Source organism: Amblyraja radiata, chromosome 6, assembly GCF_010909765.2.
Source record: "Amblyraja radiata isolate CabotCenter1 chromosome 6, sAmbRad1.1.pri, whole genome shotgun sequence".
Taxonomy (NCBI): Eukaryota; Metazoa; Chordata; class Chondrichthyes; order Rajiformes; family Rajidae; genus Amblyraja; species Amblyraja radiata.
The window spans coordinates 90793543-90845269 of NC_045961.1; the positions used below are offsets into that span (position 1 = coordinate 90793543).

General features: G+C 42.6%; 1 protein-coding gene across 6 annotated transcripts; it reads left to right on the plus strand.

Annotated features, from left to right (window-relative positions):
• The first annotated feature begins 842 nt into the window (after positions 1-842).
• mrpl48 (mitochondrial ribosomal protein L48) lies at positions 843-41100 on the plus strand. Of its 6 annotated transcripts, none has more exons than XM_033023184.1 (8): positions 849-936; positions 3944-4001; positions 8823-8860; positions 15403-15488; positions 18637-18806; positions 19587-19689; positions 29613-29702; positions 40823-41100. In XM_033023184.1, exons 1-8 carry the CDS (start codon positions 906-908, stop codon positions 40895-40897), a joined length of 651 nt encoding a protein of 216 aa, XP_032879075.1. In that variant the 5' UTR covers positions 849-905; the 3' UTR covers positions 40898-41100. The 6 variants fall into 6 exon arrangements, with proteins under 6 accessions (XP_032879078.1, XP_032879075.1, XP_032879076.1 ...); XM_033023185.1 differs by having other exon boundaries at positions 849-926; positions 3946-4001; XM_033023186.1 differs by having other exon boundaries at positions 858-990; positions 3946-4001.
• Positions 41101-51727: the final 10627 nt, after the last annotated feature.

Consider the following 51727-nt stretch of genomic DNA (forward strand, 5'->3'; position numbering starts at 1 on the left):
TAATAGATTTATCATTACTTTAAGAGAGCTAAAAATGAATCATATTTAAACATTTATTTTCTTCTTTACAAAACAAATCATACTAAAATATATATTTTTAAGAATTTCAAGTCAAGAGTGTTTTATTGTCATATGTCCCAGATAGAACAATGAAATTCTTACTTGCAGCACCACAACAGAAGGGTCCTTCCACCGCCGGCCCTGCGGACTGCGGTGCTTCTGGCTGCGGCGCGGCGGGAACTTTAAACTTTAAATCTTCGACCGCCGGCCTGCGGCCTACACCATCTTAAAGCCGCGGTCTCCGGTGGGGAAGAGCCGACTCTGGACTTACCTGGACTTGTACCTTGCCCTTTTACCATCTGGACGCCCGCAGCAACGGCTGCGGAGGGTTGAGGTCCCGACCACGGGGGAAAATGGAGGAGGACTGGCCAAATTGTGTGCCTGCCACCACAGTGATGAATGCTGTGGTGGATGTTTATGTTAAATTTTTATTGTGTTTTTGTATGTGTTCTTTATAATTGTACCGCTGCTGACATATTCATTTCACTTGCACTTATGTGCAATGTGACAAATAAACCGTATTGTATTGTATTGTATTGAATATGTACACATCCCACACTGTCATTCACTGACAGTAATTAAATAACTTCGGTTGCCTCACTCTTTTTATTTTCATCCATCTATATAAACTAACATTCTCTGTTTCAATTCAATTTAAATTCTTCTTTAAATATATGATTCCCTTTTGTTACATTTTTCTTTTGATTGTGAATGTATTTGGTGAACCAGACTGAAGCCGGAACGTTAGTTGTTGGTGCTGCAGCGGGAGATTCCAGGGGCCGGTTTCCGGCGGGGGTTTAAGCTGTGGGGCCTGGACTGGTTGGTGCTGTAGTTTTGTTCCAAGTATGAATCCTGTCCTGACCAAGGTGACTTGCATTGCAACAGAGAGTCCTTGTTTTATGTGATAAGAGCAGTTCCATGGAGTTGCGTGTGAGTCTACTGTAAATGCACAGAATGAGCGGGTGTGATGGGCCAGGGCTTTTCTGTTTAATAAAATAATACTTTTCTGAGCATCTTACGGAAACTGCTGGCATCTCTCTCTCTCTCCCACTTTTAAACATACAGAGGACCTAAGATCATGTCGGGAGGCGGGGGTCGGTGGCGGATTATCGGGTCTCACTCCGGAGTCTTGATCAGGAAAGTCCAGCCCAACTGTAGTGCAATACCATGTTTTGAGTAAAATATTAAATCGGGATCCAATCTTCCTTCGCAGTTGACACAGAAAAACCCCACTGGCCCATTCCAAAAAGAGCAAGGGAAAAATCTGTGATGTTTTGGTTGGCACCTGATCCCCTATTAAATAGCACTGTCACTAAACTTGGTTATTGTCACACAGGCACCTGTGGCACACATTGGCTGTGGACCTCTACGATGTAGTGAAAGGATTGAATGGTGCCATATAAAAGCAAGACCCTTATATGAAAAAGATTAAGCTAGGTTTTTTTTGAACAATTGTGTAAGAATGAGGGTTCTTCAATTTTAGTAATTGCCCACCAAACCATTGTCCAGGGCAATAAACATGGTGTTTGCATGTGCTGCTTACTTTGCTATTGATGAAAAGTGATAATATTGCATACTAACATAAATTTTAAATGGGAAACAGTTTAAATATTTGGTGTTTCTTGACAGCTCATCAGAAATAATATTCAGAAGCAGGAAGGAAAATGTATTTTAACATAGAACAGAAGGAAACGTATTCTACTGGCATGAGCATGCTATGTTTTTTCATTGATGAGATATAGCAGATTGTCATTTTGTGTTTCTCAGTGGCCAATGTAATACCAAAACATTCCTATATAATAGACTTAGTCTTCATTGTTTTCCTTCTTGTATAACATTTTTTTTTAAATTGCCTCATTTTAAGCTTAACTTGTGCGATGGTTCAGAATTTATATTGAAGTGTAATTGAACTTGGGAAGCACAAGGCTTTCTGAACTATGTTGGAGGCCCTATATATCTGTCTAATAATTTGGTGTGTGAAATTCAGATTTATTTTCTAATCACTGGGTAGCACTCTGCCAGAAGTGTATGCTAAAACTGAATATATGCTTGAAGTGAATAGGTTTTGACAGTGCCAAGATATGTATGTGAATAATGGAAATACAAGGTTCACAAAGTGCTGTAGTAATTCAGTGGGTCAGGCCTCTGGAGGACATGAACAAAAAACTATTTTTTGTCTGGACTATTTCACACCATTTTGTCCCCTTTTCGTCTCTAGCCTTTGTCCTCCCATCTACAAACTCCCCTCACCTGTATCCACCTATTTACATGCCATGCTTTGGTCAAGTCAAGTCACATTTATTTATATAGCACATTTAAAAAACAACTCTCGTTGGCCAAAGTGCTTTACATTTGTTATAAGTATAGTATAAACAAACAAACTATATACATATAGCCCTCGCTCAGTGGACGTCAGGAAAGGCTTGGGAGTATAGATAAGTTTTTAGTCTTGACTTAAAGGAGTCAATGGAGGGGGCAGTTCTGTTGGGAAGGGGGATGCTGCTCCACAGTCTAGGAGCTGCAACCACAAAGGCGCGGTCACCCTAAGCTTACGCCTAGACAGCGGGATATTCAGCAGCCCCAAGTCGGCCGATCTGAGGGACCTGGAGGTGGAGTGGTGGGTGAGAAGACTTTTAATGTAGGAGGGGGCAAGCCCATTGAGGGCTTTGTAGACATAGAGGAGGGTCTTGAAATGTATACGGAACCGCACAGGGAGCCAGTGGAGAGAGGCCAGGATTGGGGTTATGTGGTCCCTTTTTCGGGTGCCCGTCAGGAGTCTTGCTGCGGCGTTTTGGACCAGTTGCAGGCGGGACAGGGAAGATTGGCTGATGCCAGTGTAAAGAGAGTTACAGTAATCTAGGCGGGAGGAGATAAATGTGTGGATGATCTTTTCGAGGTCATCAAAGTGGAGGATTTGTTTTATTTTAGCTATCGTCCGAAGCTGAAAGAAGCTAGCTTTTACCACGGCATTGACTTGTTTGTCAAATTTCAGTGCTGAGTCAAATATCACGCCGAGGTTTTTGATGTGAGGTTTGAGTAGTGGGGTAAGGCTTCCAAGGCTGCCTGCTATCATTTTGATTGAGTCCGAGGGGCCGAGAAGGATGACCTCAGACTTACTCTCATTTAGTTGGACCCACCTCTTTTCCAGCTTTCAGTTCGAAGAAGATCCTAACCTCAAACATCACACCCGCACAATACTCAGTTGGAAGAAAGGTCCTGACCTGAAACATCACATGTACATGTCCTCCAGATATGTTGACTGACTTACTGAGTTACTCTTTTCTTGTAGGTGAATAATGATCACTTGATTGATTTACTGGAGGTGATTGCTGCCCGTGCATCGGTACCCAAGCAAAGCATTATCATCAATAGAGAAGGAGTGAAATTAACAAAGAAAGAAGACTTGCTGTTGTTGACTTTTTCACATCTCAACTCAACTAATTTATCAAATTGTGACCAGTTAATTATTTGTAATGAATGCAGTAAGTCTCATACTCATAGGGCAGTTAAAGGAGAGATGTTGAGATATTGTCACAGGGGTGTGGGGGTGTCTATAGTTATAAAATAAGGGGGCTCTCTATGCCTAGTCCACAGATAATTTTCTTCCTTAGAGGGTTGTGAATCACTGGAATTCTCTGTCCCAGAGGGTGCTGGAGGCCAGATCATTGGATGCATTTAAGATGGAGATTGATAAATATTTGAAAGATTGAGGAATTCAGAGTTATGGGGAACTGGCACAGAAGAGGCCAGCATAGATCCGCCGCAATCATATTGAATGCCAGGCAGGCTTGAAGGCCTAAATGACCCACTCCTGCTCTTATTTCCTTCTGTTCCTGTGAATTCAAATGCAATTTTTCATCATATATTCTCCTATCTTGCTCTTAGGTCCCATGTGTGAGAAATGCAATCCTCCTTAAACAAGCTGCTGCTATGGTCGTCAGGTAGGGGCTTCAAACTGGAAGCATGTGTTGTGAAAATATATTTACTATTTTGTTGTAAAATAGTGCTATGTTAGATTACAAGCATACTTTATTGTTTAAAAAAAAATATTATCTGCTCATTTACAAAACACATGGAAAATGTGGAGAAGTGGGGTTTTGACTCTGACCCTGCTTCATCATTCAACAAGATAATCTATTGTAACCCTGCTCTTCAAGTTCAAGTGAATTTATTGTCATGTGTCCCTGTATAGGACAATGAAATTCTTGCTTTGCTACAGCACAACAGAACATAGTAGGTATTTACTACAAAACAGATAAGTGTGTCCATATACCATAATATAACTATATACACACATGAATAAATAAACTGATAAAGTGCAAATAACAGAAAATGGGTTATTAATAATCAGAGTTTTGTCCGAGCCAGGTTTAATAGCCTGATGGCTGTGGGGAAGTAGCTATTCCTGAACCTGGTTGTTGCAGTCTTCAGGCTCCTGTACCTTCTACCTGAAGGTAGCAGGGAGATGAGTGTGTGGACAGGATGGTGTGGGTCTTTGATGATACTGCCAGCCTTTTTGAGGCAGCGACTGCGATAAATCCCCTCGATGGAAGAAAGGTCAGAGCCGATGATGGACTGGGCAGTGTTTACTACTTTTTGTAGTCTTTTCCTCTCCAGGGCGCTCAAATTGCCGAACCAAGCCACGATGCAACCCGTCAGCATGCTCTCTACTGTGCACCTGTAGAAGTTAGAGAGAGTCTTCCTTGACAAAACGACTCTCCGTAATCTTCTCAGGAAGTAGAGGCGCTGATGAGCTTTCTTGATAATTGCATTAGTGCTCTCGGACCAGGAAAGATCTTCAGAGATGTGCACGCCCAGGAATTTGAAGCTCTTGACCCTTTCAACCATCGACCCGTTGATATAAATGGGGCCGTGGGTCCCCCTCCTACTCCTTCCAAAGTCCACAATCAGTTCCTTGGTTTTGCTGGTGTTGAGGGCCAGGTTATTGTGCTGGCACCATATGGACAGTTGCTCGATCTCTCTTCTGTACTCTGACTCATCCCCATCAGTGATACGTCCCACAACAGTGGTGTCGTCAGCGAACTTGATGATGGAGTTCGCACTGTGACTGGCTACGCAGTCATGAGTATAGAGTGAGTACAGCAGGGGGCTGAGCACGCAGCCTTGAGGTGCTCCCGTGCTGATTGTTATCGAGGCTGACACACTTCCACCAATACGAACAGACTGTGGTCTGTGAATGAGGAAGTCGAGGATCCAATTGCAGAGGGATGCGCAGAGACCCAGTTCTGCGAGTTTGGTAACCAGCTTGGAGGGGATGATTGTGTTAAATGCCGAGCTGTAATCGATGAATAACAGCCTGACATATGAGTTTTTGTTGTCCAAGTGGTCCAGAGCGGAGTGGAGGGCCAGCGATCTTCTAACTTATTCCACAATTCCCTTGTTGTCCTGAAATGTATCCTAAGGTAATTCTTTAAAATACTAAACAGTCTTCTGGGACAGAGAATTCCAAAGCTTTCCAACTTTGAACGTATCTGATTCTTCATCCATGTCCTTAATTATTAAAGGTAGATACAAAATGCTGGAGAAACTCAACGGGGCAGGTAGCATCTCTGCAGAGAAGGAATGGATGACATTTCAGGTCAAGACGCTTAATTCCTTAATTATTAATCCTGTATCCTGGAGCAACGGTGCTTGATTTCTGTAATCTCAAACGTGAAATTGAAACAATAATGAGATTAAGGTCCATCTGATATGGGTTTCAATTAGTGTTGCAAATAATTGGTAAGATCCAATTTGTAGCTTACCCTGTTCTTTACCTGCTAAAATCATATAAAATCAGCTGTAGTTGACTGCATTCAAGGTATAGAAGCAGAAAAAGCTGGGATCACTCAGCAGCTCAAGCAGCGTCTGTGGAAAGAGAAACAGAATTAATCCTTCATATCGAAGGCGCTTTGTCACGCCTATCAGATTTAAGGATTCCAGTTTTTTGATCGACATCAAGGTATGCAGAATATAAGGACATAGGAACATGAGAAAGGAGAGCATAGGTTAAACCAATGAAAGGAACATTTATGACATATAACGAAGAAGAATTTAGAGCAACAAATCATCTTTAGGACAGAGTAACATTCATAGATAATAGGTGCTGGAGTAGACCATTCTGCCCTTCGAGCCAGCGCCGCCATTCAATATGATCATGGCCGATCATCCAGAATCAATGCCCTATTCCTGCTTTCACCCCATATCCCTTGATTCTGTTAGCCCTAGGAGCTATAGATAACTCTCACTTGAATACATCGATGGATCATACATTCGATGGTCTGGTGATGTAATTGTACGTTTTTTTCATTCTAAATCAGTAGGTTAACAATATTGTGAAGATATATGGTTTTCTAGAATCATTCAGGCATCTATCGTTGATGTATATTTGTAATATCATTAACCATCTTTTCTGCACATTCAAAGTATTCCTATATCATTCTTAAATAAAGCCAGAAAATGCTTGAAGTACTTAGCAGGTCAGGTAGCATCTGAGAAAAGAGAAACAAAGTTAACATTTAAATTTGATCAAGTGATGAAAGATCATCAAACCGAAACATTAGCCTGTCCATTTCTTCAATCTGCTGATTATTTTAAGTATTTCCTGTTTTCATTTCAGCATTTCTTTTATATGCTGATGTCTGTTTGGCTTATAAACTACAATATCAAGTTAGAAAAGGAAAATAAAAACTGCAGATGCTGGAACTATGAATTTAAAAGAGAAAATTATGATATAAAGGACAATTCTACCAGTCCCACTTACGCGACCTTTATAGGCGACTGCCGGCACCCGTGATAGGTTGCCGAAATTTTCAACATGTTGAAAATTCTGCGGTGACCAGAAAGACACTACAACTCTTTGGAGACCTTTCACGGCCATACAGGCTGTATGGTCGTTAGAGGAGGTCTCCTATGGTCGTGAGAGGTCACCTGCGACATGTCGCCAGGGGTTGCCTGTATGGTCATGAGAGATCTCCAGAGTCGTAGCTGTGTTGAAAATGTGTTGAAAACATGTTGAAAATTTCGGTGACCTATCACGGGTGGTGGCAGTCGCCTGTAAAGGTCGCGTAAGTGGGACAGGCCCTTAAATCTGGTTACCTGAAATTTTTGAATTCATTATGAAGTCCAGAGGGTTATAACATACCACATCAATATTCAAATTAAAGAGAGGAGTTCTGCAATGCAGTCAGCCAATCCATATTTGATTTCCCCAATGTAGAGGAGATGCACAAGAGCACTGAATGCAGTACACATTAAAAAAAAATAGTGACTTGCTACTTCACCTGGAAGCATCGTTTTCATCCCTGGTTGGTGGAAAGGGAAGAGATAAAATGGCAAGAGGTGGAGGAGCCAGCAGTCAAGATTAACCAAACATTGGGACATGGATATGGATGGATATGGATCATGTGTGAGCAGAGGAGTTTATCTTTTTCTTGGCTTCGTGTTTAAAACAGACATCCCAAGTTAAAGCTAGTATCAGACATGAGGAAAAAGCACACAATTGCAACAAAGTTGGATGGCAGGTCACAGATTAAGAAGCAAGAATTTCATTGTCCCATCTGGCACATATGACAATAAAACACTCTTGACTCTTGAGATTGGACAAATTTGTTTTAAGAGAGCCAAGAATCATTAAAAGGTTAATCAGAAAGGGAAGATTATTGTACAAAATGAAGCTAGTCAGAAATACAAGAGTTGGTTAGAGTTTTTTTCTTTTTTTAAAGTAGCCAGTAGTCCTATAGATAGCGAATCTGGGGAAATAATATTAGAAAGCAAGGAAATGGCAGATTAATTTAGAAGGTAATTTACAGCAGTGTTTCAGTGTAGAGGGAGGTGAGGTGATATTTAATGCTGCTGAATCATAGTTTTAGCTCTCTGGCTTCCATCCTGACCTCTGCAATGTGGAGTTTGCCAGTTCTCTCTGTGATCGTGTAGGTTCCCGGGTGTTCCACATCCCAATACTGTAAATTACTTTGAGTGTAGGTGAGAGGCTACAAAAAAAACATCCAAAGGGAAAGAGATGGACATGAGAGAGAATAAATACCAGTGTTACCTAGAAATAAAGAAAAGGGGAATGCCACTGATGGCATTGCTCTGATGGTAGGTCGCATGGATCTAATAGGTGTTATGGTCTCCTTTTGTATTGTAAATAGTGATTATCTGATCTTCTGACAAGGCGTGTTGTAACCCTCGATACGTAATATTGAATTCAGTATTTCCAAATTGTAAACCTTTCCAGTTTGTATCAGTACTGATCAATTCTGATTAGAGGTCATCAATTTGTAATGTTAACTTTGTTTTTCTCTCTCTGTAGATGCTACTTGACCTCCTGAGTATTTCTGGCTTTCTGTTTAATTTCATACTTCACAATTCCAATATTTCATCATCTCCTATCTGTATCATCTCCAACAGATGAACATCAATGAACATGTCTTCACCTTCCTCTCTCAGTCAGTCCAGTACCATCTCCATGAACAGACATTACCCATGGTCTTTCTACCCAATCCCTTCACTGAAGCTTAAAATATGTTCATTAGCTAACCTCTGATGAATGGCTATTGACCTAAAATAACAATGGTTTTCCCTCTTCACTGAACTCCATTTTCAGCGTCTTAAGTGTCTATATAATTTTGGATACTTTTCATTTGTTAGTATTTTGGACCTCACAAAATAATAATGTCTTTAAAATGAAAGTAATTTTCTAATTACGTCTGCATCTTTGTGGCAGAAAATGGACTTTCACTGGTCTTTTTCTTTTTCAGGTTTACATCTTTAAGACAACTTCCTTTGTCATTAACAGGTTAGATAGATTTTATTTCCTCTATTACAAATATTTTGTCTTGCTGAAATAATTTATGATAAATATTCCAAGCTATATGGACTCATAAGAACACTCTGCTATTTAATGCTAAACCCCTTACCTCGTTTCACTATACTTCTTAATATTCTTAGATCCGATTTATTTATCTATTCAATTTTACACATGTACAGAGCCCTCCATAATGTTTGGGACAAAGACCCATCATTTATTTATTTGCCTCTGTACTCCACAATTTGAGATTTGTAATAGAAAAAAAATCACATGTGGTTAAAGTGCACATTGTCAGATTTTAATAAAGGCCATTTTTTATACATTTTGGTTTCACCATGGAGAAATTAGAGTAGTGTTTATACATAGTCCCCCCATTTCAGGGCACCATAATGTTTGGGACACAGCAATGTCATGTAAATGAAAGTAGTCATGTCTAGTATTTTGTTGCATATCTTTTGCATGCAATGACTGCTTGCTGGGTTTCATGGATATCACCAGTTGCTGGGTGTCTTCTCTGGTGATGCTCTGCCAGGCCTGTATTGCAGCCATCCTTAGCTTATGCTTGTTTTGGGGGCTAGTCCCTTCAGTTTTCTCTTCAGCATATAAAAGGCATACTCAATTGGGTTCAGATCAGGTGAAAAACGTGGCCACTCAAGAATTGGCCATTTTTTAGCTTTGGAAAAACTCCTTTGTTACTTTAGCAGTATGTTTGGGTTCATTGTCTTGCTGTAGAATGAACCGCCGGCCAATGTGTTTTGAGGCATTTGTTTGAACTTGACCAGATAAGATGTTTCTATACCAGCGTTTCTCAACCGGGATTCCGTGGGAAATAGTGATAAATAGGCTAATCATATGTAAATGCATTTTTGAGTCATTTTTGTGTTTAATTTCATATTCGTAATTTTATTATACATGTGCGGCATATTCTTGGAAAATTCTTGGGTATTATAATAAAGTCATCAACCTGCTATATCATTTATCATTAGCGACGTCTATATGGCGCCAGTGTGAAACTGCCTTTAGTGGTCAGGGGACAGGAGTTGTTTTTACAGATATGGTTGTTTTTTTTGTGTGAATAAAAACCTCCTTATGACGTCTCTTGAACAAGCAGTTTGATTTCAGTTTTCTCTTTTTTTGCATTGTCAATAAGCTTGAGAAACACGTAAGTTTTTGCTTAAACCAGGCATCAGAAAAATATATTATGTTTGCATTATGAACTTTTAATTATATGAAATGAAAGAGATTAATAAAGATATATAAAAAATTTTATGTAGGGGTTCCCTGAGACATGAAAATTATATCAAGGGTTCCACAAGGGTAAAATGGTCGAGAAACGATGGTCCATACACTTCAGAATTCATTATGCTACTACCATCAGCAGTTGTATCATCAATGAAGATAAGTGAGCCAGTACCTTCAGCAGCCATACATAATAATAATAATAATAATAAATTTTATTTTTATAGCGCTTTTCTAAGACTCAAAGTCGCTTTACAATAGTAACAGACAATAGCAAACGGAGAAGCGGCGAACAAACAGCGCCAGCGTCCTCTCCGTGCAGCACATAAAGAAAGAATACAGACATAACAATAATAGACATTTAATCGGAATAACATATAATCGGAATATAACAAATAATAAAGACATCACAGAGACACAAATTAAAAACAGAATTCAATCCAAAAACAGAAAATCAAAAACACAGTGTGAAGAGAGAGCAGCGGCAACCAATTCGTGCCAGCGTCCACTCTCCCTTCACGGCAGCCATCTTGGACACAGACCTACAAGACTACAGTTAGTACAGTGTGTTATGGCCCAGGCCATAACACACCCACCACCGTGTTTCACAGATGAGGTGGTGTGCTTTGGATCTTAGGCAGTTTCTTCTCTCCTCCATAGTTTGCTCTTGCCATCACTCTAGTATAAGTTAATCTTCGTCTCATCTGTCCACAAGACCTTTTTCCAGACCTGTGTTTGCTCTTTTAAGTACTTCTTGGCAAACTGTAACCTGGCCTTCCCATTTTTGCAGCTAACCAGTGGTTTGCATCTTGCAGTGTAGCCTCTGTATTTCTGTTCATGAAGTCTTCTGCTGACAGTGGTCATTGACAAATCCACACCTGACTCCTGAAGAGTGTTTCTGATCTGTCGGACAAGGTGTTTGGGAATTTTTCTTTATCATAGAGAGATTTCTTCTGGCATCAGCTGTGGAGATCTTCCTTGGCCTGCCAGTCCCTTTACAATTAGTAAGCTCACCACTGATCTCTTTCTTCTTAATGTTTAAGAAAGAACTACAGATGTTTTATACTTCTTCGTAATTCTTTCTTCTTAATGATGTTCCAAACTTCTTTGACTTTCATTGGCACAACTTTGGTCCTCGTGTTGATAAACAGCAATAAACGTTTCCAACGGTGATGGAAAGACTAGGTGCTGAGAGCTCTCTTATACCTGCATTAAGGAGGCAATTAAACACACCTGAGCAAACACCTGTGAAGCCATGTGTCCCAAACATTATAGTGCCCTGAAATGGGTGTACTATGTATAAACACTGCTGTAATTTCTACATTGTGAAAGCAAAATGTATAAAAACACCCTTCAATAAAACTGACAATGGCACTTTAACAACATGTGATATTTTTCTATTACAAATCTCAAATTGTGGAGTACAGAGGCAAATAAATAAATGATGGGTCTGTCCCAAACATTATGGAGGGCACTGTAAGGTAGATATCACTGTTCTAACTACATCGGAATAGCTTAGCAAGATGCATGATTAGTTCAGGAGAAGATAGACATACTGTCTCACAGTGGCAGAGACCCAGGGTCAATTCTGCCTATGGGTGCTGTCTGTAGGGAGTATGTATGTTCTCCTTGTGATAGAGTGGGGTTTTTTTCTGGGTGCTCCTGTATCCTCCTACATTCCAAAGACGTGTAGGTTTGTGGGTCAATTTGCTTCTGTAAATTGTCCCCAGTGTGTAGGATAGAGCTAGTGTGCAGGTGATCGCTGGGCAGTGCAGACTCAGTGGGCTGAAGGGCCTGTTTCCATGCTGTATGAGGCCTGAGGTCCCACATTACCAGGTTCAGAAACAGCTACTTTCATACAAGCTTCTAGTTCTTTAACCGATCTGCATAAACCTAATCGTACCTCAACAACTATGGGGCATCTATCGCACTTCCATGGATTTGTTTCTAATTGTGTTTTCTCAAAAAGTGTCTTGTTTTGCACAATCTTTTTCTTTTCGCTACCTTAAATTATATTCTGTGTTGTCTGAATCTCTGTGCTGCCGCTGCAAGTAAGCCTTTCTTTGCAACTGGAGCTAACCACACTTGTGCATATGACAATTAACTCAACTCGACATCTTCCACTCAGACATCTAGCTGAACATGGTTGTGAATGCTTCAGTCTTATCTATAATTCATACAGTTTGGGCCCCATTATCATAGAGGATGAGCATTAGATGCAGAAGTTCAATATTTCCATGCATGCATGAGTACTGAATTCCCAAACTTTCTGACAACTGTTCACTATCAGTCTGCAGATGTAATCCTGTGTTGGCAGAGTACTTCCCCAGCATTTTGCTGAGGGGTTCTTAGAACCAACATGTGCCAGTTTAGATCTGATTTAAAAAGAAATTCCTGCAAGTGCTGCACCTGATGCCTTTCAATGTATGAATACATTTTCAGGGCTTTATTATCAAAAGGAGACTGCAATTGTCGCAGTAGTGATGTTAATGTGACTACTTATATGTTTATTTAACTCCAGGGAAAAGTGGGAATGAAAATTGTGTCATTGCAATAATGTGTCATAATCACCAGACTGAGAATTCCAGAACTGCATAGCAGTGTCAATAATTCAAATAAATGCGAAGGAATCAATTATCAATGTGTCTAAATCCTGCTGTAGATATGTTTTCATTATTATAAACAGCTAACTGGATTATAGATGTAAAATTGTTGACCATGTTGATGTGGATCCAAGAAACACAATTAATAAGTTCATAATGTGTAGGAAAGATCTGCAGATGCTGGTAATTTTGTTTGCCTTTTAAATCTTGTATATTAATTCACATTGTATGACAAAAGTGTTTGTGGATCTCACAGAACATACTTGTTTAATTTGCTTAATACATTTCTGCTTTATGTCAAACATGTTCCCATCAATTGTCCAATAGCAACTGTATTGATAGGAAGGTCTCTGTTAAGGAGGTAGATCATATTCAACAGTTATTTGTGATGAACAGTTATTAAATTATCTTTAATGATGGGAAACTTTAGGGAGGAGAGCAAGTAAATATATATATTTACTTAATTTGTAGAAAGCATAGGCTTTTATTGTTTCGAATATTTGTTTGTTGGGAAATTTTGATCAATGCACAGAATGGCGATGGAGATTATAATTTTCAATGTGTAGGAAAGAAGGGGACGCCGTCCAGTAGGGTATGGCTGCCCTGCCTGCAGCTGTCCGTCCTTTCACTTTTTTTTTGTCTGTGGAGTGGCCAGCCGCGGGCGGCAGTGCTGACTTTAACACCTTGGAGCCTGGGATCTTTCGCTGAGATCGCCAGTGGTGGAGCTTCGTCCAGCGGAAACCGCGGGTAAGGAAGCGGCCGTTCCAGGCATCCCAAGCCGGCGAGAAGGGCCTGAAACATCGGGCCCCGTAGCGGCGACTGCGGAGGCCTCAATAGGCCTGACTATGGGTGGACAAGGGGATGGGGACTGGACTGTGTCTTTCCCCACAGTGGGAGCCATTGTGTTTTTATGTTTTATGTTAAATTCGTCTTTAATGTTGTGTTGTATTCTTATTAGTGTGCTGCAATGGCAACTTGAATTTCACTACACCAATTGGTGTATGTGACAATAAATGAACCTTTGAGAACTGCAGATGCTGGTTCAGATCTGCAGATCAAAGGTAAACATAAAATGCTGGAATAAGAGCCATGATCATATTGAATGGCGGTGCAGGCTCGAAGGGCCGAATGGCCTACTCCTGCACCTATTTTCTATGTTTCTAAGAGGGACAGGCAGCATCTCTGGAGAGAAGGAATGGGTGACGTTTGGGGTCGAGACCCTTCTTCAGACTGATGTCAGGGGAGTGGGCGTGTCAGAGATAGAATGTAGTCGGAGACAGTAAGACTGGTGGGAGAACTGGGAAGGGGGAGGGGATGGAGAGAGAGGGAAAGCAAGGGATATTTGAAGTTAGAGAAGTCAATGTTCATACCACTGGGATGTTAGCTACCCAAGCGAAATACAAGGCGCTAATCCTACAATTTGCACTAGGCCTCACTGTGACAATGGAAGAGGCCCAGGACAGAAAGGTCAAATGGCTCGCGTGCCATTTGTAAAACTGGAAAGATAAAGCTCTGAAACAGTGACAAGGTTTTAAGGAATTCAGCATTTCCACTGTCCGTTGCTAGAATCCTTCCCATGTCTGATTGATCTGGAAAGCCTTGGTCAAGCAGCATTCACTGCAGAGCACCGTCATTGAGCCTGGGCCTCAGGTCTGTAGGTAAGACTTGGGGAGCAGAGATTATTTCATTTCGCTTGTGGTCATTGCGTAAAAGCTTCCCACTCATGCATTGAGCTCTTCTCCCACACCTCTGCCAAGAATAATCGAATGACTAACTTTACAGCAAATTATTTCTTATGTTTAGATATCCTTGCCTTTCTTCCTTATGTCACTATTTTACAATGGTAGTTTTCATACTTTTTATATTTTTCATGTATTTTTTACCCTCTTTACAATAGGAGCCATAGAGACATGGTTATGCTATTCTATCCATTCCTGTCACTCGTTTTGTTTCATCTAATCAAGTCATAGCTACATTCATATTTCTAAGTATGAAGCACCCATATGCGGCAGCATCTGTGGAGCGAAGGAAATAGGCAACGTTTCGGGCCGAAACCCTTCTTCAGTCTGAACGTTGCCTATTTCCTTCGCTCCATAGATGCTGCCGCACGCGCTGAGTTTCTCCAGCACTTTTGTCTACCTTCACCCTGAAATGGTAACTGTTTTTCTCTATCCACTAATACTGTCTGATCTCCATTCTTTCAGATTTCCACAATTTGCAGGATTTTGTATTTTCTAATTTGGTTTAAGGATTACAAAATCAACAGCTTTTCAATTCTGATAAAACTTACCATCATAACCTCTTTCCATTTTCCCCTTTCAAATGTTGACCGATCTGTTCATTTGAATGCTTGTTCATAGTTCATGTTTGTTATCTTTTATTTTCCTTTAATCCTTTCATCATTTACACATTTTTCTTTATATGATTTGTGTTATGATTTTGTGATTTTTTTAATAAATCCATCCAAAACTAGGTAAACCTAGATAAAAGCACAGATTAAGGGATGTTAGAAAATAAACAAAATAGATGTAATCCTATTAAGGTTTTGGTACAGAAAATGCTATTATTGGTTTTCAAAGAGTGGGCTCAGTTACTTTGTGTTATTTTGAATTCACACTATACAGCCACTGTGAGATGAGACATGGCAATGTATTTTAAGCAAATAAATTCTACTTTTTGCCTACTCAGGAACTAGCATCTCCAGCAATAGGCATTATAGATCAATGCCCACCCATGGGATTGGGAGGTACAAGTATCTACTGCCAAAAGAAATTGTAAGTACTGTTTGTATATCTGGATTAAATTCATTAAGATGATGATTGTAAAATGGATGATTTAATGGTTGTGATTTAATATTGTTGAAATTAATTAATATTAAGAGAGAGTTAGATAAAGCTCTAGGGGCTAGTGGAGTCAAGGGATATGGGGAGAAGGCAGGCACAGGTTATTGATAGGGGACGATCAGCTATGAATGGCGGTGCTGGCTCGAAGTGCCGAATGGCCTCCATCTGCACCTATTTTCTATGTTTCTAAATAAATAGGCTGTTGATTTGCTTTCCTTTCTTAATTTACTGTTGTCTGTCTGCCTCTGCTAAAAGGATCAACTCTTCCACCTTTATCATTTTTTTGGAGATCTCCATTAATATTGCCCATTAGCTATGCGACGATGCTGTGAATGCCATGTGACAATACTGTAGACGCAGCCCTGATTATGTTTTTAGCAGTTATACATGCTTTCTTTATCACTCTTTAAATTCAGTCCTTATAGAATTTCTGGAGCTTTGTGTTCCACCTTTGGTTTTCTCATCATCTTGTGGATAAGGAATTTGTTCTTATGTGACATCTTTCATGACCCCAAAATATCGTAAAGCTTTTCACATTCAATGCTGAAAAATGGATCCATTGAAAAATGCTATAGAATGCATACAAATCCTGACAAAAACAAGTTCTAATATTTGTAGAGAAATGGCTGCTTTCCGTTCTTGGTGTTCAGGTTATTAATTTTGGTACGGTTATTTTCTACTTGAATTTGTTTTCATCCAATAATCACCAAAAAAAAAGTTAATGTTCATTTTTCAGTTGTCATTGGTTGGCAATTGGGAACAGAGGCACTACTGGGGGCATGGCTCCAATTCCATAACCCAGCATACATTAGAGATTGTACCTGGAATTTTCTTAATCTGCTTGCATTTGATGGCCAAAAAATTGACCTATGAGCCATTAGGCAGCCACAGCAACTCCTGTTACTCCTCTACAATACAATCATTCAGTCTAGGCAATTTACATCGTAAATCAATTTTTTTTTAAAACACAGAGTTGATACTGGTAGCAGATAGATCTGTAAAATCAGTGACTGGTGACATTAATTTGGTTCTGTATGCTGGTATGAGAAGAATTTAAGGTTCAAGCTCTGCTTTGTCAGTCTATTTCTGGACTGTTTGTTATTAAGACTCTGAAAAGGTTTGACTAAATTATTTATATTGCTAATATTATTATGTAGGCTGCCAGAGTCAAGAAGAGGATATTCGAATGCTGCTTTTTGCTATAAGAATAATTCAAGTTTAAAGAATGCTAACAAGAAGGCCGTGGTGAAGGTCTTTGTGACCTTGGGTACATTTTATTGCAGGATTCTGCAAGATTTGTATCTCTTCGTTCATTTGACCATCTGATTACAATTCAGTAATTTCAGTGATATTTATGGCATGTAGAATCCCAGTGGAAGCAGCTTTCTGCACAGGGTTGCAAGATGATGATGGTTAGGTTAATGATCCCGGTAAACCTGCAGGTAATCTTTGGTGTGACTCACCCATTTTAACATTTCACCTTTTGAACTAAAACTTCAGACCCATTTTTAGTGTGGCTGATCACTAAAATCTGCAAAATTAAGAGAACAGTACAAATTGCTGTCATAAATTACAAGCAAATTATCCAGCTAGGTTTAGAATATCTTACAATGTTGGCACACTGCTTATCTAGAGGTAAATGGTTAAACCAGAAATTCCCTATAAATTAACCTCAAATGAGTTAATCAGTAAATGTGCTCTGCAACATAGTAGACCTACCTGAAATAATAGATTTGATCCAAACTAGTGCAGTGGTGCATCCTAATAACTGGTCACTGGTTGGTTATTACACAACAGACAAGAGATGAAATACCAAGTATCCCTGCAACATCAGGATAATTAGCACAACTTCTAACAAAAATGTGCCAGAGTACAGACGAGAGAGTAATTCCAGCAAAGAGGATCTTTATTGGATAAACTGGAGAGGCGGTTTAGGTTCAAAGATACGGTGTGGAAACAGGCCCTTCGGCCCACCGAGCCCGCACAGACCAGCGATCCCAGCACATTAACACTATCTTTTACGAGGGACTATTTTTACATGCATACCAAACCAATTAACCTGCAAACCTGTAAGTCTTTGGAGTGTGGGAGGGAACTGAAGTTCTTGGAGAAAACCCACGCGGTCACGGGGAGAACGTACAAACTCCATACAGACAAGCACCCATAGGCAGGTTCGAACCAGGGTCTTTGGCTCTTAAGGTGGGACAGGGGCATAAAGGCAGCAACTCTACCGCTGTGCCACCGCGCCACCCCTATTTTTTACTTAGAATCATGAAGGGTTCAAGTAAAACATGTAGGAAAAAAAACCCCAAGGCATTAAGAAATGCTGTTTTTCAAATGGTTGGGGCAGTGGAGATTGTTGAGACATCTTCAGATGGGATTCAAAGAGAAAATGGATAAAAACTATAGGCAAAAAAGATTTCTGGTGAGAACTAACTTGTCTATAATTCCGTGCTTTCTCTCTCTCCTTTCTTAAAAAGTGGGATAACATTACCTCCCCTCCAATCCACAAGAACTGATCCAGTATCTATAGATCATTGATAGATGCCAATTGGTTGTGCCTTTCACCTTCTCCGCCTTTGAGCGTAGTTTCCTCACCTCAGCCTCCTCGCCAAAGACTCTCGAGACAAAGACTCGCACTTTACGAGCCAAAGACTCACACTTTACTCACCAAGGCCACTCCACTACAGCTGCACTTATTTTAATCTGCTACCTAATCAACCTGGCCTTTGCCTTCTTTTTAAATCTGTGTTCCACCTTCGTTCCCTCTGACTCACCTTCTTTCAGGCAACACTCGCTCTTGCTGCTTCTGGCTACTGCTTCTCTCCGACCTTCACGGTGTGTGGAAATTGGCACATTATTTGCTGTAGCCTTCTAGTTGAATAAGCATAGGCGACAGAGTTTTTGCTGGAGCACCATTGACTTGTAGAATAAGGATTTTCTGCATTTTATCGAGTAATGGGTCCAGGAGTAGGAGGTTAGCCAGGATCAATCACAGTGGGCTAAGACAAATATTGTTGCCTTCATTCTCAGTGCATATTGTCTAAAGATTGCAAATGTATTTTTTATTATTCATCAGCAACGGAAGAGAAAAGAGAAGCTACAAATGAAGCAACTCAAGATGGGCACTGATACAGAATATGGCGTTCTCAATATCCAAGTCACTGGCCATGACATGACAATTTTGGAACACTACAGTCAGTACATCCATAAGCTCTGCAACCAATTGAAAATCAACGTAGAGGAAAGGTAGCAAAAAAATACCAAATGTAATCAATTGCAATGGCAACAATTTGTATTTATGTAGCACAAAGAACACTCAAAATAAATCGAATCGACAAAGCAGATGAACCACAGATTATAAAGCGTGATCCAGAGTTTTGACCTAAGAGTTGGATTATGTGATATATTTGAGGAAGAGATGGGTTGAGAGCTTAAGAGATAGTGTTTATTAAATAGTGTGACTCAAAATAAAGCAATAGATTCAGGAATCTAATCTTAACATAGAAACATAGAAAATAGGTGCAGGAGTAGGCCATTCGGCCCTTCGAGCCTGCACCGCCATTCAATATGATCATGGTTGATCATCTAACTCAGTATCCCATACCTGCCTTCTCTCCATACCCCCTGATTCCTTTAGTCACAAGGGCCACATCTAACTCCCTCTTAAATATAGCCAATGAACTGGCCTCAACTACCTTCTGTGGCAGAGAATTCCACAGATTCCACAGATTAAAGGCACTTCAAAATCTGGAAATAAAGGTGCAAGTGACTTGGAAGAGAGTCATGGACTTGACCAGTATATCAAATGATGATTGAAAGGTTTTCTTTTCAAGCTTCTAGAAAATCACCCCCAAGTCTTATGTAAACAAAAAGTACAAATTCTACATGAACAATGCAATTGATCTTCTCAAACTAATTCAGTGATAACATTAATCTTGAAATCCATTCTACGATTACTGTTGATGTTTAATTTTATTGAAATGTTAAAGTAATGGGTAGAAATATTTCTACTTTTTTCTTCCACAGCTATGCAATGCCCACCAAATCCACTGAGATCTCACAGTTACAGGAAAAAGGCACCAAGATGAACATGGAAGCTGTGATTCTCACCCATGAGAGAATTGTACAGGTATTGCATGTTTCATCACTAAAAATATCCCAAACTTACCAATTAAAAGTTATTTATGTGCAACATTTTGTTTAGCACACAAGAAATTGATTATTCTCCTAAACTGTGCTACTGCTACTCACGAACACCTCACTGGTTGGTTCGCGAGAATATAACGGACATTTTATTAATCTTATGGGGGGCATTTCAGAAATCGGGAATATGCCATTGGGGAACCGCAAGTGTGGATTTGTGGACTAATTGTCACACTAATTTAAAGAATTCGTTTTTATTTAATTTATATAAAGTCTGTAGAAATTTTTTAAATAATCAATTTTATCACCTGCAAATTAATTTTGAATCGGTTCTAAATACAAATTTTACTTTACATAAGTTCTAGGAACAGAATAAGGCCAAATACAAAATCTGACACTTTTTTTCTAGATTCTAAGAATGAGCATTAGTTTATTTGCAAAATAATGCATGAACTATGGATAAGGGAGGCTTTTTGGTTCTTTTACAAATGATCCACGTATCATTAGTGTCTTGTATTCCATTTTAGCATCCATTTCTTTGATAGGAATTCCACGATTTTTGTTTCCTACATCATCCAGGATGATATTCAGTAGCCAGGATTTTCCTGTTGATACACAATGAAGCTACCGACAGTCACTAGTATGGAGAAGTTAATTGACAAGATCTTCCATCATTTCTGCATGCACAGTTAAATGTAGACATGTTAAATGCAGTTGCTATCCAAGTTCTCTTGAAATACTCCATGTCACCACCTTGCCAGGAATTGTAGGTAGGGTATGAAATTGCAGTAGTTGTCCATTAAATGACTGCAAAGCATAGCGGATCATATTAAGGACTTGCTATGTTTTGTTTTTATTTCAGAAAATCTTGATTTTTCCATTTGCTTATATTTTTTTAATAGCTTGATAAATTTTTAATTACAGCCACTCAATTTTTTTCTGAATTGTGGAGACTCATTCCTGCAGATTCTAATATTTTTTTAAAAAGGAGATAACCTTTTAATTTTGATTTGATTTTATGATATTGAACCGACTTAAGATGTTCAAAGGTGTTTCTCGGTGTGTCTTGTGTTGGGGTGGTGGGGGGGGGGGAAGGGGGGAAAGGGGGAAACCGTTCTTCAGTCACCTTCGACAGAGAGGCGACTTTTTTCCTGGATGATGTAGGAAACAAAAATCGTGGAATTCCTATCAAAGAAATGGATGCTAAAATGTAATACAAGAAGGTCAGAATGCAGAAGGTCGCTTCTCTGCCTCCTCTCTCGTGGCCCAACAGCTTGGATTGGAGCGGCCTTTCCCGGAGTCGGGCCCGGAGCATCAGCAGCGGGCGCAGCGTGGACTTTTTCCATCGCGGAGCAGGCGAACCCTTGCCGGGGGACGCCAGAGAGGAGAGCTCCGATCGCTGGCCCGCGGACTAGGACATCCTGAAGCCGCGGTCTGCGGAGCTTCTAACCGTGGGCGCGGCGTGGACTTTCCATCGCGGAGCCTGGGATCCCTCGCCGGAGAAGAGCTCCGGCCGCTGGCCTGCAGCCTATAACATCCTGATGCCATGGTCTGCGGAGCTTCTAGCCACGGGCGGGGTGTGGACTTACCATCCGGAACCTGGGATCCCTCGCCCGAGGAGAGCTCCGATCGCCGGCCTGTGGCCTATAACATCCTGAAGCTGCGGACTCCGGTAGGAAAGTGCCAATTTGGGCACTCCAAGCCGCGGAGTGTGTTCGACCATTCATGGCCCCGGGTGGACAAGGAAGGAGGACTGGCTGAACTTTGTGCCTTCCACCACAGTGAAGAATGCTGTGGTGGATGGTTGTGTTAAATCTTATTGTGTGTTCTTTTTAAGTATATCGCTGCTGGCAAATTCATTTCACTGCACCTTCAGGTGTATGTGACGAATAAAATTGACTGACTTTGAAATGAGGTTCCCTGTCTTCAATTCAAATGTGGCTTCCTGTCTTCAATTATATGCCTGTGAGGGTTTTATAATCTGAATGATTGAGAGGGGCACGCTGTTGCTTGACCTGTTCATACAAGTCATACACACTAGAAAACAGGTACCCTACAAATTATTGATTATTATAGTTTGCCACAAAGTGCCTCTGGATATAAGTGTGATGATCAATGAGTATCATTTTATCACTGCTAAATTAAATCCCAAGTTTTCCTGATATTTAAGAATATGACAAGATGGCGCCTTCCTGTGGCCACTTTTGCGGAGCTCCGGAAAATAAAAGGCTCAACTACAACTTCCAACAACTTACCTGGATCAGAAAAACGGCAGAAATCGGTGCCGTTTCGGACAAGCTGCTCGAGCACCTCAAGGCTCTCGCAATTTCGCGATCTCCCGCAGCTGCGGGAACCCCGGACTTTAAATTTTCCCACGCTGGCTGTGGAACTCCCGACCCGACTGAGGAATACAGGTACGGTACCTGGAGACCCCGGGATGACCCCCAGAGCCGATGGGCTGGATCCTCCAGGAACAACGGAGCTGGAGCTGCCGACTTTGAGGGAATCCCCGTTCGTTACGGAGCTGGAGCTGCAGTCTGTGAGGGAATCCCCGTTCCAGCGCAGGTCCGCAGAAACAGCAGGTACAGCAAGCACAGTACCTGGAAACAAAGGGGAAGCCTCCATTGTGTCCGGAAACGTGGCCGTCGGGCAGGACTTCAGGTCAGAATGAAGCGCAGGGGACTTCGGCCCCCTCTCCCAACTATCCTACTGGCTAATGTACAGTCCCTTGAAAACAAAGTGGAGGACTTAAGGGCAAGACTGCTTTATCAAAGGGAGCTGAGGGAATGCTCTGTGTTCTGTTTCACAGAGACATGGCTCACCCCCAGCTCCCCAGACTCAGCGGTCCAGCCTGAAGGGTTCTCCATCCACCGCATGGACCGTACCCTGGCATCTGGGAAAGGGAGAGGAGGGGGCGTCTGCCTCATGGTCAACTCTGCGTGGTGTTCCGACGTGGCAGTCCTGTCCAACTCCTGCTCTCCACACCTTGAACATCTGGCGGTGAAGTGCCGTCCCTTCTACCTCCCGAGAGAATTCACCTCCGTTATCCTGACCGCGGTCTACATCCCACCCCAGGCAGACGTCCGTCTGGCACTGGAGGAGCTGCAGGCCGTGGTCAACAAACACCAGACGTCTTACCCCGAGGCATTTACCACCATTGCTGGGGACTTCAATAAGGCGAACCTCAAGAAATCACTCCCCAACTTCCACCAACATGTCTCATGCTGCACCAGAGGACCTAACACCCTCGACCACTGCTACACCACCATCAAGAATGCCTATCGTTCTATCCCTCACCCTCACTTTGGTAAGTCCAACCATACCGCGGTGCTGCTTCTTCCTGCCTACAAGCAGCAATTGAAGAGCGCACCCCCAGAAGTGAGGACAGCTCAGAGCTGGTCGGGGGGGGCAGAAGAACAACTCCAGGACTGTTTGGAGTCTGTAGACTGGGCAATGTTCAAGGACTCGGCAACGGACTTGAACGAATATGCCACAGTCGTTACAGACTTCATAAAGAAATGTGTGGAGGACTGCATCCCTACAAAAACCTTCCGAGTGTTTCCCAATCAGAAACCTTGGATGAACTTTGAGATCCGCACTCTCCTGAAGTCCAGACACAGGGCATTCACCTCCAATGATACAGTGGCCTACATGAAGACCAGATACGACCTTGGTAAGGCCATCAAAAAGGCCAAAAGGGACTTCTGCTCCAAACTGGAGGACGAGACAGATGTTCGGCAGCTGTGGCAGGGTCTGAATGCAATCACCTCCTACAAGGCAAAACCAGGAGGCAGCTCGAATGCCGGTGTAACATCACTCCCTGACGAGCTCAATGCGTTTTACGCACGCTTTGACAGGGAGAATACTGATGTGCCTTCCCGATCCCCCATTCGCTGCGATGGCATTTCAGTCTCAGTCACAGAGGCCGATGTCAGGAAATCCTTCAGAGGGGTGAACCCCCGAAAAGCACCTGGTCCTGATGGTATACCCGGTCGTGTTCTAAAAACCTGTGCGGACCAACTGGCGGGAGTTTTTACGGACATTTTCAACCTCTCACTTCTGAGGTTTGAGGTCCCCACCTGCTTTAAAAGGGCATCAATTATACCGGTGCCCAAGAAGAGTAAGGTGACATGCCTCAATGACTATCGACCAGTGGCACTAACGCCGGTGGTGATGAAGTGCTTTGAGAGGTTGATCATGGAGCAAATCAACTCCTACATCGACAAAAACCTGGACCCACTGCAGTTCGCGTACCGCCACAACAGATCAACGGTGGATGCGATCTCGCTGGCCCTCCACTCCGCACTGGACCACTTGGACAACAAAAACTCATATGTCAGGCTGTTATTCATTGATTACAGCTCGGCATTTAACACAATCATCCCCTCCAAACTGGTTACCAAACTCGCAGAACTGGGTCTCTGCGCATCCCTCTGCAACTGGATCCTTGACTTCCTCGTCCACAGACCACAGTCTGTTCGTATTGGTGGAAATGTGTCGGCCTCAATAACAATCAGCACGGGAGCACCTCAAGGCTGCGTGCTCAGCCCCCTGCTGTACTCACTCTATACCCATGACTGCGTAGCGAACCACAGCGCGAACTCCATCATCAAGTTCGCTGACGACACCACTATTGTGGGGCGTATCACTGATGGGGATGAGTCAGAGTACAGAAGAGAGATCGAGCAACTGTCCATATGGTGCCAGCGCAATAACCTGGCCCTCAACACCAGCAAAACCAAGGAACTGATTGTGGACTTTGGAAGGAGTAGGAGGGGGACCCACAGCCCCATTTATATCAACGGGTCGATGGTTGAAAGGGTCAAGAGCTTCAAATTCCTGGGCGTGCACATCTCTGAAGATCTTTCCTGGTCCGAGAACACCAATGCAATCATCAAAAAAGCACATCAGCGCCTCTACTTCCTGAGAAGATTACGGAGAGTCGGATTGTCAAGGAAGACTCTCTCTAACTTCTACAGGTGCACAGTCGAGAGCATGCTGACCGGTTGCATCGTGGCTTGGTTCGGCAATTTGAGCGCCCTGGAGAGGAAAAGACTACAAAAAGTAGTAAACACTGCCCAGTCCATCATCGGCTCTGACCTTCCTTCCATCGAGGGGATTTATCGCAGCCGCTGCCTCAAAAAGGCTGGCAGTATCATCAAAGACCCACACCATTCTGGCCACACACTCATCTCCCTGCTACCTTCAGGTAGAAGGTACAGGAGCCTGAAGACTGCAACAACCAGGTTCAGGAATAGCTACTTCCCCTCAGCCATCAGGCTATTAAACCTGGCTCGGACAAAACTCTGATTATTAGCAACCACTTTCTGTTATTTGCACTATCAGTTTATTTATTCATGTGTGTATATATTTATATCATGGTATATGGACACATTTATCTGTTTTGTAGTAAATGCCTACTATTTTCTGTGTGCTTAAGCAAAGCAAGAATTTCATTGTCCTATACAGGGACACATGACAATAAACTCACTTGAACTTGCCAACATCTATCTATCTATCTATCTTCTTCTATATTACTAAAACTCTGTTCTTGACCGGTTTTGGCGATCTGTGCTGCGATTTCCGAGAGGACGCCGCCACCTACGGCAGTCATTTTTGGCCACCTCGCTCAGAGCCCCCCTCCGCTGTATGTGTGCCGAGGATTTTTCCCGTCGATGAAATATGACAGAGATATTAATGATTTTACAAAATTCTCCATTCTCTCTGCTGCCCCCGCTGGCAGCAGGGGGGAGGGACTATAAAACCAGGAAGTGGTGTGCCTCAATCAGTCTCTGCAAGTGGTGTGCCTCAATTAGTCTCTGCAAGTGGTGTGCCTCAATCAGAGCTCTGAATGACACTGACAAATGTCTACAGCACTGTGAGTACCCTTAATTTGGTTTGAAAATGAAAATATGGTTAGAGGTAAAAAAGCACTGCCTGCAAATGGTTGTTTGGGTTTTGGTTGAAGTAAAAAGGCACTCTCTCTCCCCCCCCCCTCCCTCTCCTCTCCCCCCCCCCCCCCTCCCTTGCCTCTCCCCCCCCCCCTCCTCTCCCCCCCCTCTCCTCCTCTCCCCCCTCTCCTCCTCTCCCCCCCCTCTCCTCCTCTCCCCCCCTCTCCTCCTCTTCCTCCCCTCTCCTCCTCTTCCTCCCCTCTCCTCCTCTTCCTCTCCTCCTCTTCCTCCTCTCCTCTCCCCCCCCCTCTTCTCCTCCCCTCTCCTCCTCTCCCCCCTCTCTTCCTCTCCCCCCCTCTCCTCCTCTCCCTCCCTCTCCTCCTCTCCCCCTCTCTCCTCCTCCCCCCTCTCCTCCTCTCTCTCCTCCTCTCCCCCCTCTCTCCTCCTCTTCCCTCCTCACCTCCCCCCCTCTCCTCCCCCCCTCTCACCCCCCCTCTCCTCCCCCCCTCTCCTCCCCCCCTCTCCTCCCCCCCTCTCCTGCCCCCCTCCTCTCCCCCCCTCCTCCCCCTCTCCTCTCCCCCCCTCCTCCCCTCTCCTCCCTCCCCTCTCCTCCCTCCCCTCTCCTCCCCCCCTCTCCTCTTCCCCCCTCTCTCTCCCCTCTTTTTCTCCCCCTCCTCCCATCCATCCCCTCCCCTAAACCCCCCTCCCCTCCACATACCCCTACCCTCCACCCTCTCCCATCCCCCTCCCCTCCTTTCCCCTCCCTCCCTCCCCCTCTCTCCCTCTCTTCCCCCCCTCTCTCTTACCCCCCTCTCCCCCCTCCCTCCCCTCTCTCTCTCTCTCTCTCTCCCTCTCCCTCCTCTCTCTTCCCCCCCCCCCCCCCCCCCACAACCGCACTTTGGGGGAACAGACCCAACGGGTCTGCACTGGCCACCTCGCTCAGAGCCCCCCTCCGCCTTCCTGGACCGGAGGATTTTTCCTATCGATGACAAATCAGAGAGATATTAATGTTTTTTTTTAAATTCACCATTCTCTCTGCTGCCCCTGCTGGAGGGAGGGGGAGAGACTATAAAACCAGGAAGTGGTGTGCCTCACTCAGTCTCTGCAAGATGGATGAAGCCAAAGGGTCACGTCTCTCTGAGCTCTGAATAACACTGAACACATGTCTACTCAACTGTGAATCCCCTTAATGTGGTTTGAAAATGAAAATACGGTTTGTTTGAAGTAAAAAGGCACTGCCTGCAAATGGTTGTTTGGGTGCTTTAGCGAAGTTAAAAGGCACTACTTACTGCAAATGGTGGCTTGTGTGCTTTGGCTTGAAGTTGAAAGGCACTACTTACTGCAAATGGTGGCTTGGGAGCTTTGGCTTGAAGTTAAAAGGCACTACTTACTGCAAATGGTGGCTTGGGTGCTTTGGCTTGAAGTTGAAAGGCATTACTTACTGCAAATGGTGGCTTGGGTGCTTTGGCCTGAAGTTGAAAGGCACTACTTACTGCAAATGGTGGCTTGGGTGCTTTGGCTTGAAATTGAAAGGCACTACTTACTGCAAATGGTGGCTTGGATGCTTTGGCTTGAAGTTGAAAGGCACTACTTACTGCAAATGGCGGTTTGGGTGCTTTGGCTTGAAGTTAAAAGGCACTACTGCAAATGCACTTACTTCCTGTTTGCACTGTATATTGATTTTAGATAAAACGCTACTACTTACGGCTGTGATTTTTGGCCTTGCACCATGCTTGAAGTGGTATGAAACTGCACTTGAATTTGGTGACCTTGCACCCTGCTTGAAGTGGTTGGAAACTGCACTTGAATTCGGTGTCCTTGGACCCTGCTTGAAGTGGTAGGAAACTGCACTTGAATTTGGTGGCCTTGCACCCTGCTCAAAGTGGTAAGAAACTGCACTTGAATTTGGTGGCCTTGCACCCCGCTTGAAATGGTAGGAAAATTGATTTGAATTTGGTGGCCTTGCACCCTGCTTGAAATGGAATTTCAAGGAATAGCCATGAGTCAACTGCCAGCCCACCAGCCGTGAGTGAGCTGCCAGCAGATCAGGCTTTAGGGACTGAGTTGCCACCCCAAGAACCCATACTAGCGCTCCAGAAAGCCCCCCCACTGGCCACCAATATTGGAATTGGTGGAGAAGTGGAATATTGCGTCGGGGGACCAGCCCTCCCGTGTGAACATGGGACCCAACGGGTCCCACTTAGTCTAGTAATTCCTATTTTTCTTTTATTCCCATTATCCTACACTCACAGTTGAAGCCTAGTTTAAGTCAAATGAAGATTGAGACAAAATGCTGGAGAAGGAATGGTTGACATTTTAGACCGAGATTTATCTTGAGGCTGAGAGTCAGGGGAGAGGGAGGTATAGAGATATGGACGGGTAAGGCGTGAAAATGATAGATCAAAGGGGACGATGATCAAAGTAGAATGATTCACAGTTAGCTGAGGGGAAGGTGACAATGAGCAGCAGTGAGAGAGGGTGTTGCAGGATTCTCATCAGAGAGAGGAGGAGAACTTGTTCAAAGTAGGCATACCTTGAGATTTTGCAGTGGAGCAGACGAAATGTGTAGGAAGGAATGTGTATGTCAGTTTTACATAACATGTAAAAAAATATTTAAAAATAAGTTAGTGGTCATCTCTTGAGTACAAGTTTCCAAACTCCATTCATGTCTCTGACACCAAGGACCAATATAATGCATTTATTTGAATAATCTGCTTTGTTTAAATGACACCATGGCTGGATAAGACACAATATAAAGTGAATTGATTGTGATGTATGGTCAGCATTTGTTTCTCTGGCATGTCCTTCAATCGTAAATAGTTTATTTTGCTGATGGCAATGTTTGAATGTGGGACAGTTTGTTGACATCGAACTGGCATTCGTCCAGTGCCCATGGTTAGATAGATAGATAGATAGATATAATTTATTGCCACACAGCCAGGCTGGTGGAAATTTGGGTTGTCTGCAGCGATACAATAATAAAGAACACACAACCACAATAAAACTGTAACACAAACATCCACCACAGCATTCATCACTGTGGTGAAAGGCACAAAACTTGGCCAGTCCTCCTCCATTTCCCCCCCCGTGGTCAGGACCAGAGTCCAGAGTCAGTCCAGGATCGGCTCTTCCTCACCGGAGACCGCGGCTTTAAGTTGTTGTAGGCCGCAGACCGGCGGTCAAGATTTAAGTCCCCGCCGCAGCCAGAAGCACCGTAGACTGCAGGGCCGGCGGTCGAAGCTCCCCTCCAGGGGTGATGGTAAGTCCATGCCGGACCCGCGGTAGAAGTCGGCCGCGGGCCGGCAGTGATGGCTTCTTCTTCCCCCGGGTCCCCAACGTGAGATCCCGGGCTGTAGACGCCGCACCAGCTGGAGCTGTGCAGACCGCGACTTCAGGCTGCCGGCTGCCCCGGGCCAGCGAAACGGAGCGCTCCCCTCCAGCGAGCCCCAGCGAGGGGTCACCCGCTCCACGCCGAGAGTCCACGCTGCACCCGCCACTGAAGCCCCGGGCGCGTCTCCGGGAAAGGCCGCGTCGATCCTTGATGTTAGGCCACGGGGGTGGCGACCTGGAAAAACTCGCCTCTCCGTGGATGAGGCGACCGAAGTGGTTCCCCCTTACCCCCCCACACCACCCCCCACATAAAACACACAAAGAAACATTAAATACAGACTTTAAAACATACTAAAAAAATAAAAAAAAGTTGAGAAACTGACGAGCTGCATGACATGGCTGCTGCCAGAGCAGCGCCCCCTCCGAACCGGCTGCTGCTTGGCTAACATTTATCTTTCCATGCAAATGTTTGAATCTTCGCACTGCCTTCCATTGCATTGTAATAGTTTCTGTGATAAGCTGCAATGGTCCTTATAAATTAATTGTATACCTACACTTCAGTGATTCAACCGGGAGTGGAACATCTTTTACGTATAAAAGGATCTTGCTGTGAATTGTCTGACATTTAGTTATTTTAATATTGTGCAAAGTTAATTTGTAGAGTTTTTATTGTGCTTAAATTTTTTAGGTTAGTGGTTTGAGCTCGACGCTCCTGCCGGTTGTTGTGGAAGTCCTTCAAACGAATCAGCCAGAAGGTGTGCATCTGTGCATCAAAGAAGTAAGTGTCAAGACTGATCATGTTGAACATTTTCACAGCATAGTCCAATTAACCTCCAAGCGCATATGCCGATTCACTTTGTGTTGCATCTATAGTTTAAGAAAGAAAACAAAAGCACCAGGAGTCACAGACATTAATAGAACTAATCAACACATTTTAAGCATAAATGGCATGGAATTTACAGCACAGAAACAGGCTAACAGGGTCAAGTCAGTATTTTTACTAGAATTATCTGGCCTCCAGTTCAAATGATATCCTGCCACATTGTGCCCACATCCCTCCATTGATTTCTTCCCTAGGTGTAAGATATGCCTGTTTTGAGCACTTGCCAAAAATTCTGACTGCCATGAATAAGATCTTAAATAAAGGGGTGACCACAGTGAAATAATTCTACATGCACAGACAATGTGCATTTCTTCAATAAACAAATTGCTGGCAGAACTCAGCAGGTCAGGCAGCAGTTAGATTCCCACATCTGCGTTCTCTTGCCTCTTCACATGCAAATCTTCTTCACATGAAATACTTCTGGTCCCTCGGTCCATGTACTTGAATGCAGTCTTTTTTCTCACTGTTTGCTTTTCTTGCTGGTATTCCCACGAGATGTTTATTCCAATACCTTCTGTCAGTATCCCCACAACTATTCCTCTGCCGAGAGAAACAGCCAGATCTCAGGTAATGGAGCTTTATACCAAGCAGTCAGGAGTGCAGCTGAGTGAAGCGATTGTTATTTCTCCTGGCTGAGCTGAAGTATAAAATCTCCAGTTGATTGTCTATCCCTTTTGGCTCTGCTACCACATTTTGACTTGGGTTGTAGGACATCTTATTTGTTTTCACGCTGTAATATCAGACAGTAATATCAGACCAGCTTTTATGTTCCAAATAATAACATCAAGCACAACATCTCCCTAGACTCCATCTGTCTCTGATTTTCAGATTGTTTAACTGACATCAAGTAGTGGATTAACGCTCTCTCCTCCCCTCTCTCTCCCCTCCCCTCTCTCTACCCCCTCTCTCCCCTCCTGGCCCACCTTCCCCCCCCCCCTCACCCACCCTCCCTCTCCTCCACCCCCTCCCCTCCACCCCCCTCTCTCTCTCTCTGTCTTTTAGTCGTTTAGTCTAGTAGTCTTTTAAAACTCAGCTGCCTTTATCTTAATTTGCATAATTCCATTCACCTCTGTGCTTCTGTCCTTTTTCTGCTCTCAGTTAAGCACTGACCGCTTTAAATTCCTATTCTTGCCTTCAAATCCTCCAAGGCTTCACTGTTAATTGTCTCTGTATTCTCTTGTGGCTTTATAACAATAGATAATAGGTGCAGGAGTAGGCCATTCGGCCCTTCGAGCGAGCACTGCCATTCACTGTGATCATGGCTGATCATCCACAATCAGTACCCCGTACCTGTCTTCTCCCCATATCCCCCGACTCCGCTATCTTTAAGAGTTCTATCTAACTCTCTCTTGAAAGCATCCAGTGAATTGGCCTCCACTGCCTTCTGAGGCAGAGAATTCCACAGATTCACAACCCTCTGTGTGAAAATTTTTTTTCTTCATCTCTGTTCTAAATGGCTTACCCCTTATTGTTTGTAATTCTCCTCCAATTCTGGTATCTTAAGCACTCCAAAATGTAATTTATGGCCATGCTACAGCTGCTAAAATGGTATGCTCAGAAATTCCCTCCCGAAACCTCTCTTTCCTCATTTGACCAAGCTTTTGGTAATTTTCGCCAATATTAATTAAGTAGCTCATTGTTGCTTTTTAGTTTGATAAAGCTTCCGCGAAGTGTCTTGCTACAATAAAGTTGCCACATGCATTGCACAAAGTTCCACATTTTATTGTTTGAAGAAGGGTTTCGGCCCGAAACGTTGCCTATTTCCTTCTCTCCATAGATGCTGCCTTACCCACTGAGTTTCTCCAGCATTATTGTCTGCCTTCGATTTTCCAGCATCTGCAGTTCCTTCTTAAACATTTTATTGTTTCTTGTGTTTGGGTTCTCGATTCTATCTGCATTCCTCTTTTGATTCACCTTTTGCATATTAATTAGTTTAAAAATGCAGGTAAAGAAAACAACCAAGAATAGATTATTTGATAAAAAAATAGTAATGCAATAAAAATATGAAAGGAGAAAATAAAAAAATGTAAGTTACCCAACAAAAAGGAGAGGGTTAAAAAAAAAAAAAAAATTGATGAATTAGTTTGAAAAAAGAATTGTGATCATAAATTCTACCAGAATGAAATACTCAGTATTTGTTTTAACTTAAGATTTTGCAGTCAATAGATTTTTAATATTAAAGAATAGTCACTAATGGAGTGGATATATTACAGTGCATCAGAATCAATTATTAATTCCAATGGGAAATTCTGCAAGGCCACTGCACTGATGTTAAGGAGGAAGGAGTCATAAGGATATCCCTTGCCTAGCATTAGCTGTCCTGCACTTTAGAATTTAACATGCCAGTTGTTGTATGGTTTGTCTTTTCAAGGCAAACCGTTATACAGGTGCACAACCTTTTATCCGAAAGCCTTGGGACCAGACACTTTTAGTAATTCAGAATTTGTCGGCCTTCGGAATGGAAATTTTTTAGCGTAGATTTTAATGGCTGGCTCAGTGGTAGAGTGCTCGGCTCATATCCGCAAGGTCGCGAGTTTGCGCCTTGATCCCGGCAGTTACTCGGTCGCGAGTTTGAGTCTTCAATGTCGTTTTTTCTTGCAGAATAAATGTCTGTATGAAATGCAGTGTGTTGAATGAATTCCTGAATTTGTAAATGTGCCCGCACCATTGAATCACCTCTCGCACTCATGTCACCCTAGCGGGGCTACATGCCCCTAGCTTGAATCCCCGAGCTAGGTCGCGAGTTTGCGCCTCGATCCTGGCAGTTACTCGGTCGCGAGTTTGAGTCTTCAATGTAGTTTTTTCTTGCAGAATAAATGTTTGTATGAAATGCAGTGTAGGAGAGGTGTACTGACTGTGTGGGCAGAACTTTGGAAGTGATTGCCCACCAGTCTAAAAAGCCGCTGTGTCTCCCTGTCCCTGGGATAGCAGGGGGCGATCAAACAGCACAATACCCCCCTCCCCCTCCAACTCCAGAGGAATGCGCTCCCCGATGGGCCGCTACGGTGACAAGTGGCAGTTCGCCCACAGCCCGAGCTGCGCCCCCTCATCCGCCACCCAAGAACAAGACGTACCTTGCACACCATCAGCTTCTGCCCCTATGTGTTCCTCTGGAGTTGGAGCGGGGCTGGAGTTGCTGCTGGCTGTGGGTCTCTGGGATCTCCGTGCTTGCAGTGGGCCTGGGGGTCGGTGTCCCGTTGGTCCTGACGTCTCCAGCCACCCCCCTGGACTGGAGCTGAGACTGGGAACTGTACCGCCCTTGCCCCCTCCCTCTGCAACTGCAAACAACCCCATTCTCCTGCAAGGGCGGTACAGTTCCCGGAGGATGGCAGGTGGCCGGAGACGTCAGGACCAACAGGAACCCGCTCCCCGATGGGCCCCTACGACGCCCCGAGCTGCGCCCCGTCATCCGCAACCCAGGTTCCTCTGTAGTTGGAGCGGGGCTGGGCTGGGCTGCTGTTGGCTGTGGGTCTCTGGGATCTCCGTGCTTGCAGTGGGCCTGGGGGTCGGTGTCCCGATGAGGGGGCGCAGCTCGGGGAACGGCTTCTGGTGGTCCTGACGTCTCCGGCCAGTTTGCAGTTTTCCTCTGGAGTTGGAATGGGGCTGGGCTGCTGCTGGCTGTGGGTCTCTGGGATCTCCGTGCTTGCAGTGGGCCTGGGGGTCGGTGTCCCGTTGGTCCTGACGTCTCCGGTGACTGGCACTGACCTGCTGGTATCGCCGACGTGAAGACAGTGCAAAGCCCCCGCGCCGGTGCAATGAGCGGCGAGCTGGAGAGGGGAAGGAAGGGGTCACACACATGGCCGGGAAGCAGAGGGGTGTAGGTGGGGTGAAACTGAAGGGAGCGACAATCTGCTGCTGCCTGCCCGCTGAGTTAAAAAGTTCCCACGCAAGACTCACGATACACTGTGTATCGTGAGTCTACCGTGGGAACTTTTTAACTCAGCGGGCAGGCAGCAGCATATCGTCAATTATTAACCCTCCCGCGCAATATACCCTCACCTTCTCTTTTATGAATGGGGATTTAGTTCCCCTTTCTTCGAGGACCGACCGGAGGTTCCGCTGTCACCTCTGCGGGCCGCCCTCGGTGAACGTTTTCAAGGACCTTTCTTCAAGGACCGAAAAAATGTCCGCTATTCGGAGGTTTTCGTTATTTGGATCTTCGGATAAAAGGTTGTGCACCTGTACATCAGAAATGGCACTGTTGCAGTTACTTATGATGTAAGGAATTGGAAACACAAACATTCAGCACATAATTGCATTAAGGACTTTGTATATTCATTTAATTTACTGTATTATTTTTCATTTTGTAGTATACTTCTACGCAGCAACTGAAATGCCACCATAAATTATTTAGTCAAATAATTTGGTGTTTAGCTCAGTAGCATTAGGTTTCTAACCTTTGTGCGCAAAATAAATAAAGTTAAGCAAGAATTCATAAATCTTGAAGACGAGGAGAAAATTGACATTAGGGTTTTGTGTTTGTGGCCTAATGGCCCTGTCCCACAGTACGAGTTCATTCCAAGAGCTCTCCCGAGTTTAAAAAAAATCAAACTGGTGGTAAGCACGGAGAATGAACGTAGCGGGTACGTCGGAGCTCGGGGACGTCTCTTAGTGGCTCGTAACGCTAACGGCAGATACTCGGGAAGACTCGCTAACGGCAGGTAAGCTCGGGAAGGCTCGTGAAGATTCTTCAAATGTTGAAAAATGTCCACGAGAGCCCCGAGTACCGACGAGCGGCCATTACCGTAAATCTCCGAGTTCAAATCAGGGCAAACTCGGGAGAGCTCTTGGAATGAACTCGTACCGTGGGACAGGGAAACATCAATGGTGTGTGTGTGCTGTAAGAAATGTGCCAATTGACTTTTGCAAATTACTGCATTTAATAACAACATTGTACAAAATAAGAATATCTGCCCCATTCACAGCTGAAATTCTGAATTTTATCCAGTTGGTGCCTTAAAATGTGTTAATTTAATCATTAGACTGTATTTAATGCACATGGGTGCTGTGACTTATCCAAATCTAGATAACTTCTGGATTTAAAAGAAAACGAAGAGCATGGGAATTTCATAAAAAGCAGTAAAAAAGGACACGGGCTTAAGTAGTCTATATTTATATTCCACACAAACCTAATCATCTCTTCCACATTTGTTCCCCAACCTATCATGTATACATTGTTTCCTCTTAAAAGCATAAAGCTACATCAACCATTTTTTTGTGGTGGGAAGTTCCATCTCATTACTCGTTGTATACAGACATTTATGTAAAATTATTTCATTACATTTGAGACGATATCATTTTCTTCTGCGCCTCACTAATTTTTTCTACAAATAGTGGTAGTTTCTCCACCTCAATCCCATAGAATTCCTGCAAAATTTTCAGGGCTTCAAGGTTAACTTTGTCTTTCCCCTTCCTTGCCTCAATGTTATTTATTTAGTCTGGATACAACACTATTCTCCATTAACCAAGTGTGCTGTAATGTTCTATTTTACTTCAACATTACTTCTCTGTTAATGCTATTCGATTCCTCTAAATATGAACTCTGCCACATTGCTTTCATTTTATGGTCTTATCAATTTGTATTGATTTTAGTAATTTAGTTTTATGCCCCTCCTGTGCATTAATTTTCATACCTACCAAAGAATAAATGATAAGAGATATACATTACGGAAACAGCCCCTTCAGGCAACTGAGCGCATGCCAACCATCAAGCATCCATTTTACTGCAAACCTACACTAATCCCTTTGTGTACTCTACGTTCCATCAACTCTCCACTGGTTCTACCACACACCTGCATGTTACGGGTAGTTTATGTTGCCCAATTTACCTTCCAACCTGCAAATCTTTGGGATTGGGGATGAAACGGCTTGTACTCGCTAGAATTTAGAAGATTGCGGGGGGATCTTATAGAAACTTACAGAATTCTTAAGGGGTTGGACAGGCTAGATGCAGGAAGATTATTCCAGAACAAGGGGTCACAGTTTAAGGATAAGGGGGAAATCTTTTAGGACCGAGATGAGAAAAACATTTTTCACACAGAGAGTGGTGAATCTGTGGAATTCTCTGCCATAGAAGGTAGTTGAGGCCAGTTCATTGGCTATATTTAAGAGGGAGTTAGATGTGGCCCTTGTGGCTAAAGGTATCAGGGGGTATGGAGAAAAGGCAGGTACGGGATACTGAGTTGGATGATCAGCCATGATCATATTGTATGGCGGTACAGGCTCGAAGGGCCGAATGGCCTACTCCTGCACCTATTTTCTATGTTTCTATGAAACCGGAATATCCAGAGGACATCCTTGTGGTCACAGGGAGAACATGCAAACTCTACACAGATAGCACTGGAGGTCTGATGAACCCAGACCGCTGGCACTGCAACGCAATGGCTCTGTTAGCTGCTTCACTGTGTCACCCAATCTCTCCCTTATTTTTGTTAAAAATTAAATTCACTCAAACTTTGCTTTATTTGTTGTGCTGAATTTCATTTGACACGCAAGCCTTTTCTAGTATTGTGCATTCCTTATTATTGTCATCTGTATTCCCAATTGAACATCATTGTCAAATGTTTATGTCACGCTTTCAATTAGGTGGTCCAAATCATTAATGTATGTGGGACCACCTAATGTATGATAAACCACATGGATCTCAGCTTGGATCATTGTAGAACAGTTTTTTTGTACTTTCAGCCTGGCCAGGAAATGTTCTTTTTTGCTTTGCATCTTTAAAACCCATTTGCCACTTGATCTCTGAATTGATTACCCTAACTTTTCTCACAAGTATTTTGTACAACACCTTGTTGAAAATCATCTGAAAGGCTATGAATTCCACATTCACAGATTTGTCCTTGTCATGTCTTGCTGTTATTTATATATTATAATTAATAATTTGCCGAATGGGTCTGTTATTTGATGGTAAAATATGCTTAGTCATGATAATTCTCAATCTACAGATTAGCTGTAACCATTAGAGATAATTCCTTCATTTAGTCTGCATTTGATTCAAACTTCATACTCGTGTGAAAGAACTATCTGTGCCTCAACCATAAAAAAATGTTTAATACAAACCAAAAATTAAAATGAGGATTTGGTTTTAAAAGATTATTCCATATGGGGGATGTATTTCAAAAAGTGCAGCCTTAGAAAAAGTGATGTTTCAATGTGACCCGAGTTTGCAGCCTAATTAAATTTCTGCTGATAAGAGATAAATGACGTAAAGTGACATTCCGGGAACTTGAGTAATACGGAATAAATTGAAATTCAGCTTAGAGTTTGTGTTTGTATAGTGCCCCTAATGGTATAAAATGTCACAGATTGCATTGCAGGAGCAATATATTTTTTTAAAAATTGACAGCAACTCACCTAAAAATCTTTTAAACAAATCACTAAAAGCTTTGTCAAATAGAGAGGTTTTAAGAAACATCTTTAAGAACGAAGATGAAGTAGAGAGGTTTAGAGAAGGAATTCTATTTCTCTGGCTGGAACAATGGTTGTGAGCAATTAATGTTAAATACTCAAGAAGCCGGAACTGGAGGAGCTTTGAGGACTAAAGTTTTTTTGAAGAGGTGACGAGGGTGATTGAGGATAGGGCCGTGGAAGAAGACTACCATGGATTTTAGTAAGTCATTTGATAAAGTCCCACATGGTAGGCTGACCCAGAAGATTAAGAAGTATCGGATCTTTGTCACTGCTGGTTTGGATTCAGAACTGGTTTACCCATGGAAGACACGGGTCAGGAATCCATGTTCCTGAGCTGTACTGTTCAATGTTATATGACTGGAAAAGACAAGAAGAGGACAATGCTATAGAAACATAGAAAATGGGTGCAGGAGTAGGCCATTCGGCCCTTCCAGCCTGCACTGCCATTCATGCCATCCATTCATGATCATCCACTCAGTATCCTGTACCTGCCTTTTCTCCATACCCCCTGATCCCTTTAGCCACAAGGCCACATCTAACTCCCTCTTAAATATAGCCAATTAACTGGCCTCAACTACCTTCTGTGGAGAGGTTTGAGTGCAAGGATAAGAATTTCAGCATTTGGGTGTTTGTGTGAATGGGTGTTCCAAAGATTGGAAATGCTTTGCTTCACCTGCCAGGAAAAGGTCAAAAGGAATATAGTGTGTGACAGAGAATAGAGATGCAGCATCATGCTGCTTAATGGTAAATGTCTATAAATGGCAATAAATACGGGGTGGAAGATTGCAACCTTCACGTGGTCTGCCCTGTTTCGACTAATGCAATCAACTCGATGTGCACAAACGGAAGATCAAATAGAACAAGTTGTCCAACAACTTTAGGCTGTGCACGCCACATGAAAGACCCGCTGAGTTACTCCAGCTTTTTGTGTCTATCTTTGGTGTAAACCAGCATCTGCAGTTCCTTCCCACACATTTTGGCTCCTCCACATAAGTATGGGTGTGGAAAGACGGCAGAAAGGTTGAAAGAGTAGATTTGAGAGGAATGGTGTGGTCAACCGTGTCAGTTTATCTCATTAATATTTTGGGTCTGTCACCACTTGCATTTATTTACAATGGAGATGAGAAGGAATTTCTTTAGCCAGAGGGTGGTGAATCTGTGGAATTCATTGCCACTGGTGTGGCCAAGCAATTGGGTATTTTTAAAGCGGAGATGGATAGGTTCTTGATTAATAAGGACGTCAAAAGTTACGGGGAGAAGGCAGGAGAATGGCGTTGATAGGGAAAAATGGATCAGCCGTGATTGAATGACGTTGAGAGGGAATAATGGATCAGCCGTGATTGAATGGCAGAGCAGATTCGATGAGCTGAATGGCCTACAGTAATTCTCAATAGTTCAATAGTCCTTTATTGTCACGTGTACCCTAAGGTACAATGAAATTTGATTTACCATACAGTCACACCAAAAAAAGCAACAAGACACAATATTACATTCATATTTAACATAAACATGTAATTCTGGTCTTACGGTCTTATTTTCCAAGCAAATTATTACCTGCCCAAAGATGGAAAGAAGCACTGATTTCAACTATTAACTCTTTCAACACTCATTTGTTCAGTTTCAAATTGTTTCGATATGAAATGTTATTAGCTTTAGGCATTTCTTTTGATATTGATAAATACATTTGCAATTTAGATTTTTCTTCCGTCTATTTTGTAATATAAAATAGTCTTCCATCTATTTTGTAATATAAAATATATGGTGTAAATTTGGGTTAAACTAATTGTAATGTATGTAATAATATCTTCGTACTTGTAGGACAAGGTATATATTAAATCAGCATATTTTGCTTTATTTTCATACATTTTGAATATTTCAGCTTAACTGCAGTCAAGTGCCAAAGCGGGTACTGTACATCTACCACTTTGCATTGTAGAGGATGGTAAACAGACTCATGTCTATATTAATGTCCTTGAAATGGAATTTGATGCTTCTCGTGGCCTGGTTGATACATGATTCCAATCCTGCATTATGTAGCTGACTCCTAATCCTTGCAGGGTAACTCAGGTTGGGAATTTGATATAGCTCTGCAGTATTGCCTATGTTCTTAAAACGAATTGTTATATTAAAAAATATACTCAGATAATCAGTTCAATGTGATGAACTTTGGCATCTCCTATTCGTACAGTGGCAAGAATATGCCTGGCTGCTTTAATAAATATTTTCTTTTACAATTACAAACCAAAAAAGACTGGAAGAACTTTTTTTCCATAGTTTGAAGAACGATGCATAGGAAGTGAATGTGAGCATTAAGGAGAAAATATATGTATGTGGACATGTACGCAAGCCACCGTCAGAACAGAATCTCATAACACAGCTTTCTAGCATCTATCTCCTGTTTAGCATTCAATTAATCTTTACGAGATCATGTAACTTTTATATTCATGGTTTACATGTCAGGACTTGGTCTAAGTGAACAATTCATTGTAGTATGCAATAGCAGTAGCATCATGAAATATTAAAGTGAGCTCCCATTTCCCTACTCTATCATCTTGCAGGCTGTTCTCCACGCTCTTTACCAAACCTCCAAGTTGTTGTCATCTGAATCTTGACATTCTTGATTTGCAAATCCAATCCAGTCACCTTTGGATGACCTTCGTCACTAAATGGATAAGAGGGCAAATCTCACTCACGATTTCTGGTCAAAACTTCCCTCCCCTCTTAGTAATGAACTTTATACACCAGCAGTCAACAGATCAATGGTTCATGCTTAGTAGTTCAACAACATGAAAGAAAAACAGCTTGGATGCATGATTAAATAAATACTTTCCCCCATCTTCTTCTTGCATATGGCGTGCACAGCCTAAAGTCGTTGGACAACTTGTTCTATTTGATATTATTTGATTGTGCACGCCGGGTTGATTGCATTCGTCGAAACAGGGCGGACCGCATGAAGGTTGCAATCATCCACCCCTCCCCCATTGCCATGTTGGCTCTTGTATATTAGATCTATCAGCAATTTAAACATGGCTGAATGCACTCGGAGCTTAAGAATAACGATCAACAATCTGTTGGAAGAACCCAGTGGGCCAGGCAACATCTGTGGGGAAAATGGACAGTTGACATTTTGGGTTTAGACTCTTCATCTGTCACTCCCTGTCCATTTCCCTCCACAAATGCAGGACAACCTACTGAGTTCATGCAGTAGATTGTTCCAGATTCTAACATCTACAGTCTGTTGTGTCTTCATTTGACAATAAAAATGCTTAGCTTAAACACTTTCTGTACTTCAGGCAATTTTGTATCTTTGTTGCCACTGACTTTGTTTAATCTATGGACTCGATATTACTATTAATCCTGAAAGGATGGCGGCGATATGCCTTTCAAAATGGAATTGGACTACGAATGAGACTGAATTGCTTTTCCAGGGATTCAGTTCTGATTCTTTGCTGCAATTATATTATTTGTGAACAATTCTTCCTTGTAAAAATATTGTTTAAAATGTTTCAAAATATTATTTATCAAAGTGCTGCTGTGATCTAGAAATTTGAATGTTGAGTTTTGACATTCCAGATAATAATTGTTTTTCATTGTTTCCACAGCACACGGAAGCTGATTATCATGCCCGCTTCAAGGCTAGGCCAGAATTAGAAGGATTAATAGCACAAATAAATTGAGAAGAAATCCAAAGACTGTGACTATTTTGGATGACAGTTTATCAATCAAATTATGGGCTACTTTGAGTAGTGACATCGGGGAACTATGATGGAAAATAATATGTAATAATCATTGTTTCAAGGATACCCACACAAGCAGGTAAAAGTGGTGTACTTGGATACCAATTATTAAATAAAACAAATTCCCTTTTTTTGTAATCTTACTTTTACTGTTGAATTTCATTGTCTTGAACTTGTTTCCCACAATTCACAGACAGCCATTACTGAACATGAACCTGATAAAGTGCTCACATTAGTGAAATGTGAGTACACAATAGGATTTCAGTTATTTCATAGTGGTTAATAACCTTTGGCTTTCCATTTACAGCAATAAAATTCTATCCAACCTGATGTTAGAAGTTATTTTGAACCAGTGGACTCCTAATTTCACTTGTTCACCTCTGACCTGTACTAATCAAGAATCTACAGTGCCCTCCATAATGTTTGGGACAAAGACCCATCCATCATTTATTTATTTGCCTTTGCACTCCACAATTTGAGATTTGTAATAGCACAAAATCACACGTGGTTAAAGTGCACATTGTCAGATTTTAATAAAGGCCATTTTTAAACATTTTGGTTTCACCATGTAGAAATTACAGCTGTGTTTATACATAGTTCCCCCCCATTTCAGAACACCATAATGTTTGGGACATAGCAATGTCATGTAAATGAAAGTAGTCATGTTTAGTATTTTGTTGCATATCCTTTGCATGCAATGACTGCTTGAAGTCTGCAATTCATGGACATTACCAGTTGCTGGGTGTCTTCTCTGGTGATGCTCTGCCAGACCTGTATTGCAGCCATTTTAGCTTATGCTTGTTTTGACAGCTAGTGCCCTTCAGTTTTCTCTTCAACATATAAAAGGCATGCTCAATTGGGTTCTTGACCACTCAAGAATTGACCATTTTCCAGCTTTCAAAAATTCCTTTGTTGCTTTAGGAGTATGTTTGGGATCATTGTCTTGCTGTAGAATGAACCGTCAGCCAATGAGTTTTGAGGCATTTGTTTGAACTTGAGCAGATAGGATGTGGCCATACACATCAGAATTCATTATGCTACTACCATCAGCAGTTGTATCGTTAATGAAGATAAGTGAGCCAGTACATTCAGCAGCCATACATGCCCAGGTCATAACACCCCCGCCACCGTGTTTCATGGATGAGGTGGTATGCTTTGGATCTTGGGCAGTTCCTTCTCTCCTCCATACTTTGCTCTTGGCATCACTCTGACATAAGTTAATCTTCGTCTCATCTGTCCACAAGACCTTTTTCTAGAACTGTGGTTGCTCTTTTAAGTACTTCTTGGCAAACTGTTACCAGGCCATCCTATTTTTGCGGCTAACCAGTGGTTTGCATCTTGTAGTGTAGCCTCTATTTCTGTTCATTAAGTCTTCTGCGGACAGTGGTCATTGACAAATCCACACCTGAAGAGAGTTTCTGATCTGTCGGACAAGTGTTTGGGGATTTTTCTTTATTATAGAGAGAATTATTCTCAGATTCAGATTCAACTTTAATTGTCATTGTCAGTGTACCATACAGAGACAACAAAATGCAGTCAGAATCTGAATCTGAATCTGAAGTGTTTGGGGATTTTTCTTTATTATAGAGAGAATTATTCTGTCATCAGCTGTGGAGGTCTTCCTTGGTCTGCCAGTCCCTTTGCGATTAGTAAGCTCACCGGTGCTCTCTTTCTTCTTAATGATGTTCCAAACACTTGATTTTTGTAAGCCTAAGGTTTGGCAGAAGTCTCCAACAGTTTTATTCTTGTTTCTCAATCTCATAATGGCTTCTTTGACTTTCATTGGCACAACTTTGGTCCTCGTGTTGAAAAACAGCAATAAAAGTTTCCAAATGTACTGGAAAGACTGGAGGAAAGACGAGGTGCTGAGAGCTCTCTGATACCTGAATTAAGGAGGCAATTAAACACACTTGAGCAATTACAAATGCCTGTGAAGCCATGTGTCCCAAACATTATTGTGATGCCCTGAAATGGGGGGACTGTATAAACACAGCTGTAATTTCTACATGGTGAAACCAAAATGTATAAAAATGGCCTTTATTAAAATCTGACAATGTGCACTTTAACCACATGGTGGTTTTTTTCTATTACAAATCTTAAATTGTGGAGTACAGAGGCAAATAAATAAATGATAGGTCTTTGTCCCAAACATTATAGAGGGCACTGTATGTTGTTTTGTGAAACACAGTAAGTAAACTTGGAAATGCAATATGCAAATGGAATCCCTTTATTCCAAGGGATTGAAGTACAGACATTAGGAAGTTTTGCTGCAGTTATGCATGGCTTTAGTGAAATCAGTTTGATCTCAGAGCTAAGGGAGGATATACTGCACTGCAGATGTCCTAGATTGATTCCAAGGATATTGGGTATTTCTGAAGAGAGATTGAATAAGATTTATTCACTGGTGTTTAGAAGAATGAAAAGTGATCTTATCAATGCACATAAGATTGTCCAAGGACCTGCAAGGGTCACTACCCAAGAGGTTGTGTGTTCAGTGTAGTTTATAATCACAGGATAAAGGGTTAGCCATTTAGTTTGGAAATAAGGGGACATTTGTGAGCTCGATGAGTTGTAAAGATTTGGATGTCTATCCAGGAGGCAAATAGATGGTGAGTCACCACAAGGAAGAAATTCGATAGATGTTTGGAAACTCGGAATATGGGGATTAGTTGGGAAAGTGGAGGATCAATCATGATCAACCCAAAATACAAGGTTCAAGACTTGTATTACTTGCCCGTGCTTCCATCCTATTTTTGCGGCTAACCAGTGGTTTGCATCTTGTAGTGTAGCCTCTATTTCTGTTCATGAAGTCTTCTGCGGACCATGGTCATTGACAACTCAACACCTGAAGAGTGTTTCTGATCTGTTGGGTAGGTATTTGGGGATTTTTCTTTATTGTAGAGAGAATTCTTCTGTCATCAGCTGTGGATGTCTTCATTGGCCTGCCAGTCCCAATACGATTAGTCAGCTCATCGGTACTCTCTTTCTTCTTAATGATGTTCCAAACAGATGATTTTGGTAAGGCTATGGTTTGGCTGATTTGTCTAACAGTTTTATTCTTGTTTCTCAGTCTCATAATGGCTTCTTTGATTTTCATTGGCACAACTTTGGTCCTCATGTTGATAAACAACAATAAAAGTTTCCCAAGTTGATGGAAAGACTAGATGCTGAGAGCTCTCTTATACCTGCATTAACGAGGCATTTATACACACCTGAGCAATTACAAACACCTGTGAAGCCATGTGTCCCAAACATTATGGTGCACTGAAATAGTGGGGACTATAAACACAGCTGTATTTTCTACATGGTGAAACCAAAATGTATCAAAATACCCTTTAATAAAATCTGACAATGTGCATTTTAACCATGTGATTTTTTTTTCTATTACAAATCTCAAATTGTGTAGCACAGAGGCAAATAAATAAATGATGGGACTTTGTCCCAAACATTATGGAGGCCACTGTGCAAATCTATTATGAAAAATAAATGAGATGTGAAGTTAGATAGATGAATATAAACAAAGTAGTCAAAGTAATAATGGGGAATAACAAAATGGCTGATGAATTGAACACGTTTTTTGCGTCAGTCTTCACAGCGGAAGACACTAACAACATGCCAGAAATTCACGAGTCAGGGGTCAGAAGTTAGTCTAGTTGCTAATACTAAGGAGAAGGTGCTTGGGAAGCTGAAAGTTCTGTAGGTGGATAAGTCACCTGGACCAGATGGACTACTCCCCAGTGTTCCGAAAGAGGTAGCTTTATAGATTGTGGAGGCATTAGTAATGATCATTCAAGAATCACCAGAGTCTGGAGTGATTCCAGCGGACTGGAAAATTGTAAATGTTACTCCACTGTTCAAGAAGGGAGCGAGGCAAAAGAGGGGAAATTATAGGCCAGTTAGCCTGGCTTCAGTGGTTGGTTAGATTTTAGAGTCCATTATAAAGGATGAGTTTTCCGAGTACTTATTACATAATAAATAGGCTGAAGTCAGCATGGTTTTGTGAAGGGAAAATCTTGCCTGACAAATCTGTTGGAATTCTTTGCGGAAGTAAATAGCAGGATTGACAAAGGAGAGTCAGTGATGTTGTGATTTTCAGAAGGCCTTTGATAAGGTGCCACACGTGAGGTTGCTGAACAGGATGGGAGCCCATGGTATTACAGGGAAGATACTAGCATGGATAGAAGATTAACTGACTGGCTGAAGGCAAAGAGTAACAATAAAGGGGGCTTTCTCTGATTGGCTGCCGGTGACTGGTGGTATTCTACAAGGGTTGGTATTCGGTCCGCTACTTTTCACGGTTTATATTAACGATTTGGATGATGGCTTTGTGGCCAAGATTGCAGATCAGACAAAGATAGGTGGAGGGGCAGGTAGTGTTGAAGCAGGGAGTCTGCAAAAAGACTTGGACAGGTTGGGAGAATGGGCAAAGAATTGGCAGATGGAATACAGCATAGCAAAGTGTGCGGTCATGCCCTGGTAGTATGAATAAAGGCAGACTATTTTCTAACTGGGGAGAGGATTCAGAAATCGGAGGTGCTAAGGGACTTGGGAGTGCTGGTGCATGATTCCCAACAGGGCCATTTGCAGGTTGAATCGGTTGTAAAGAAGGCAAATACAATTCATTAATTTAGCATTAATTTTGAGAGGACTAGATATAAACGCAGGGCTGTAATGCTGAGGCTGTATAGGACACTGGTCAGACAGTATTGTGAGCAATTTTGGGCCCCATATCTGAGGTAGGGAGGGGTCCAGAGGTGTTTTTTGAGAATTATTCCGGGGATAATTGGGTTAAAGTATGATGAGTGTTTGGTGGCTCTCGGTCTTCAGAGTGAAGAAGGATGAGGGGGTTTCTCATTGAAGCTTACTGATTAATGAAAGGCCTGGATAGAGTGGATGTGGCGAGGATATTTCCACTAGTGGGAGAGTCTAGGACCAGAGGGCTCAGCCTCACAATAAAAGGACATACATTTAGAAAGGAGGTGAGGAGGAATTTCTTTAGCCAGACAGTGGTGAATCTGTGAAATTCATTGCCCCAGATCGTTATGGAGGTCAAGTCTCTGGGTCTTTTTAAAGCGGAGATTGACAGGTTCTTGATTAGTAAAGTTACGGGAAAAAGGCAGGAGAATGGGGTTGAGAGGGAAAGATAAATCAGCCATGATTGAATGACGGAGTAGACTCGATGGACCAAATGGCCTAATTGGGATCCTATGTCTCATGAACTGATGAACACATAGTTTATTCTCAGTACATCAAAATGGTATTAACAGGGTAATGCTACAACCTTCAAACATACACTTTAACATGAACATGAATTATAGCCACTTAGTATAGTCTCATATTTTACATAGCTCCAAATGCTAAATAATAACCTGAAAAGTTTTTTGATAAGTTACTTCTAAAAATTGGGCATTGCAATACAGTGAGAGGATGGTGTTTGACATTTTCAGGTAAGCATCAGAGAAGTTGTACAGTAGCGATTGTAATAGCCGTAGATGAACGGTGACTGATTAGTACAGGTGTCAGAGGGTATCGGGAGAAGGCAGGAGAATGGGGTTAGGAGGGAGAGATAGATCAGCCATGATTGAATGGCAGAGTAGACTTGATGGGAAGAATGGCCCAATTCTACTCCCATTCCTTATGACCTTATGACAAATTTAGCCTTGTGCACAAGTGTTAGTAAAATGCCTTGCCCATAAATATAATTGAACAAGGGAGTGATGGAGGCAGGTACTCTCACGACATTCAAATATTTGGATAAACATCTTAAATGCTACGGCATATGGAGCTCCGGGCCAAGAGGTAGAAATGAAGATTGCCATTTGATTTCCAGAATGGATGTGGTGGGCTGAAAAGATGTAAGTTGCTCAGTGCTGATACAAGGTCTTGCCGTGAAACATATAAAATAGGTGAAGGAGGAGGACATTTGGCCCTTCGAGCCAGCACCGCCATTCATTGTGATCATGGCTGATCATCCACGATCAGTAACCCTTGCCTGCCTTCTCCCCATATCCCTTGATTCCACTTGCCCCGAGAGCTCTATCTAACTCTTTTTAATTCATCCAGTGAATTCCACAAGCAAACATCGACCATCCCTTTGCCTCCACTGATGATGCTTGACCTGCTGAGATCCAGCAGCAATCTTGTTTGCTTATTTATTAGCCTGCTCAGATAACCCTAACTTTAATTAACCACACATGGTGTCTATTGTATTGGACAACATTTGTACTAGAAGAAAAAACATATTTTGAAACAGTATAGACTGCATGCAATGCATCTGGGTAATTATTCAAAAAATAAAGCATTTTTTACTCATAAAATATAATCAGCAATATTATACACTGTTGTTAAACACTGATTTAAAAGTATATATACACTCACTAAAATTTAAGATCATAAGTGATAGGAGCAGAATTGGGCTATTCGGTCCACCAAGCCTCCACCGCCATTCAATCATGGCTGATTTATCTCTCCCACCTAACCCCATTCTCCTGCCTTCTCCCCATAACCCTTGACACCTGTGTTAATCCAGACATTTGTATGTTAAAGTGTGATTAATATTTGAAAGGTTCGCTCATCCCAAACCGGCCGCCCCCCCCCCAGATATTTTTCCATGCAACTGCAGGAGATGTAACACCTGTCTTAATACCTCCTTCGCTTCCTCCCAGGGACCCCAGCAGTTCTTGCAGGTAAAACGGAGGTTTACATGCACTTCATCTACTACATCCAGTATTCCCTATGTGACCTCAAGATTCTAGATTCAAGAGAGTTTATTGTCATGTGTCCCAGATAGGACAATGAAATTCTTGCTTTGCTTCAACACAACAGAGTATAGTAGGCATATATAAATACACAACATAACAGATCAGTGTGACCATATACCAATTAATATATATATACACACATAAATAAACAGATAAAGTGTAATGGGTTATTAATGATCAGAGTATTGTGCGAGTTGAGTTTAATAGCCTGATGACTGTGGGGAAGAACGCTATTCCTGAACCTGGATGTTGCAGATTTCAGGCTCCTGTACCTTCTATCTGAAGGCAGCGGGGAGACGAGTGAGTGGCCAGGATGGTGTGGATCCTTGATAATGCTGCCAGCCTTTTTGAGGCAGCGACTGCGATAGATCCCCTCGATGGTAGGGAGGTCAGAGCTGATGATGGACTGGGCAGTGTTTACAAATTTTTGCAGTCTTTTCCGCTCCTGGGCGCTCAAGTTGCTGAACCAAGCCACGATGCAACCGGTCAGCATGTTCTCTACTGTGCACCTGTAGAAGTTCGAGAGAGTCCTCCTGGACATACCAACTCTCCGTAATCTCCTGAACATTGGCAAGACTAGCCGTTGACTCGGCGACTGTTTCACTGAACACTTGTGCCTGGTTCACCAAAGCCGACTAGATCTCCTGATTGCTAGCCATTTTAACTCCTCTTCCCATTACCACACTGACTTTTCTGTCCTGGGCCTCCTCCATTGCCAAAGTAAGGCCAAAAAAAAAGACGCCAGGAAATAGCAGAGAGTTGTGGACATAGCCCAGACGTCCACAGAAACCAACCTTTTTTCTGCAGTTGTATAGGGCTCTGGTGAGACCACATCTGGAGTATTGTGTACAGTTTTGGTCTCCTAATTTGAGGAAGGACATCCTTGTGATTGAGGCAGTGCAGCGTAGGTTCATGAGATTGATCCCTGGGATGGCGGGAGTGTCATGAGGAACGATTGAAAAGACTAGGCTTGTATTCACTGGAGTTTAGAAGGATGAGGGGGATCTTATAGAAACATATAAAATTATAAAAGGACTGGTCAAGCTAGATGCAGGAAAAATGTTCCCAATGTTGGGCGAGTCCAGAACCAGGGCCACAGTCGTAGAATAAAGGGGAAACTTTTTCACTCAGAGAGTTGTGAATTTATGGAATTCCCTGCCACAGAGGGCAGTGGAGGCCACATCACTGGATGGATTTAAGAGTGAGTTAGATAGAGCTCTAGGGGCTAGTGGAGTCAAGGGATATGGGGAGAAGGCAGGCACGGTGATCACAACGAATGGCGGTGCTGGCTCGAAGGGCCGAATGGCCTCCTCCTGCACCTATTTTCTATGTTTCCATTTACCCCATCTACACTTTATGCTGCCTCGGCAAGGCCGCCAGCATAATCAAGAACCAGCATCATCCCAGTCACTCTCTCTTTCCCCTCTCCCATCAGGTAAGCGGTAGAGAGGTTTGAAAACTCATACCTCCAGATTTTGGGACAGTTTCTTCCCAGCTTGTATCAGGCAACAGAACGATCAACTAGTGTGCGGTCCTACCCTCCGGTCTACCTCATTGGAGACCTTTGAACTATTTTTAATCGGATTTTATCAGACTTCAATGTTATATCTTGCACAAAATGTTGTATCCATTATCTATGCACTGTGGATGGCTTGATTATATTCATGCATAGTCTTCGACTGGATATCACGCAAAACAAAAGCATTTCACTTTATCTCGGTACATCTGACAATAATAAACTAAACTGTTTAACCAGAAATTCCAAGACTATTGTTTTAAAGTTAATGAGAACTTTTTTATCATAAGTCAAAAAAAGGGAAGGCAAGACAGATGGTCTGTGGATGCAGGCTGGTGGTTTGATATGTAAATTACTCAGGTTGCAATGTTGGCCAAGATTTTCATGAGTCTTTTGAAAATGCAGCGTTCCCCTGTGCTTCTGCAAGCAGCCAAGTGTACTTTCCCCGGAGAAAGAAACCTACTTTAATATGCCAAACAGGTTTAATGTGGCTATTTCACTTCTAACTGCTGCTCTAATTGTAGGAAGGTGCGGGCAAAACGTGATTTAGCTGCATATTCTAAACGGCTACTGGTTCTTACTGATTAAGAAGGAGTCCCAATGTGTAAAGAAGTGTACATAAGATGTAAAAGATGCTGAAGCAGCTTCAGCGGTATCTGTGGTAATTAAAGTGCCACGGGTCCCTTACTTTTTGGTTGAGAACTAAAAAGATATCCTTAAGCTTTGGAGCAGACATGATTGAAATTGACAGGAAAATTTAAGCTTGACAAGAAGATTTACACGTGAAGAATTTAGAATAGATTTCCAGATAGTTTTATACAAGTGAGAATCTTGGAGTTATTGCATGTTTTTCTTGATGAATGAGCTATGACTTTTCTATTTATGTTTTAGCCTTGATTTATTTTTTAAATGACAATTGAGAGAATAATGTAGATTTTCTGATAGTTCCCAATGGGTATTAAACACAGAGATTGATAGGTTTTTAGATATTAAGGAGCAGAATTAGGCCATTTGGCCCATCGAGTCTGTACCACCATTGGATCACGGCTGACCTATTTTTTCCTCTCAACCCCATTCTCCTGCCTTCTCCCTGTAACCTTTGACACCCTCACTGAAAAAGAACCTATCAATCTCTGCTTTAAAAATACCCCAAAATCTGGCCTCCACCACCATCTGTGACAATGAATTCCACAGATTCATCACCCCATGGCTAAAGAAATTCCTCCTCATCTCCATGCTAAAGGTAGAAGCATGAAACGGCAGATGCCTGTTTGCAAATAAAAGACACAAAGTGTGGGAGTAACTCAGAGGGTCGGGCAGCGTTTCTGGAGAACATTGATAGGTAACGTTTTGGGTAGAGATTATGCTTCATTCTAAAGGTACTTCCTTTGATTCTGAGGCTGTGCCCCATGTACTAATGGTATAGACATTCAGTGCAAATTATGTCCCATTAGAACTCTTCTATTGAACTAATAACCCCCAAACCAGCACTCAGAGACAGTTTAGTTCCGTTAATTTTGCCACGTGTACCGAGGTACAGTGAAAAGCTTTTTTGTTGCGTGCGATCCAGTCAGCAGAAAGATTATACATGATTACAATCAAGCTGCAATATAAAACACGTGGTCATTTTAAAACATTGCTCGTAAAAATGTTTTGTGCGTATATATATAATCTGTCTTGTTTGTCTGTCTGTCTGTCTGTGCGATCAAGGAACTACACCAAAACGGTACACAAAAATGTTTGCAGAATCTTACTTAGCTTTTTCCCGTGGTCGTTAGTATCAAGTTTCTTCACATTTGATGTTATATTTCACAAGTGATTGATATTTAAAATTAAATTAAAGCCAACTTTGAAAATAATAACTGCCTGTGAGTGGGAAAGTTTTCTAGAAGCTTCCAGTGATGATGTCACAATGGCACATCACAGTCGTCCAATCACAATGGGATCTCATTTACACACGCTACCGTGAAGATTCCGACAACCGAAAATGACATCACAACGTGACCTCTGCTGCCAATACACAAGCTATGAGAGTTGACGGAGTGGGGGTGGGAGGAGACAATTTGTTATTTAAACATTGTCTTTAGTGGGGGAGGAAGTGACTGAGGGTAGGGAAAAGGAGAGAGAGGCAATGGGATCAGCAGCTTCAAGGGGAGTAAGGAGAGTGTGAGATTCCCCCCCCCCCCCCCCCCCCCCCCCCCCCACGTGGGAAGGATTGATTTGGCTCAAGGGAGCACCGACTCAAAAGTCAAGTTCATTCATTGACTCCTGGAAGAGCAGACTGCCCCCCCCACTCCCCCATGTGGGAAGGATTCATTGCCTTCAGGGGACGCCGACCCTGGGGGGAACGGGTGATGGGGATGATTGGCTCCAGGGGGGCGCCTGCCTCCGGGGTGAGCGCGGACGCCGCATTCGGGGACCAACCCTCCCGTGTGATTCCGCACTCCCCCCCTCACCGCGTTGGGGGACGGGGCCCTACGGGTCCCGCTTGGT

What these genes read in the sequence shown, in the direction of transcription:
- mrpl48 (XM_033023184.1), top strand. Translation starts at nt 906, where the DNA reads ATGAATCCTGTCCTGACCAAGGTGACTTGCA. An exon ending in ACTTCCTTTGTCATTAACAG is followed by an intron (nt 8,861 to 15,402) that starts GTTAGATAGATT and finishes TTGCCTACTCAG; the next exon opens with GAACTAGCATCTCCAGCAAT. An exon ending in AAAATCAACGTAGAGGAAAG is followed by an intron (nt 18,807 to 19,586) that starts GTAGCAAAAAAA and finishes TTTCTTCCACAG; the next exon opens with CTATGCAATGCCCACCAAAT.